At 40.8% G+C, this 71,128-nt stretch overlaps 6 protein-coding genes and 1 long non-coding RNA gene across 8 annotated transcripts in view; 2 read left to right on the forward strand and 5 right to left on the reverse strand.

Annotated features, from left to right (window-relative positions):
* Positions 1–5,517: 5,517 nt before the first annotated feature.
* LOC122015422 (amino acid transporter AVT1C-like) lies at positions 5,518–8,765 on the reverse strand. The gene is made up of 10 exons (XM_042572296.1): positions 8,095–8,765; positions 7,547–7,761; positions 7,424–7,447; positions 7,006–7,186; positions 6,712–6,931; positions 6,494–6,629; positions 6,226–6,388; positions 6,098–6,141; positions 5,955–6,017; positions 5,518–5,735 (listed from the first exon to the last, which is right to left on the reverse strand). The coding sequence occupies exons 1-10, from the start codon at positions 8,621–8,623 to the stop codon at positions 5,637–5,639; spliced, it is 1,674 nt and encodes a 557-aa protein (XP_042428230.1). The 5' UTR covers positions 8,624–8,765; the 3' UTR covers positions 5,518–5,636.
* A 1,317-nt stretch (positions 8,766–10,082) lies between these two features.
* On the reverse strand, positions 10,083–11,801 carry LOC122039058 (putative cyclin-D7-1). Its single transcript, XM_042599070.1, has 7 exons — positions 11,720–11,801; positions 11,059–11,471; positions 10,894–10,980; positions 10,720–10,818; positions 10,469–10,649; positions 10,262–10,374; positions 10,083–10,172 (listed from the first exon to the last, which is right to left on the reverse strand). Exons 1-7 carry the CDS (start codon positions 11,799–11,801, stop codon positions 10,083–10,085), a joined length of 1,065 nt encoding a protein of 354 aa, XP_042455004.1.
* A 1,711-nt stretch (positions 11,802–13,512) lies between these two features.
* On the reverse strand, positions 13,513–16,777 carry LOC122015446. The gene is made up of 3 exons (XR_006120893.1): positions 16,419–16,777; positions 16,111–16,186; positions 13,513–13,680 (listed from the first exon to the last, which is right to left on the reverse strand). It is a non-coding gene; the product is annotated as an uncharacterized LOC122015446 (long non-coding RNA).
* A 79-nt stretch (positions 16,778–16,856) lies between these two features.
* On the forward strand, positions 16,857–19,921 carry LOC122015432. The gene is made up of 5 exons (XM_042572306.1): positions 16,857–16,989; positions 17,145–19,013; positions 19,102–19,306; positions 19,396–19,592; positions 19,678–19,921. Exons 2-5 carry the CDS (start codon positions 17,189–17,191, stop codon positions 19,770–19,772), a joined length of 2,322 nt encoding a protein of 773 aa, XP_042428240.1. The 5' UTR covers positions 16,857–16,989; positions 17,145–17,188; the 3' UTR covers positions 19,773–19,921.
* A 180-nt stretch (positions 19,922–20,101) lies between these two features.
* LOC122015440 (folylpolyglutamate synthase-like) lies at positions 20,102–26,156 on the forward strand. The gene is made up of 16 exons (XM_042572319.1): positions 20,102–20,348; positions 20,418–20,524; positions 20,607–20,672; positions 20,744–20,853; positions 21,062–21,122; positions 21,420–21,503; positions 22,314–22,370; positions 22,492–22,552; positions 22,929–22,975; positions 23,059–23,136; positions 23,246–23,410; positions 23,506–23,730; positions 23,815–23,932; positions 24,958–25,116; positions 25,284–25,393; positions 25,770–26,156. Exons 1-16 carry the CDS (start codon positions 20,117–20,119, stop codon positions 25,827–25,829), a joined length of 1,740 nt encoding a protein of 579 aa, XP_042428253.1. The 5' UTR covers positions 20,102–20,116; the 3' UTR covers positions 25,830–26,156.
* A 146-nt stretch (positions 26,157–26,302) lies between these two features.
* Positions 26,303–27,190, reverse strand: LOC122039059 (agamous-like MADS-box protein AGL80). Its single transcript, XM_042599071.1, has one exon. It carries the CDS (start codon positions 27,188–27,190, stop codon positions 26,303–26,305), a length of 888 nt encoding a protein of 295 aa, XP_042455005.1.
* A 43,419-nt stretch (positions 27,191–70,609) lies between these two features.
* The window catches only part of LOC122015451 (alpha-humulene synthase-like), a 2,757-nt gene continuing 2,238 nt past the window's right edge, over positions 70,610–71,128 (reverse strand). For both annotated transcript variants that reach the window (XM_042572346.1, XM_042572337.1), the window contains 2 exons: positions 71,126–71,128; positions 70,610–71,025 (listed from right to left, as the gene is read on the reverse strand). The exon at positions 71,126–71,128 is cut by the window's right edge and continues 246 nt beyond it. In XM_042572346.1, the coding sequence (XP_042428280.1) occupies positions 70,732–71,025; positions 71,126–71,128 (297 nt within the window). In that variant the 3' untranslated portion in view covers positions 70,610–70,731. The remainder of the gene's footprint in view (positions 71,026–71,125) is intronic.

The raw sequence follows: 71,128 nt of genomic DNA on the forward strand, positions 1-71,128 counted from the left end.
CAATTACATTTAACATAAATGCAGACATTTGACCAATGTGATTCTTATTACAAAATAAATGTTCATTCAATAAATGTTCATACAAAAAGCTAAGCTTTTAGTATATATCTTAACAATGATTAGGTCAAGGAAGTCAAAGGAAACCAGTTGGCGGCACGTAAGTGCTACGTTGATATCATTAAGTTGAGACCTACACAGCTCAGAAAAGCTAGCAAATGGAGGTTAACACCATTTACGAAGCACCCCCGATACTGATTTATGAAGAAAAAGATGAGGTATAGATTCAACCAAGCGGGCCGAAATTCACCACCCATATAGCAGTTGACATGACTCCAAAACTTAAACGAGTTAGTCGCGTGTCTAATGCGCAACAATGATGTCTTCGCCTAGACACCCAAGAAAATTAGGTGCATCTCACCTACGATTATGGAATATGTGCTCCACGTTCGCACGGATGCCCGACCGGTCAAGTAGAAGAAGAGAGATTTTGGGGTGGAGCAGTACAAAATCATCCCGATAAAGATAGACAAGTTGTTGGAGGTCCGATATATCTGAAAAGTACAGTTCTCAAGTTGGTTAGCTAACGTGATCCTGGTGTCCAAGCCCAAAAATAAATGATGAGTCTGTATCAACTTCAGGGATCTAAATAAGGTCCGCCCTAAAGATCATTATCTCTTACACTGTATCGACTAGGTAGTAGACTCAACCTTCAGTTGTGAGCTAATATATATATTGGACACGTGCCAAGGCTACCATCAGGTCACGCTAGTCAAAGACGACTAGGAAAAGATTAGCTTCATCACTGCCAAAGGAACTTATTGTTATAATATTATGTCTTTCGGATTAAAGAATGCAAGAGCTACTTATGGGGACCTTAATGCCCGCCTAGGTGGGGTAAATAGGCGATCACCCACTTCGGTTGATTTCCTATACCCGTTAGCGCAGCAGAAATAAAACAACAAATATATATAAAAGAAAATAAAGAAAAAACAAACAAACCTAACACATTCATTTAACATGGTTCCGAGATTAGGGCTCATACTTTATGGCTGTCCGTAAGATGGACGATCTCAATCCGTCGGTGGATGATTCCCTAAAAAGCTATGGCTAGCTCAAGTTCCTTGTCAATGGAGAAACCTCACTACAAACACTTGAACACACACTCTTGATCACCAAGAGAACTTTGGAGACTCTAATAGGGGTTAACCACTCCAATTGTCGTCACCCAATGTTAGCTACCCCAAGCTCCATTATATAGAGTTTGAGAAAATCAGCAAGCTGATTTTACCGTTACCAGTCGACTAGAGCTAACCAACGACACTCCACAGAATCCATGATTCTACCAATGACTATTTAACAGTCAACTTCTACAGTGTACCAGTCAACTGACTACATTACCAATAGATTGCTACAGTGTACCAATCGACTTGTTACAGTACCAATCGACTAGCTATAGTGATCAGTCGACTGTTATAGTACTAATCAAACTGGTATAGTACCAATCAACCGATTTTCACAACCGTCGAGCGTAGAAACATTCTGTGCCTTGTCCCAATCGACCCAAGATAATCCAAAAGAGACAGGATATATGGGAGCAAGCTTACTCAAGATAATCCAAGACATCGTCGGGCAGCGTCTCGGTCAGCTTATTCCAGCTGATGACCTTGTTTGTCAAAGCGGTTGGAATGTAGTCGTCATCCTTCAGTTGATCGAGCGTACCGTCGATGACAAGGTTGAATAAAAGGAGTGCACAATCGGTGACCTTGTCATTAAAGACGTCCGAGTGGATGTAGACCCTCTTCATGAGCTTGAATCTACTAGACTCAGCCCCTTGATATGTTTCTAGGGCCGCTCGGAAGGCTTCCAACTTTGCCTTCAACTTGGCTAGCTCTTCATCTTTGGCGTCAAGCTGGGTCTTCGCGGCAGAGCATTTGGTCGTCCGACTCTCTTGCTCGGCGTTAAGAGACGCCTCCCTATCCTTGAGTTTCTAAGCCAACACACGGAATTCTTTATTTTTGATCTCCAAGTGTTTGATGGCCCAGAGCTTCCTGGTGTTGGCCGAATTGATCTTAGAATCGAATGAGCTGGCCTGTTTATTCAGTCGCGCCAGCTGTGTAGCCTGCTCGGCGCCTTTGTCCTTCTCCACCTCGAGCTGCTCAGAGCTCTTATTCAGATTAGCCTTTAGTTGGGTGATCTCAGAGTTCATCTGCTCCAGGCGCTCCTGAGAAGCAGTTCCTTTACCGCTCGGGGCGCGCAGCTGATCGAGTTCATGTTCCAAAATTGTGAGCCTTTGGTACATAGTCAAGCTATCTACCAAATACTGCAAGGAAAGAAGAATTTTTAAAAGAAGGGTCGGGTTAAACAACCATAGACATTAAATACTTACCCCAGTAGACATCTGGGTATGATTGTTGGTGAGTGCCTCGAGAGGCATGACCGCCGCACGAGCCCGGGCGTCGGCCCATATCTGGGTGAGTGGTTCTTGAATAATTATTTGGTGCTTGGGGGCCCGGGATGCCACGTCGTCTGGGTCGCGCCATTCGTTTGTCGGCGGATGGATGATTGTCGTTATGTGGCACTGGCCGCTCGAGCCAGATGGGGCGGAGGTCACTCGATCGGCCGACTAAGGCGCGTGTTCAGGCCAAATGCGTGATTTCTGGGTCGCTGGCAGAGAGGGAGATGGTATAAAAGCAACTAGCGGCGCGCAAATGATTCCTTGTGACAGCCCGAACAAAGATAACGTCCAATCGGATGAAATCGAAGTACGGTGGACAGTCGCCACTTGTTCGGAAGGAACGGGTGTAGAGGTCTCGCCCTACTCAAATGGAGGGCGTGAGTTGGCTCGGGTTGGGGTCCGCATAGAGGAAGAAGCAGATTGTGATGCAACTTTCGCACGACACCTCTTTCGGCTTATCAACGGTTCGCAAGAAGAGGCTGACGCTGAGGTCACATCGACTGGAAGTGTCGAAGGTTTGCCCTGGTGGGAGATCTGCTGTACCAGCTGCCCCAATGTCAGCCGTCTGGCTGCCTCCTCCTTCTTTCACCTACAACAACGCTCCCTCGCTTCCGCAGATCGGGTTCTCATGGGAGTCGAACGACTGTAAGCCTCGACTCTCTAGCTCGGTCACAACTACAACATTGATCTCTGTGTCCGCTAGTTTGCACTTGCCGCCTAGACGCGCCCTAAGTATGATGTGAGCTGCAAAAAAGAAGAAAAAATCAGTTAGATTCAACGAAGAAGAAGAAGAGGAGCATACCTAGGTTGGATGGGAGTTTCATGCGGATCAGGCTCATGCCGAACATGTAGAGGACTCCCTCATGCAGCAACTTGTGGATGTGATACTTCTGACCGGCCAAGTGTGAAGCTGCATAGAGGTAGTCCGATCGGCTATTGCACTTTTTGAGCGCTGGGGGGTTCATGACTTCTAGTTACCAACTAGTCGGGAAATTGGGCCGCTCGAGAAAGCGAACAAAGAAGAAGTAGTCCTTCCAATGCTTATTGGAGGACGACATTTTATCAAAGAAGACTAGGCCCACTCGGGTTTGATAAAGAAAAGTCCCCGACTCGGACAATTTGGGATAATAGAAATAGTGGAAGAGCCGAGAAATAAGAGGGATGTCATGCAGGCGAAACAGGACGACAACCCTACACAGCAGTCGAAAGGAGTTCGGCACCAATTGATAGAGAAAAATGCAAAAATATTTACAAACCGTAGAAAAGAAAGGGTGGATCAGGAACTGCAGACCGACGGTAAATTGGTCCCTAAAGAAGCATAAAAAACTCGGCGACGCTTCGGTCGAACGGTCAAAAGCCGAAGGAAGAGTGATTTAATAGTCAGATGGAATTTCGTAAGTAGCTCTCAAACTCTCAGCGTCGCCTGCGTCGAACTTGGACTCAATGGATGTGTAGAAGATCCTAGGGACGACAATGGGAGGCTGTGAGGAGCTTGCCATCAGAAACAAAGAGGTTGATGAGGAACAACGAAAAAGTTTGATTGAAAGAGAGGACGCTAAGAACAACAAAAAGATTCAAGTGAGGGAGAAGAAGCTTATAGAAAAGGTCGTCGGAGAGGAAGAGGAAGCAAGGTGTCGCTAGGAAGCTCGAAGATGAAGGCACACAAAATGGAAATGACAATGACACACATGATGCTTATAAACCTCGCGACCGATTGACGGCAGCCGTCCGATCCAAAGTTACAAAAACCTAGAAGAAGATCCAACCGTTGAATTCAAAAGGCTGCCTATCACGTCATCAGCAGATATCATCTTGTCACGTCAAACGTGCAGCGACAGAAAGGGGACACGTGGTGCTCAGTCACTAGACGACATTAATGAGACTTAATTAAAAGGTATGACCACGTGTTCGGCCATAATGAACAGAGATTTGCACGGTCTTTAAGAAATATGGATGACGTCAGGGCGCTCGACCGAGAAGTGTGAGGAGCAAGGACAAGAAAATTGTCGCCAAGTATAATCACTCCTCGTCCCGATCGGGCACAGACAAGCGATTATCATGCAGCCGAACAGCCAAAGCACATTTTGCTGCAAAGACTTGGGTCGAGCGACAGTGACAGACCCAGTCTAGCGAAATAAGGTCGAATAGTGCAGACATGGGTGTCGATCAGTACCTAGAGCATATGGGTCGATCAAGTCTTAAAGTCACCGAAGACACATCTTGTTCAGTCAATCGGACTTGCAACCTCCTTCAACTGGATTTGAAAGGGAGGCTTGTGATACGGCGATAGGAGGAGACCCACTTGGCACAGGGTCAACTGTCAGGGTGGAGGTCAAAGTCAAGATGATCAACGTCCAAGTGTCAAAGGGCCGAACGGAGGATAAATATAACGGCGGTCGGGACAGGTGGGCCTCGATCGACGAGAGATATGTCCGACTCGGAAGAGTATCATAGGCAGACACTCAAGTCATATTATCAAGATGCTGAGAGAGATCGAATAATTTGTCCGAACGGGGAGAGGCAGGTTACTACACAGACACCGCACGGAAGAGCAACTGAAGTGGACAAATTGGAGGACTCCCAATCGAGCGGCTGATCTGCTCAACATCCTTTCATAGGACATGGTGGAGGACATGACCATGAACATATCGGAAAACGTGGTGATACCTCGAGAAACGTGCACATCGTCCTCTATATAAAGAAGAGTCCATCACCGACAGAGATACACGTGATTTACTATTTACGCATAATTCTACTGTTTCACTTCATATTCCGATGACTAATTTGAACGTCGAAGATCCTGACCTTGGCTCGATACTGACATTATCTATTTTATAGAGTGGGATGAAATCCATATATGAAGTCGCCACATTCTACCTTTTCAGTTTTCACTCGTCCGCTTTTGGATAGATCACAGACGAAGGATGAGCAGCGATTTTTTTTTTTAATAAAAAGGCCATTTTGGGGAAGAAGTGTGCCGTTCGATAAAAATGAAAGTGCAGTGCGTTTTTTCGAGAATTTCGAAAATATAAATAGGCCTTCGGTAAAATGCGCAAGTATTATAATATTCTAACTATAGCAAATTTCATTAAAAAAAAAACTAAAATGTTATAGAATTAAAAAAATATATAGCTGTAGACCACGAGTTACATCTCAAACTGTCACTTATCAGTAATTGATCCTAATTCTTCGTTTGATCAATCATCTGCTTGATGGAGGAATATGATCCAACAAGGGAACACACTAGTCCAATAATTATAACGAAAACACACCACAAAACCTGAAGAAAAAAAAAACATAACATATTATTAGCTTTTAACAACCATCTACAAGTCTAGGCTTATTCATATTTATTCCAAGTCTCATGCATTCTTTTAATAAGATTGCCCAATCTAGTTATACAAATATAACTGAACTGACTTCAAAAAGATTAGATTTTACACTCTTTTTATTGAAGACGAGGTTATGAATATATTGAGAAATGTAGATAATGATTTACCTCCTGAAGACTCACAGATTTGCGCTTTATACTGAGATAGCATGCGCAAGGTAAAATAAGAGCCTGCGCGTCATTAACAATGGATACTATTCTCTAATTAAAGTCGTTTAAAAAAAATTGTGTTTAGCAGAAAAGAAATTTACCACTAGCATTGTGAAGACGGATCCAAGCAATGCCATTACAGATGCTGCAGTCCAAATAAATCCATGTTTTAGTATTCCAGCAATTAAACTAGAGTTAAGAACTGTTAAGGATCGATATGAGATATTACCAAAAAAGGGAACTGCGAGTGCCACAACCAATGTGGAAAAAACTAGAAATGTTCTCATCAAAAGCATCACAAAATTGGATTGACTCGTAGAAGGCAGCAGCTCTTCTAAACTGAGGGCGACTGGAGTCATAGTCAATGCATATTTCGACAGCGGATTCACAACCTAAGTTTAGAATCACACGTCGAGAGGAAACTGAAACAAGTCTTCTTTCTGTTTCTCTTCATAACGAGTATAAGAAGAAAAGTAAATAGAGTTTAACCTTCATACCGTTGTCCATACCGCAACTTTAGAAATCAAGTATTGATGAGGCATGTTCAGTGTAAATTGAGACTTGAGGGAATCCCCAAACATCAAATAGCCTACTGCAGCGACCCCGGCATAGAGACTTGTACACACTACAAAGCTGCAAGGGAAGAATGGCCAAGAAGATGTCTCATAGAACAGCAATAAGTTTAAGCATTTGAAAATTTTGAAATTAATAATACCAGATCATTAGAACAAATGGAAATTGAGATGGCACTTCCATGGAAGAATATATATTGGGGAAAACAGAGTGACCGGAGTAGCAGAAGCCATATAATCCAAGAGCAACAGGAAGGTCCATTAGATTGAGTACGGATCCACCTGGGTGGAATCCAACTTGATCCACCACACCTACCCACAGCAAGCAGAGAACAACCAGTAACGTAGCTAACACTCCGCCAGCTGAGATGTTAAAGAAAGCAAAAGATGAATACATGTACGTATCTCAAGGTTCTTGAGCCAAACAGTAGTGTGACCTGAGAGGTAGGATAATAAGCTAAGGTTCTTGAGCCAAACAGTGGGAAGAACAGCAAAGGCTGTGGTTATAGCAAAGATCTGGGAAGAACTTAGTTCAGCTCCCAAGAAAGTCAAGCTTGCATCTGGGAAGATTGATGCCAAGTTATCACCCACTAGAGTTATGTACTCGACACAACAACCCTGTAAAATTTTCAGGGATCATACACAGAGAGCCTAGAAAACATCCAAATGAGGGCATATATCACAGATTATACACTTAGTTATTCATTGTTGTGAAGATCTTTTGTTGGATTTCTGATGGAAAATGGAATGGTATTTCAAACACATCAAATTGAGGACATATATTAGAAAGCATTAAAACAACACATTTTCAACGAAAGTAATAAGGGATCTTATGATAAACGCCAGGGTACTTACATAAAGTTCTAGGTAAAGAACTATCTGCAATAAAAAATTGGTGTGTTAGCCAAATGGGAATTCAATAATAGCAAAAAAATTATATAATCATTTTGTTTTTGGATTAGAAAAAGTTATACTAACTGATATAAATAGACGTCCAGAGAGACCAAATGCTGCTTGACCAATGTCAGGATATGTCTTGAGTCCTGGTAAACTATCTAAGCACCTCTTGAGCAACATTCCAGTGTAAAATGAGATGGATCCCAAGGCAAACAGGAAAAACATGCCCACCCACCCTCCTTCTTTAACTGCATAAGGGATGGATAGAATTCCGACTCCACAGAGAACATTAAGACCTGATCATAATGAAGCATACTGTTTAATGATAGATGTGGAGAAAACATGTTGCGATATCTATGCTTTTGGATAACTATTACATGATAAAATGCTTATTATGATTTCAAAGCTTGTAAATTCGATCATTTTCTTTCTACTTATTGTGCCAGAAATTATAGCACTAAGCATTTCAACTAGTTCTTGTGTATTCAAGGCGCACAAGCCAAGAATCCAAATCGAAATCTTTAGTAAAAACTCAGCGTTTCTAACTTGCCAATTGCCTAATCGAACCACCAACATCGAGCATCTTATTAAATAAACTAACTGCAAACAAGCCGAAACGAGATTAGTACCATTGATCACGGCTTGAGCAGTGGAGCACTGGCGCGGCGGCGGCAGCTCCACGTAGGAAGAGAAAGCAAATGAACCTCTATGCGCACCATCGGAGGGGAGAACAACCGACCCATGGTCCGGCGCGGCGAAAGAAGGGTGCGGCGGAATCAAGGGTTTCACCAAATGACGCGCCGCCGCCTCCTGATCGTGGTGGGAAAGCATGGAAGCGCCGGGCCTCAAGAAGGAACCCTCCGCCCTCAAGAACGAGCCGCCCTTCTCGACCAAGCTGGAAGCCGCCAGAAACCCTACTTTCGGCGACGGCACGCTGCTGAAGACGTCGATGGATTGGCGGTAGCTGACGGGCCAGGTGGTCTGGTAAGAGCTCGGGTCGCCGCCCAACTGGTCGTCGTCGTCGGAGTGAGAGGAGGAGGTGTCGGAGGAAAGGGAGGAGGCGTGGGACCCGTAGTGGTGTTCCGCGAGGTTGTCCTCGTCGTCGGTCTCGAAGGCCATGCCCCGGTCAGGCCCCCCCAACTCTTCGTCCGCCTTCATTAGCCCGCTCGACGATGGCGAAACTCGATTAATCTCCTAACCGACTTTTATCTCGCTCTAATCATGTTTCTTTGGCAAGGATTAATTAGTTAATTAGGAGGAAGAGGAAGAACCAAGAAGAAAAAGAAGAAGAAGAGGCAGAGGACGAAGGGACGCAAGTGCGCGCAACGCGGCGATAAGCCGGGGTTGTTGTCCACGCGGCAGAAAACGAGGTCGGGTGGGGTGGACCTACGACCCCGGTCACAAGAAAAAACAACGAGAGGACTCCGAGGTCTGTATCTTTATCTACGTGGCGAATTGTTATTTGTCAAGATAATACAACGCAACGGCGAGACGATCTCATGGGCGTTTTTAGTTTTATGGACGACAGAACACGTAAGCTAAAACGAGTTTAGACGGATTAATTATGTACGTTAATAGCAAGCTAGAATTAGTTGTTCTTTTCATACGGACGCCAACTAAGCATTGAGCGTTATTAAGTAATGAATTATAGCTTTTTCGTTTATATTTATAAATGTTAAATGAACTTGACAATTCAATGATTTTCAATACATTTATTTTAATATTGATATATAGTAAACTCATTAAGGTTTTTTCTATTAGTAATTTCATTATTTTTCATTTATGATTTCCCTAAATGATTTTATGTATGTTTACCATATTATCTTTACTTTCCAAATATTACTGGCAAATTATAAATTAAACACCAATTGTGCATATAATTACTTTGCATAAATAAACACTAACAGTTAGTATAAAATGTTCAATAACAAACGTAAAGAAATAAAAGAAAGAATTTATTAGTTTTTTTTTTAAAAAAATAGATAAATATATTTTTAATGAAAGCAAACTTAATTTTTTTAAAAACTGAGCAAATAAATTACTCTTTTTTTTTCATGGTCAAGAGCAATTAATCAAAATTAAATATAATTTTCTTTGAAAATAAGACATGAATGGAATGCATTAATCAATATTTGAAATATTAAATAGATTGATATTTTTCAGTCAAATAATTAGGATCATCTTATTTTTTTTATAAAATAATTCTAAAATTTATTAGTAATTTTTATAGATGCATCAGTAAGAGATCTAGAGTTTGACTCAGTTATAGTCAATGACAGATAAGAGGATGCTCAAAGAAGAGAATTGAAATTTGTCTTTCTTTTCGCTGTCTCTTGGACTGTAATATACTGGTGAAATTTTTCGAACATATAAAAGAAGGGAGCTAGGTGTACACAATCGTTAGTCTAACTAATAAAATATTATGTTCTTGATCATTCTTCACTTGACAATCCAAACACATATATTGTTACTTCAACTATTGTGATCGAGCAGTGAACTTTATCACTTCGACCGAACAAACACATTTCTTTACCTATTATGAATTCATAACTCTCTATAACAAAAGATTTTTACCTATTATATATGAATGTTGCTTTCTGTAAATAAACTGGAGCACTTATGCTTCGCCGTCTCTTTTCCTCTTCTTCCCTCTTTGGTTTATTCCAAAAGGGACCCACATCGGAGCAATATCGAAGCCGATGCCGATCTATATTTTCATTTAAAAAAAAAAGAATTAATTTTGTTTAACCCCATAAAAGTTACAATTCCAAACAATAAATTGTAGAAATTAATTACCGTGCCGTGGTCTCGAACGAAAGGGGCAAAAGGCGAGCCACCTTCACCTTCTCCAACAGCTTTCAGAGCAGATGCTGCCACGTTGGACGCATTGAATTGTAGAAATCTGCTGTCTGGCGGGAAAATGCAGTTAATTAGTTAAACCAACGAATCGCCGTCCGAGTGCATGGAGTGGGCACGGCTTGGTTTAATTACGATTTACGGTACCTGATAAAGCGCCGACGAGGAGCTCCACGACGCGAGTGCGCACGCGATCCGACCCCCACGTCAGCGCCTCCACGTACGAGTAGGGCGTGATCGACGAGAGTCGCCAGTCCAGTTTCCTCAGCACCGTCAGTTCCATCTGTTGGATCGTGATCGACTCGAACGAATGGTCCAGATCCTCCATCTGCTATTCCGTCAGCAACCTCATCAGAAAATGGCTTCAGGCTGTAGGCATGAACGAAATAATGACAGACCTGGAGATCAAGCAACGAAGGGACAGAAACTTCGTCCATCTTCGATGCGATGGACAGACAAGCGATGGATAGCAGCTCCATCATCCAGTCCTCCCATTTCTGCACGGCTTCGCCGAAATCAAGATTCGACTCGAGAGGAACTGATGGAAAACAAAATGATTTCAACTCGATTACCACAGTAGAATTCATGGAGATGAATCGATCCAGATAATTCACGGCATTGAATGTCGTCCCGGCTCCTAAATTTAGTCGGCTGCATACCTGCGATTGTCAAAACGGTTTAATGCAAGTTGTTTAATTAGCTAGGGGAGTATCTCTCACATTGATCTTGAAATTTACCGAAATGATATACTGGATTGCTCTGGTCCTTGCCAGAGGTAGATGGGAAGTTTGATGCAGTCGCTCGTGGTAACCACGACTTGGCGAATAAATATGCTCTCTTTGCAGAAGATCGAACAAGAATTTTTCCAGTTCGACGCCGTCGTCTGCTACTGGTTGAGACGACCGAGATAATGCAGAAGAAGAAGAGATTTGAGGACCGAAGAGTCTTGGGGAGGGAATGGGGCTACCAAGGAATGGTTCCTCGTCGCAGAGAAGGCAAATGCTGCTGTTTTCCATGAGACGTGTGCTGTTACAAGCAGCGGAAGCATTAGGCCTATGATCAATGCGCGAGCCGTCAGAAAAATAAACGAAAACTATTGTATGTTCTCTGATAAGGAAGATACCTCGACCTGCAAACTTGTAAAATACCTCTGCAGCAACAAGTACACTGTCAGCCTTAGCGAATATCTCTGCGACTGTCCTTCGTGTGTCTAAATTCTGAGTGTCAAATTGTGGTAAGAGCGAGAGGACGTGGAAGTTATAGGAAAGAAATGGGAGGAGGACGTGCGTGCGTGCGTGAACGGGTTACGGGGACTGGGGAGGTGGGTGGGTGGGTGCCTTGAAAAACGGAAGGGTTATCCTCATGAAGAGAGGTAAATGCGACGGAGGCATTTCTAACCAATGGCGTGACAATGCACGAGGATGGGTCCCTGCTCTTCATAATCACCCCATGGATGATACAGCTCTCTCTCGGTGCCCATTTCGGATCTGTTGAGATCGTGTTGCAGTAGTTCGAGGTTTCAGGCAATTATAACCCGTTGAAAATAAAAAAAAAATTATTCATCGACCAAATTTTTATAAAAAAAAAATGGAACCAATAAAATATCTATTAAAACCAGAGCACAAATTATATATTTAGGAATTTTAAATTCTTAATTTTGGTATGATTATAATCGAATTCAGTTTAATTGAATTCAAATTGTTAAAAACAAGATTAAGTCAATTTAATCAAAATATTCAATATTTTTTTTTAATAAATTTTTTAATTAATCGAAGACTTTTTAATTTTGATCGATTGGATTGGTTAATTTGATTTAATTCATCTTTTCTTATTTCTAATCATTGGAATATAGAGTTGCTTTATTTTTTTATTATAAATTATTTTTTATACGTTTTACTATTAAATTTTACATTATTTACCTTCCCAATATTCTTTCATTTTAGTTATATTCAGAAAGATATAAAACTCGGTTCTATTTTCACTAATAATAGTGATCTATCTTTTAATAAATAAATTGATCGACCAGACTTTGTATAAAAATTGAATAAACCAAACCTATAAATATAAATTAAATCAGTTAAATATCAAATAATCGAATAAATTAGGATTTAAGATTTTAAAATTTCAATTTTTATTCAGATATAACCGAATTCAATTTAATCGATATAACTAATTTAGATTTTTAAAATTGAGACTGAATCAATTTAATTGAAATAATCGGTAATTTAAAAAAACTTGAATTAACTAAAATAATTAATTCAATTTCTCCTCTTTGAATATAAAAAGACTCTCCTAATGATCACTTTCAATAGTAAATTCATAATTGAATATATAGTTAACCTTGGTCAAAAGATGCACAGTAGTCTATGATGTCAATAAACCTATGCATGTTAGAATTTGTAAGTTCAAGAGAGTGATTCCAAAAACGTCCGAGAGCGGTCTAGACATGTGAAATGGCTCTGTATCATCCAACGTCACTCACCAAACGGTTGTACAGAATAACAATTATATATAAAAATATCACGATCAGAAAGATGAAGTTGCTCAACTTTGACTCACCGTTGGACAAGATTTACTTTGTTTATTTTGCACGACTTATCAAAGTCGATGTATATTTTAATTAATTGGAATAGAAAAAAAAAATTAATTAAAATATACATGAATTGGAGGACTATAAAACAGTGGAAATGTCAAGTTAAAAAGCAGCATAAAATATTTTATGGCTCAATAATATAGTAATTCAAAATATATATTTTTTTTAAATGTTAGCTCTTGAGGGGGAGGGAGTTGAAAGCACATTTCTTTTGCTTTGCATTCACAAAAGTCTAAGATTATTCTGTAGATTTATTAGAAAACACATTTTATTTTAGAGAAACATAATGAAGGGCCAAAAAATTAATATAAACGCAGCCCTTATTATCCTTATCTTTAAGAGATGCCTGTTTTATTTTTCTAAAAAGAAAGTAAAACAACACCCTTCTTATTGGCAGCCAAAGGGTAACATATCCTAAACCCTAATATGTTAAAATAATTTGAATCATTTAGATAAAAAAATATATAATTGTTGCCTACAGAACGAATACCCTAGATCCGGGCAACGTATCCGACGATTAAAACAAGAAATATCGATTCAGTGTTCCTTGGACCTACCTTTACTTAGAAATTGAGCCTTTTAACACGAGAACAGAATATATCGTGAAAAAATCCATGTATTTTTATTTTCAACAGAAGCAAAACTCAGAAAGTAGGATTTATATTCTCCATTACTAGTTGCACAAAACATACAGTTAGAGTAGATCAGCCTTTTAAGAAGAGAGCACTCAGACGAGGAGGAATCTTTCCGAGAGATGGCTGCCGGTCTGCAGATTGATTAAAGCAAAAACATAGTTCAAGAAATTCATGAAATTATCAATTATAAACAGATTAATCCACAAGATAAGAAATAACTGAAGGGGAAAATACAAGAAGTATCCACAATGAATTCATTGATTAATCTGATTTTAGGTCTCAAGTTTAGACTTCTATACTGACAAAGCTGAAATCTTGTTTGCAAAGCTCACAGATGTCCTATTAAACTTCACTATTAAGACAAACTTTAGAAGCAACGGAGAAAGAATTTCTAACTAGTAAAACAAGGCACAATTGAAGACAATGGGTCAAGGCTAAGTTATTTCCAAAAATAATAGATGCCATTAAGCATAATTCAGAAAGCTAGAAAGTCATTCAAAAAAGGCCCACATAACAATTAGTTAAAAAAAAAACAAATAAGCAAGTTTAGCACACAGAAGATGGCTACCAATTCATCCAACTGCATCATCCATATACGTGCATATTATGACCGAACTATATCTAATGAACAAAAATTCAACAAATCCATTAACCTCAGCAAATGTGTTATCAGCTGTCCATATTTGACTGTTTACTGGACTCTTGAAATTCAAAAAATAGATTCTGTCGTTACATCTAAGAAACTGAGGGTATTAATAAAACTGAAAAACATACCTCTTTTATGCTAATGCTGCCAGATACAACTCCAACACAAAAAGACTGAAATTATATCTAGATTTCACTCCAGTAGTGAAATTGTTTTCCTACTTTTTCTTTTTGTTTCTAGGCACGGGTGATTAGTGATTATAGAAAGTCTTTTCGTTTCCTAAGTTTCATGTGTAATAGTGCTTACATAAAGTAATTATGTTGATGTAGAATATGAATGATAATGTAGTTACAAGTATATAAAACCACAGCGAGTTTGATAAATGAATTGTCTATAATTGATTTACATCAAGAGTCAGCTCAGCCCCCATGTTTTCCACATTATCCAATATAAATGTGACTTGCTGCATAGTATTTCAGATGGTATTTTGCTAAATGATCATAATGCAAAAAAGAACTTCTAAGTAGAATAAATTGAATTCTATGAAATGTAGTTACGAAAATAAGAAAATGATTGAAAGAATGATTAAGATGAATGAATATAGAATTTCTATAACATAGAGTTTTTAGATATCTTAAATCTATTAGCCATCAAGGGAATATTGATCAAGATAACATTATGAGAATAAAGAGTGATTGAAATGGAGAAAACATTTTAAAGTTTTTTTTTATCATTGTATACCCTTAGCCTAAAAATAAAAAGTTCATAAGACAGATATAACCCTGCATACTTCATTATCTTTGATACAGAAAATCTGCTCTGCACTTTGCAGTTTCAATACAGTTTGAAGAAGAAAAAGAAGCAGCTGAGAGTGATTAGATATAGATTCAATATATGATAAAATGAGGGGCAAAATAGATTTAGATGGTATGAATGTACTCAATGGCTAAATTTTATAATTAGCAAAAATTAATCAAAGCGCAAGGTGTAAAGGATGAAGGGATACACTAAGAACTTGATTTAATATAAGAAAATTCATTTAATTAACTTAAATATCATTATCCATAGATCTCAATAGAGAGATGACGATAATGATGTGTGTATTAACAACAATGGATGATTGAGATCTCAGAACTGAGATCATTTGACAGTTCAAAAATTATGTGAATCAAACATGGATGCTTAAAAGCTCATCGAATATGCTTTCACTCTTGATATGAAAAGAAATAATTAAAAAAAAGTTACTAAAGAATTTTTTTTTTCGCCTGAGGAATGGAAGGTTAAAGTTTACATAGTTTCATGGATAGTATGTGCAAGTTTTTTAGACTAATCAACAGTAGATAAGAAGCATGTGCTTCAAGTATCTCCACGATAAAAGTTGAACTCTTTTTCAAATTTGTAATGATGCTAGCATATACTGCTGTTAACTAATAATTCAATGTTCTGAATGACTATTTGTAAAAGAGAATAGAGCTTCAAATAGATGTCTAGATGTATATATATTTGTTTTTTGCATATGCACACACACAACCAATTAATCACCGAATTCACAACCAGCGAAATTTCTTGAAAAAACATAAAAACCAAAATTCATCTACTTAGATCCACAAAAAATTGAATAATATATGATCTGTTTTGCATATAAAAAATTTTGTGCATGCAATGGATTTGCTCCTAAAGGAAACATACAGTAGCAACACAATGGAAAGAATTAACAATAACTAAACAATCCTTATGGGCTCCTCAGCACGCATCCTTATTTGAATACAATGTGCACGACGGAAAAGCATATGCTGACAACAAAAACCAATAACAGCTATCCGATACATCTATCCCATAATAAAAAACGAGTATCTAGAATATCAATCTGAAACCAAATAATGAGAATTCAAAAAAAAAAAAAAATGTTACTCACCTCCAAGCGTCCAAGAAATTGAACCTTTCCTGTCTCCTTGTCTGTCCACATTTCGAACACTATGATGATGAAGAAACTGGACAAAAGACAAGAATGAAACATATTCGTCAGACAATCCTGTTATCCTCGAAGAAACTAGCAGCGATAGAGGAACCAATCTATCCAATGAAGCGCAAGCATTAGAGCTGAAAACATCTGATGCAACAGAGAACCAGAGTAAAAAAGAAGCGGGGGAGAAGGCAATTGAAACCACACTTGATAAACCCTAGATAATTATGTATCACAAATCCTTGCCCTAATCGACAAACCTGTGACCCCGTGCCCTAATTGATCCGGTTATACATACAATTCGCTGTAGCATCTGGAGGGAAGAATCAAAAACTGGAACTGCTCCGCCGATCGGTTCTATGAATCGCCTAAACCCCTCCACCTCTCCATCCCAGCGAGTCAAGGTCGAAGAGGAGACTCGATTCTAAAACAGTCGATTCCGCGACGTAATACTCATCAATCGCTTCGGATCAACTGAAGAACCGGGCAGAGAGCGAGGTGGAGACGACGGATCGATTCATCGGGACGGGACTCCGGCCGATCCGAGCCGGGCGGACGGCGCACAGCGAACCGCCTGTGAGAAGGGAAGCAACCGGAACATTCGGTTCGTCCACCGAGGGCCGGTCCAACGGCCCTTTAGACCCGTAAACAAGGATTGGGCCGTGGCTAATCAAAGAAACAAACTCGGATCGGTCACCGGTTTATCCGGTCAGAACACAAACCCTCACCCCCTCCTATAAATATCCGCCAAACCGGACCAAATCGCCTCCTCTCGATTTTTGGGTTCTTTCGGCTCTGCAGCGAGCGAGCGAACGCGAGGCGAAAAGCCAAGTAAGTTCTCTAAACCAAACCAAGCCTTGTTTTGCGTTTTTTGTTTCGTGCCTTTCTTTGTTCATAGGCATAGCTTGTTCGTCACGTGATCGGGGGGCCCCTCTCTTCGTTGTTCCCTCTTCGCTAACGTGATCCGCCATGCCCTTTCTTTTCAGGCGGAGGAGGAAGCGATTCGATTCCGTCCGCCGCCGCCGGTGAGATGGCGTCGGCATCCGAGATCATCCTGCCAATCGGCACGCAGAAGCACGATCCGGCGTGGAAGCATTGCCTCATGGTGCGGTCGACTGGGCGGACCAAGCTCAAGTGCGTGTACTGCTTCAAGTTGTTCCTCGGTGGTGGCATCCATCGCATCAAGGAGCACCTCGCCCGGCATAAGGGAAACGCGTCGTGCTGCCCCAAGGTGCCGCTGGAGGTGCAGCTGGCTATGCAGCATAGCCTAGATGGCTCCTCGGCGAGGAGGAAGAAGAAGCTCAAGTACTCAGAGGAGGCGACGACGAATGCTAGTCCTATTCAAACAGCGATACCGATGCAATTAGAAGGAGGCGAGGTTGGTTCCGGGATGCAGATGATGCAGATTCAGGATGTGATCGACATGGGCGCAGTCCCTGTGGAGGTGCGAGAGGAGGGAGTTGTATCTAAACCTCCTGAAAAAGTGCGGAAAAAGAGATCAAGGTTGACTTCGCCTCTCCAAAATTCTCTTTTCCCCCAACAGACTCCTGCTCTGATCGCAGACGCCGGAAAGTCTATTATCGGAGACAGCGTCACCAAGGACCAGGTTTGTATGGCTATTGGGAGGTTCCTATTCGAGGCTGGGGTGCCTCTGGAAGCTGTCAATTCGCCACATTTCCAATCTATGGTAGATGCGCTCGCTTTGGTTGGACCCGGCGTGGGAGCGTTTTCTTATCATGATTTTCGTGGCTGGATTTTGAAGCGATCAGTCGAAGAGATGAATAATACATTGGAGCAGTACAGGGCCACATGGAGTCGCACTGGGTGTTCAGTGTTGGCAGACGAATGGATTACGGCTACGGGTAAGACTTTGATAAACTTCTTAGTCTATTGTCCTGAAGGAACCATGTTCCTCAAATCTGTCGATGCTTCACACATTGTGTCATCGGCCGATACTCTGTACGAGCTACTTAAGCATGTCGTAGAGGAAGTCGGCGAGAAAAATGTAGTTCAGGTCATCACGAATTACACTGAGATCCATATTGCTGCTGGGAGTAAGTTGACTGAGGCGTTCCCAACCTTGTTTTGGACGTCATGTTCTTCGCAGTGCATTGAGGCAATGCTAGAGGATATCAGTAAATTGGGAGTGATAAGTGAGATCATTGAGAATGCTAAAGCAATCACAGGATTTATGTATTCTCATGCAACTATTCTGAACATGATGAGGAATCACACAAATGGGAAAGATTTGATAGTTTCTTGCAACAGTCGACCTGCCATGAGCTTTATTGCATTGAAGAATATGATTAGCCTAAAGGAGAATTTGAGAACAATGATCACTTCCGAAGAGTGGCTGGATTCACCATATTCAAGAAAGCCTGCAGGACTTTTAATTACTGATCTTATTTGTAGCTTGAATTTTTGGTCTTCTTGCGTTGCAATTGCTCGAATAACAGAACCACTTTTGCGGGTTCTTAAATTAGTAGAGAGCAATAAGAAGCCAGCCATGGGGTATATTCATCTCGCTATGTATCAAGCCAAACAGACAATAAAAAAGGAACTTGTTAAGAAGGAAGACTACATGACTTATTGGGAGATTATAGACTGGAGATGGAATAGACAACTGCCTTGTCCTCTTTATGCAGCCGCCTTCTTCCTGAATCCTCGCTTCTTCTTCAGCATTCAAGGTGATGTGTCCAATGAGATATCGTCCGGAGTGCTTGATTGCATAGAAAGACTTGTGCCTGACGCAAACACCCAAGACAAAATCCAAAAGGAGCTCAGTCTCTATAAAAGTTCTTCAGGTGACTTCGGAAGGAAAATGGCTATTCGAGCAAGAAACACTTTACTTCCGGGTAAGAAAAAGTAAAAGATAAAAAAAATCTTTCTTCAAAGTTTCATCCTTTCTCTGATGCTAATCTTCTTTCTTTGATTACTTCTCAGCTGAGTGGTGGTTGACCTATGGAGGAGCTTGCCCGAACTTAATGCGTCTAGCCATTCACATACTCAGTCAAACTTGCAGTATGAGGGGATCCGAACGAGTTCAGGTTCCTTTCGAGCAAATTCATAACCATAGAATGAACTATCTAGAGCACCAACGTCTTTCTGACCTCATCTTCGTGCATTATAACTTGCGACTCCAGAGAAGGTGCACATCTTTTTTTCAGTTTACGTGTGTCGTAAGTGAATATCATCATGTCTCTTTATGATTTTGTTTCTTGTCGTCAATGTACACAGACAAATTTTCAGGCAGAAACCATTCGATCCAATTTCTGTCGACAATATCGACGTCGTGGGGGACTGGGTTGTCGAAAAAAATGAATTGTTCTCTGTTGACGATGAGCCTTCCAATTGGATGCTACTGAACCAACCAGTGGAAGCTCAAATGCAATGGGGGAATGTAGACGATGAAGAAATTGAAGCTTTCCTTGCTGGTATGCACTTTTCATTCCACCTCTGATGCGCGATTGAAACTTCTAGTTCATTACCAATTTTCTACTGAAAACTTAATTTGCACAGGCATTGATGATGAGGTGATCCAAGGTGCGGGCAAGAATGTCGAAGATGATGGCGATGTAAAAGAGGAGGTCCACGTAGATGCTTCTTTTACGTGAATTGATTCTTTCTTTTTCCATTTTTCAGATCCCAACGTGTTAGTGTAGTTCTGTAGATAATTCTATTTGCCAGGCGACTGATCGTATCCTTCAATGTATGGGACCGTTGTTCTTCCAGAAATAAATATCTCGAGAGTGTAGATTTAATATCTTGTTGGTTATTCGACTTTTGTATTCTTCGAGAAAGCTGTCGTTTTATTTAAAGATAAAAAAAATTATTAAAAAAATGAAATTACATCGCGGCATCCGTTATCGCGATTAAAAAGTCAAAAATGCCCTCGCGACTTTAATAAATCACATTCCTGCACCTTCGGGGGGCGGACCCCCCACCAAACGAAAACCGAATGGCCATGCTGCGTGCGAGCCCGGCTCATGGCGCTCGCCCCACCCCTCATCCGCTCGTGCGCGTTTCGGCCTCAACCTCGAGCCCATGGCGGCGCATCACAAGCATGCTATCCATTTCCTCGATTACCAGGTGCAAGTCTAACGATCGTTCGTTATCCCTTCGTCATCCCCTGCCTCGCTGCTGCCTTTCTCTCCGCGGCAGTTGCAAACCGTACCTGGCCATGCCCCGAGGTAATATACTCTCCCAACTCGCCAGGGCGGTGGATACTCGTAATGGAATGCTGACGATTATTCTCGCAGAGTACGAGGAGGTTTTGCGTTGTTTGTCCTCCCTCATCACCAAACGCACTCGAGGCGATGGCGCCAACAGGGGCGACCAGTTCGATCTGATGTTCGACTATTTGAAGGTCCGTTCCTAGCTTTACGTTCTTCACCTCTTCGTTGGTTTTGTTGGGTGGTTCAATGTGCATGATCGGTTTGAATGCCTAGATTTTGGATTTGGAAGACGCGATTTCTCGGCTCAAGGTTATCCATGTAGCTGGGACCAAAGGAAAGGTGGGAAATTTTGGTTCTGTTTTGCTGTTTGTATCAGTCGTTTTTTTAAGCGGTGAAAGGTGGTGATTCAGGGTTCCACGTGCACGTTTACGGAATCAATCCTCAGGTCTTGTGGGTTCCGTACTGGACTGTTTACTTCGCCTCACTTGATCGATATACGGGAGCGGTTTCGACTTGATGGGTAAGGATTCGAGCTTATGCCTGGAGTAGGCGCGTTTGTTTCTGTTCAATTTAGTTTGCAGTAGCAAGAAATAATATAGTTCTCAATGCAATATCATCTGTGTGTTGAAGACAGATTCCGTTAATTGCCTGCAGTATTCATATTTTTCCTTGCAATTCCATACCTCAAGTGGCACTGACATTGCTTTGTTTCTTGATGAGAATTTCAGAGTAGAAATTTGTGAAGATAAGTTTTTGGACAACTTTTGGTGGTGTTGGAATAGATTAAAGGTACTCACATCCACAGGATTAAATGTTTTTAGTTGCATGTGGTTTTTTTTCCTCTTAAGAATTTTTCTCTTTGATATTTAGCACTAAGGTTTGTGCTTTCTACGGTTAGTAATGACAACAGTTCTGTCCCTAAATGTTTTTGTATACTTGTATAGTGTTATGTTTGAACATTATCAATGCTTTTCTTCTCTCACCTTTTCAAGTCTTTACCTCCATGTCATTGTTTTTCTTTTAATTTCTATGCCAGATTGTGTGCTGATTTCATCAGTTGGCTTAACATTGCTTTATTTGCTTCAGGAGAAAACTGGTGATCATTTACAAATGCCATCTTATTTCCGCTTCCTTACACTTCTAGCATTTAAGATATTTTCAGCAGAACAGGTTGAGATTACATTACTTTTTGAATTTATTATTGCTTTATTATTTTACCATATATTACCCAATCTTTGCATGTTTGTTTCCTCTGTTATTGATTGTGGACCTCACTAAAGGAAAGTTCAACTTTCTGCTTTAGTTTTTCTCATCATGATGATAATGAAAAGAACTATGTACTTATTTTGCTATTATCCAAGTTATGTTGTTCTTAATTAGAGAACCAAGTTGTTCAAAAACAGAAGATGTTATTGGAAAGTTTTTTCTGATGGTTAAGCTACAAAACACAATAATGAAACATAGCAGTTGGTGCAAGGTAAAACAATCAACGAAGTTACAATTCTCAACTCTATTGTAATCAATTTGATGACAATTTAGATAATGATATAGCATTCTTAGGAACTTCAAGGATAGCTAAACAGAGTTTAGAAAAGGATGAAGCTTTCCTAATTTTCATTGCTCTTATACCATGGATATGGAGTTGGTTCTCTAAAAAGAAATGCATATTGAAGTTGGATGCAACTTGAGTAACTTATATTTTGGATCTTACTTCAAACATGAACTTTGAATCACAAACATAAGAAACTGCATAAATTTCTACAAATGATGATGTCAAACCATATTAGACTACAGAATTGTGTCTTAAGGATATCTTACATTATGATGTCAGCAAACAGGCTGTTATTACTCTTCTACAATTATTTTCTTGTGTTAACATAGTTGGCTGATCACATGCATATTTTTGAATTATTTCTGGTACTAAGTAGAATCGGTGGTTTGCAACTGATCAGTATGGTTGTCTGATTTGAAATGAGATAGGTTGAAGTTGCTATTATGGAAGTTGGTTTAGGAGGAAAATATGATGCAACTAATGTGGTGAGCACATACTGGAATTCATTAAAAAAAATTAATATTTTCTTTCAGATAATTGTAGTGGACAAGTCACGGAATCATAATAGTACATTTCTCATTATCAGTTTCCATTGTCATATTTCAGGTGCGGGAGCCAATTGTTTGTGGCATAACCTCCTTGGGTTATGACCATATGGAAATCCTTGGTTAGTTCCTGACCTCCTTATCATGTGCGCTTTAGCTCATGTCAACTATTTTTGTTTTTGTTTTTGTTTCTAGATATCGAGAATGATCTAGTAGCATTCTATGAGATCATGGGTTGCAACTTTTGACCAATAATTTGCAGTAGTTAGGCATACCAAGTTGTCTATGTGCTGTTTCTGTTGGTTAAAATAACTATTTTCATGATCATCAATGAACAATGGCAGCAATCAGAAAGTAAAAGTATCTTATTTCTTCATATCCTATACTACACATAATTGATGAATGATCAAAATCTGATTTGCATTGAAAAGATGTCTTCAAAATGATGATATTTGGGGAATTTGTAAACTGTTTTTTGTTACAACTCTCCATGAGCAGGAAATACACTGGGCAAAATTGCAGGAGAGAAAGCTGGTATCTTCAAGGTTTCGTTGTTTCACTGATAATATGTTGTCAAATGTCAAATTTCACATACTTTTTCTCCATAGCTTCTATTTCATTCTCTCAGAAAGGAGTGCCTGCATATACTGCACCGCAGCCAGAAGAAGCAATGACAGTGCTGGTAGATAAGGCTTCTCGATTAAGTGTAAGAACCTGTTTTACAATTATGGTCAATCAAGATACTAATTCTATAACTGGAGTGATAAACTTATAGTATTCACATGTGAACCACACTTCTTCTCATTTCACCACAGATTTCACTTCAAGTAGTTTCACCTTTAGACCCTGGACAACTTGGAACTCAACATCTTGGACTAGATGGGGAGCACCAATATATAAACGCTAGTCTTGCTATTGCCTTGTCCAGTACATGGCTTAAAACAACTGGAAATTCAAAAGGCATAAACTTAGACCAAGATGTATGTGGTTTCTTATTTTTCCTATTTTCATTTTTTTATCATGTCAAACAAATAATCACAACATTCTTCATGGCGGCTAGAATTTACCTGAACAGTTTATCAGAGGCTTATCAAGGGCCAGTTTAGAGGGGCGAGCACAGATTGTTCCTGATTCATTTGCGCAACAGCTAAACTCCAATATTGGAGACTTGACTTTCTTCCTTGATGGAGCACATAGCCCAGAAAGTTTGGAGATGTGTGCAAAATGGTTTTCTCATGTTTTAAGAGTTGACAGTTTAAACTCGGAGAAACAAGCTCTTAAGAACAATTACATCAGAAAGGTAAAATTTCTCTTTTTTTCACTTGCCTTAAGCAGGAAAAATAGATAAGGCCTATCAACATCCTTCTAAGAGTTTCTGCTGCAGGGAGGTCACCCTAATTCACTGGGAAAGGAGTATTTACCTATACTTCTATTCAACTGCATGTCAGTTCGAGACCCACAACTCTTGCTTCCACGTCTGGTCAATACTTGTTCACACCTTGGTAAGTGAAAAGATGAAACTTGTGCTTTGGATGTTGAGACATTAACCGACGTATTTTTTCACTTTTTCTAAGTATTTGTGCTTAAATTTTCTTTCAATTTTGTGTCCTCTAAATGTGTTCTTGTTTCTCATATTTCCCCTTTATATTTGTTCATCTGGACATCTTTAGCATTTTTTCTTTAATCTGCTCTCAATTGACTTTGTTTACCTCTTAAAATTTGCACACTGTGAACAACTTCTGGAATTGTAGCTATGGTTTGATCGTGCTTGAAGACATTAGGAGCATTCTGTCCATATTTTATTTGTACTATTAGCTAAAAATTCCTAAATGCCAATTTTCTCCACCCCTAAAATAAACTCGTTTTTATTTGTATATCTTGTCCTTTGATTTTGAAATCTTTTTTAACACAACAATACAATTCATAGCTTATTTAATAAATTGTAGTTTGACATTTGACCCCAGAGTTTACCAAATGTGCATCAATTTGATCTTGAAGTTATCATATGTTTCGGTTTGGTCCTTATCGTCCCTAAACTTGTCCAGGTTCATCCACAATTGTGGACAGTAGTAGAAACATGCGAAGAAGAATGAAGCAGATAATTTGCCTGCCAAGAAGAGAGTGGGAGATGTGTCGTAGGGTGGATATATAAGGATAAACAGACAATTTTAGCCTTACCAATCTTTGCTCTCTCGATCGCATGAACAATAACTGACCTTGGACATGATTCGGTGAGGTGTTTGGGGATGTCTGGAACCAAAACAATGCATCAGGTGGTTGATACTTGATGCACATTTGGTAAATTTTGGGCCAATTTGAGATGATTTGTTCAAACTTGAATGGTCAAATTTGAAATTTTGATTACTAGAACTTGCCTTATTGTGTTTGCCAATGTATAATAAAGTTTGTCAAGTACTTGCCAATTCCCATGAACTAGCTATGTATGGTTGTTCCAGGCCTTGAGAAGATGATTGTAGATATTTGTCTCAACATCTATGAGTAACAAATGCTCACTTATTAATTTCAGGAGTGAAATTCCATAAGGCTCTTTTTGTGCCAAACCAATCAGTATACAACAAAGTAAGTTTTGATGCAGCAGCACCACCAGCTGATGCCCATCAAAGTGATCTGTCATGGCAACTGACACTACAGAGGGTATGGGAAAACCTAGTTCGAAGTGAACAAGGTTCGTCATATTATGTGCTTGATTTTTCTTTAGTTTATTGTAGGCCTTGTGATTCATTTTTGAGATACAAATGTACCTTCAAATTACGGAATGTGTTTGCCAATGTTCAATTGCAGTCATATTTACTTCATTAGCAAATTTTGATGTTAATTCACTGACTATTTCAGACCCAGGTGAGACTAGTGAATATGGTGGCAGTTTAGTATTTCCTTCTCTCCCATTGGCCATAAAGTGGCTCAGAGAAAGTGCTCTTCAAAATAGATCTACTCAATTTCAGGTATGAAACTAGTTTCACAAGTTAATGGAAACGTTTAGGTTGCATAACTATGAAATCCTTGAAAACAAGAGCATGATTCCCGTGCATTTTCAGATATTCCACTTCTATATTAGTGTTTGAATGAACTTGGCATCTTATTAGCGACAGTTTATTGTCATATATTGACGATGAACCGGCAGTATGGCGATTTACATTTTTAATGTAATTATGGTCATTGAAAATATAAATTATGTCCAGGTTTTTAAGATATTAACCACAGTGAGTTACAACTGCAACTCCACATCAATTGAGTGTATCTGTGCTCCATATTTCAATTTGTTTGCACTGCTCCCTTGAAAATTGAGCTAATTTCTTCAATTTTTTTTTTAAATTTCAGGTTCTAGTAACAGGATCCTTGCACCTCGTGGGTGATGTCCTGAGATTAATCAGGAAATGATACTTAGTCGATTCAATTAATTTGCTGCACCATATTCATAAGGTTCACTGGTTCTTTGTTTTTCTAGCGACTCGAGCAATAGGTATTCAATTTATGGCATTCTTCCATCATCTTTTATATGAATAGTCGAGTCGCTTTAATTATTGAAACCCTCTGAACTTTAGGAGGACATTGGCAACTAGTTTTGAATTATTCTCACTTGTTAAAATTCTTGTTCCACAGCCTGAAAAGACAGCAATGAAGATATGATTCATTCTTGAAACTTTATAAAGAAGTGTGTACCATAAACGAGTTGTAACATTGTTTCATTGTTCCCAATAAATGTGTTTTCTGTAAAATATTTTGACAGAAACTTTTACAATGAAAAGTTTCGTAGGAAAAAAAAAATTATACTCACTGTCACTTCCTGTTTTCCCGGAAGCCCTATCCTAAATCCAAGAACCATGTAAAGCCATGAATATTCTCCAAGATGATCAGTAATTGAAGTTGTTGAAGAGGTCGAACGCATCCTGCCATTGATGGTAATCTAGCTCCAGCCATGCCGACTCGGGGTCAATGGAAGACAATGGTACCGCAGCTAAGTCTTCCTCCGTCAGTTTTGGCCATGGCAATGCAGCTAAGTCTTCCTTCGTCAGTTCTGGCTCAACCTCAGCTAAGTCTTCCTCCGACAGTTCCAGCCATGGCAATGCAGCCTCAGCTAAGTCTTCCTCCGACGGTTCCGGCCATGGCAATGGCAATGCAGCCTCAGCTAAGTCTTCCTCCGACGGTTCTGGCCATGGCAATGCACTTAAGTTTTCCTCCGTCAGTAAATCTGGCTCAAACTCCGCCACCGCCCCTCCCACCACCTGTTCGACCAGCGGGCACGGCGGCTCCACCAGCATCCGCGCCTTCTCCCTCTCAATTCTGCTGCTCACCAACACCAGCTTGAACTCCACCAACCTCACGAGCTCCGCAGCCTCCTCGATCCTCGTGTTGCACATCCTCTGCCCGCCGGTGGACAGCACCTCGTGCAACAGCAGGTTGGTCTCCAGCTCCCAGTTATCTTGCTGCTGCCGGTGGATCTGGTCCTGCAACTTGGCCACCCGGAGGCGGAGGAAGTCCGCCTGGTCCATCTTCTTGCGGCCCTGGTACGGTTCCGGCGCGGCCCTAAGCCGCGCCAACACGCGCTTGGCCTCCGCCGGCGAAGGCCATACCTCCGGCTCCGCCTCCTCCGGCCTGTAGACGACGGCGCAGACGTCGACTCCGCAGAGGGTGGCCAGCTCGCTCGTCTTCTTGAACAGACTCTGCCTCCGCTTCTTGAAGGTGACGCGTCGCGTGGCGTCGTGGGCGATCCAAGAAAGCGTAACCTTCTTCCTCGGCATCCAGAGGATTTAGCTATTCTAATCGACCTTGTTCGATCGACGAGCTCTAATTTATAGGCGAGTTGAGGCAAGGAAATTCGAATCCAGTCAGAATTGAAACTGAATAAAATATTTCAATCAGAATCCTTGATTGAAACTGATTAAAATATTTCAGAATCTAATAACAATGATTATTCCGGCATTAATTAATTTTTAACTACATTCCTTTTTTGGTTGTTTGATTTGCTATTCAAAATGTCATCCTTTGTTTTGCCGATCCCAACGTATACTTTTAGAATAGAATTTAGCATTCAGCTACAATATGATTTTTTTTCCAAAAAAACAATCATCTATATATATATTTCTCTCACATATTAAATAACTTACTTCCCAAATACCTTAAATCTCATATTTTACGAATCAAATATCTATAGATATCGTGAAATATTTTAAATCCAGATTTTAAAATTAAATATTTCAACAATCAAATATTTATATTATTATTATTTTATTTAATTAATCTAATTTTATATTTAAATAAAATTAATTATATATATATATTTTTTAAAATTTACTTTTAAATAAAATTAATTACATTTAAATAAAAATAACCACAAAATTAAATGGACTACCATTGTCGTGGGCTCCACCCATGCACCCACTATTGTTGTTGCTAGGGATGACAATGAGTCAGATTTAAACCCGGCTCCATATTAAACTCATCTCATTTGGGGTGGGTTTAAACTTGGTCAAACGGATTACGGGACGGGTTTAAATCTGTTAATCAGGTTTAGAAGCGAGTTCAAGGTGGATTACGGATTTTAATGAACCTGCTCTAAACCTGCCCCCGTGTATATATATATATATATAGCGGGTTAGCGGGTCCAACCTGCTCCAAACTCGTCGGGTTTTAAGCGGGTTTGGGGCGGGGTGGGTCAGGATTCGGGTTCATATTTTTATTAGCGGAGCGGATTTTAGGACTGATTAAATCTGATCTGAACTCGTCTCGTTGTCATCCCTAATTGTTACTGTAGCTTTTCGTTGTTTTTTTTTGTTTTATAATTTTTTTTTTAAAATAGAAATCATCTTATAAAACCATCTACCTAATCTAAGGGAAAAAATCCTCGTTAAATATCCTAAAATATTCAGTCATCATCTTATCTTCTCACTTTCTCTTTCGAATCTTCTGTCATATATATTTCTTGGATTGCCCCCACGGACTAGCATATTTACATATGATATTATTATAGAGTCGATTTTTAATAGGTGTGAAATAGAGTGCAAGTTATTTGACCCTATGTAAAGGGTTATTCTGTTGGACGAAAGTCTCTATAATTTACTTTTCTTTCAAATCACATTGGACAGTCTTAGAACGTCTCTCGAGTGAGGGTTATCATCTTTTACTATAATATATATTTCTTAAATCAAATATATATATATATATATATATATATATATATATATATACCTCGTTTCATCTCACTATATGATGGACGAGAGACACTTAACATGAGTGTTATTATGTTTTGCATAAATATATATTTCTTGGATTATTTATTCGTCTTTTATTTATATCTCATTGGCTCTACTGATTTTGCCCACGTGGGGCATATTGACATGAATGAGATGGATCATGGGATCATGACCCATAATGTATTACCTCCCCTCCCCATTAGCCTCAATATATAGGGACATCTATCACATTTGACCACGTATATTTGGTGAGCTCCTAGCTAGGGACATCGATCATACTCGACCACGTAAATTTGGTGAGCTCTTGGGCTAGGGACACCAGTCACACTTGACCATGTAGATTTGGTGAACTCCAGGGCTAGGGACATTAGTCACACTCGATCACGTAGATTTGGTGAACTCCTGGGCTAAGAACACCAGTCACACTCAACCATATAGATTTGGTGGACTCCTATGTTAGTGTTGGTTGCTACTTGAAAAGCCTAATGGTTCCACTGTACAAAAATTTTGTACAAAGGTCTGAACCTTTTCCTAGCTACCATGTGTTCTTTTAAATTAAACTTGGATCGCCTGCGGAACTTAATACGTTTGATCCAAAGTTTAATTTATTTGTTCTTTTAGGTTTAGACTTGGATCTCCTGCGGAACTTAACACTTTCGATCCAAATCACCTAGGTTATTAATTTCATTAAATATTAATTTCCAAAATTGACTTCCAGGACTGCATGGCGAGACACATGACCTTCTTGGATATGGGAACAACCACCACCGCCTAGACAAAGCCTTTTAAGGAAAGCTATTATTTAATTTCCTTAAATAACTTTAGGTCAACCAAAAAGAACAATCAAATCACAAGGAAAAGAAAAAAAATAAATAAAAGAACACAACATCGAAAACAAATTCAAAATACTAGAATCACATGCCTCTTGTATTTGGTATTTTTACATGAAGATAAAACTAGTATGATGCGAAAATTAAATACTAGTATACCTTTTCTTTTGCAAGCAAAAACCTCTAGGTCTTCTATCGTATTCCTCTTCTAACCTTGGACGTTGTGTGGGCAACGATCTTCCGAGATGAGAAACCACCAAGCACCTTCTTCTCCTTTCTTCAAGTTTCGGCCAAGCACAATGCTTCCAAAAGATAAAGATCTTTTTCCACCAACCAAGCTCCAAGGGATGTAATCTTTCTCTCCTTCTTCTCCAAGCTTAAATCCGGCCACCACTTAATCTCCAAGGAGGAAGAAAGGTTCGGCCACAAGGATGGAGAGAAGAGAAAGGGAAGAGGCCGGCCACACCAAGGAAGAAAAGAGGGAGAAAATAATAGCGGTTGTTCACCTTGAAGGCTCCCAAAACCCCCTCTTTTATAATCCTTAGCTTTGGCAAATAAGGAAATTTAATTACAATAAAATTTCCTTAACTTTCCTTGATATGAATTAATTAAGAAAAATTAAACAAAATTTCCTAATCCTTCATGTCATGGCCGACCACCTCATGGAGAGCAAATAAGGCAATTTTCAATCAACAATTAAAATTCCTTATTTGTCTTCGGAAATTTTAAAAAATAAAATTTCTTTTAAAATCCCTTCATGGTTGATAAAAAGAAATTTCTATAATTTTAATTTTTCAACATGTGAATAATTTACAAAGAAGAAAAATAAAATATCTTTCCAATCTACAAATAAGGAAAGAGATTTAATCTCTTTCTTTAATCTTTTGTAGAACCTTTTAAAAGAGATATTTTAATTTTAATTGTTTCAATAAATTATATCTTTCACATAAGAAAAATTTAAATTTAAAATTCTTTTTTAATTTAATAGGGCCGGCCACCTAAGTTTGGGTTCAAGCTAGGGCCGACCACCCATGAACCAATGGTTTGGCCGGCCCTAGCTTGATCCACAAGCTAACTTAGCCGGCTCCTACATCATGGGTATGAAGGTGGGTATAGGTGGGTATAGTACTCTATAAATAAGAGGCTACGATAGGGACCGAGAGGAGGAATTGATTTTGATCTCCCGATAAAATTAAGCATCCCGTGTTCACCCCGAACACACAACTTAATTTTATCAATAATAATTCATTCCACTAGAGAACTATTATTAAACTACCGCACCAATCCCAAATTACATTTTTGGGCTCCTTCTTATTATGAGTGTGTTAGTCTCCCTGTGTTTAAGATGTCGAATGTCCACTAATTAAGTGAGTTACTGACAACTCATTTAATTAATATCTTAGTCCAAGAGTAGTACCACTCAACTTCATCGTCATGTCGGACTAAGTCCACCCGTAGGGTTTAACATGACAATCCTTATGAGCTCCTCTTGGGGACATTATCAACCTAGATTACTAGGACACAGTTTCCTTCTATAATCAACAACACACACTATAAGTGATATCATTTCCCAACTTATCGGGCTTATTGATTTATCGAACTAAATCTCACCCATTGATAAATTAAAGAAATAAATATCAAATATATGTGCTTGTTATTATATTAGGATTAAGAGCACACACTTCCATAATAACTGAGGTCTTATTCCTTTATAAAGTCAGTATAAAAGAAACGACCTCTGATGGTCCTACTCAATACACTCTAAGTGTACTAGTGTAATTATATAGTTAAGATAAACTAATACCTAATTACACTACGACCTTCCAATGGTTTGTTCCTTTCCATTTTGGTCGTGAGCTACTGTTTATAATTTATAAGGTACTGATAACATTATCTTCTGTATGTGACACCACATACTATGTTATCTACAATATAAATTAATTGAACAACTATAAACAAATGTAGATAATTTGACCAAATGTGATTCTTTATTCAAAATAAATGTTTACAAAAGCTTAGGCTTTCAATATACACTCTAACAAGGGACACTAGTCACTCGACCACATTCATTACATAACATGGACATAAGCATAATTATGCACTTAACATAAACTTAATCACTACTTAAGTATGAATATAATCGTAAATTTTAACATAAACATGCAAATTCATAACGTAAGCTTAGGCATAGACTTGTGCATCAACATAGCATGAGCATGCATAACAACTTAAACATGACATAATCATAAATCTAAACCGAAATTAGTATGCTAAATTATCAACAACATGGTGGACTTCATAGCATTTTAAACCATAAACTGAAATTAAATTAGCATGCTATGTTATCTAAGTAGTGGTCGGTTTCGTAACATATTAAATCATAAAAATTGAAATTGACCTATACTACATAGTTATCGAAACCAAGGTTAATTTCATAGCATTCTAATCCATAAAGATCCGAACCCTATGATTATTTTCAAGTTCATAATACCTATATTAAATTATCATGAAATTCATAACATGCATAAGCAAAATTTCTAAATGCCCCTAAGGCCTATATTTATTTTCCAAAGTCTTCTCATAGTATTTGTTTAAATGTGATCCAGAAGAAGTATGTTAAAGTATTATCCAAAATAGTTTGGTATGTTCTTTTAACAATCTGAAACAATTTTACACTTCCTAATGGGGGTTAAGGGAAAACCAACCATGATCATTTATATGACAAAACACATCTTAGAGGTATATCTATAGAAAACATGCAATTCGTGTCATCCTTTTTGATATTTCCCTCTAGAGGAAGTCATGTTATGTATTTCCTACCAAACCATAATGGTACATCTATAGTAAACATGCAAACAATCTTCTAGTTTACTTTTAATTGAATTATTAATCCCAATAAATTCATCCATTAATTGGTAACTCAAATACTTATTAAACGGATTAATACTCAAATAAACCTTTTAATTAGACTAACTAACTAATTAAGCAATCAAGCTTTTTAGACGACACTTAGTAATTCTATCTATCTTTAATACTTCATCATTCAATCTCTTAAATTAGAATTACTACTTCAATAAACCTGTTAACTATTACACAAACTCTAAACAACCTCAAAGCCTTGCCAATTAACTAACTTTAATTAATAAATACAAGCAGCTTGGAATTAATCTCGACTAATTAAACCTTGTCATCCCTCATTAACAAAAAATTGTGGATCATAATGGACATGAAGAGATACTTACTCCTATGTTTCCATACATAAACATCAGTATACGAATTGATTAATGCACAAAAAGTATAGAACGTGCACAAAATTGTAGAGCAAGAACACGATGGACAACCTTTAAAATTTAGTGAGGAAACCACCGAGTAAAAGATCCGAAACTTACATTCATACAACAATTTGGAGCATAAGGAAAGAACCCAAACCATGGTGTCATCTTCCTCAAAACCAAACAAACATTAGAAGGTATAGGTTCTGAATTTCACAAGACATAGAAACTAATTAAAGCCTTAACAAGATAGAGAACATGTCTTCAAATCTTTAGCTACTAACTCCCTCTTCTTATCTTCCCTTGGAGCTCTAGAATAGGTGGAGAACAATGGGGAGGGTAGAGCTTTTTAGGGTCGGTGGATGAAAATAAGAAGATGGAGCTTTTGATCTTCTCGAGACGGTCTAGTGGCTAGCACATGAGGTGTTGCTATTAATCCTGTAAGATCTCCTCGGAGAACTGCCGGTTAATCAGTTCGGGCGACGCGTTGCTTCGGGTCGCCTTGCCTTTTCTTGCGTCCCGAATGGGTGTGTCACCTGAAGATGATCCTTACTCTTGATTCGTGATGTGTGTAGATATTATAATCATTTATGCATGTTTTAACGCACATGCATTTGCTTAATTTGCATATATTCTTTACATGATCATCTCTCCTATTGTTTATTCTGCAGTAATTACTTTTTTATTGGAGATCTTCTCTTTGTTTGATTTTGTGTTGACAAGGATAACTTTTGGAGTGAAAACAACGATTGTCGACGCATAGGAGCAAAGCAAGGAGCCACTTGACACCGGCCGTGCAACCCTGCACAACCGTGTGGTCATTCCCGAGAGAGAGTAGCACATGGCCTTGCAACCTCGCACGGTCATGTCTCATGACCAGTAGCCAAGAAGCACATGGCCATGTGAACCTCACACAGTCGTGCAATACAGACCCGAGCTGAAGGAAGACACAGCCGTGCGGATCTCGCACCCGAAGGAAAGAGGAAGTTGGTCGTGCGGATCTCGCACGACCGTGCCACTCAACCCGAAGGGAAGAGGAAGTTGGTCGTGCGAATCTCACACGACCATGCGACTCTACCCGAAGAGAGAGAGGAGCTGGTCGTGCGAATCTCGCACGGCCGTGGCACGGGTCGTGTGGTGCACATGCCCTAGCCTATAAAAAGGGCCTTTAACCCTTTTCCAAGGGGGAGGCGAGCCGTTAGAGAGAGATATACCTTGGTGTCATTCCACGCCTCCCGTGTTGGTGCAACGGAGGCCGGCAAGAGGGGGGTGAATTGCTGAAAACAAAAATAAACTATACCCTCCTCAGATTTCAACTCAGAAATAAAATCAGCAGTAAAATTATAGCAACTAAATTAAGAAGACAGAAAATAAATCAGAAACAGAATTTAACCTGGTTACAACCAAGAGGGTTGTTAATCCAGGGCGATGAAAAACGCACTAACAAAAATCTCCTTCTCCGTGTAACACCCATAGGGTACTTAGCAAGATTTTAGATATTTTATCATGAATAAAAATAAATAGGCCTTATATGAAAAAAAAACAATAAAATAAGAGAACTAAAAAGAGATGACCAAGGTTTGAACCTTGAATCTCTTCCTAGATATATGTATGTGTTAACCAATAGACCAAGAGTAATTATTGTTAGAAAGGAGAGGGAAATCATAGTTAAAGGTAAGGAAGTGAAGGCTCCCTTCACTTAGAAGGAGAAATTGGAGTTGCCTTCTTCCTCTCAAATGAAAAGATGAGTCTTACTCCTTCTTTTCATTTAGAGTGAGTAAAAGAAAGGGGAAGGAAAAATGTAATTTCCCTTCCTCCACTCATGTAGAATAAAAGGAGAAATTTAAGAAGAGAGTTCATTTTTTTCTCTCTTCCTCCCTTCCTCCTCCTCACAGTGACCAAGAACACTTCCCCTCACCATTGCCGAACCCAAGCAAAGGAAAGCTTCCCTCTAGGAAAGCTCCACAAATCAAGGTTACTTCCCTAAGGAAATCAAGCGAAGGATGTGAGTATCCCCTCACTGCAGTACAAGTAGTTTCGATTGTGTTGTATGAAAACGCTTTTGAAACCTTATGAAATTCATTGAAAGTTTTGACAAGATAGATTGGTAGGCATTTAGGATTTACAAGTTACAAGTTATGCTTCACGTTGTAAAAAAAAAAAAGAGAGAAATATATTCTCCTCATCTTGAGATTTCGGCCAAGACAAAAGGGGAAGATTTAGAGCAAAGTTTCTTGTAGTATCATATTTATCCATGCTCTTATATGATGTAGGATCTTTCATGTGTTGATAGTTTAAGTCTTAAGACCTTATATGTCAATAAAAGAATTAGAAACCCTAATCTAAGGGTTCGGTCAAGATGAATCATAGAGTTTAGGGCAAGATTTTGAGGAAAAAAAAATATGTTGTTATGCTCCTTCATGATATATGAAAATTTTATATGTTGATAGCTTAGGTTTTATGCTTCATGTGATAATAAAAATGATGGAAACCTTAGTGTAAAGTTTTGGCCAAGACATGATACCAAGCTTAGGGTAGAGTTTTGAAACCCAATCATGCTTACCTATGCTTGTTCATGAAGTATGATATCTTGTATATGGTAAGGTTAAAGCACTATGTTACATGTTGCATTAGAAAACCTAAAACCCTAAATGAAGGTCTCGGCCAAGAAGGAATACCAAGCTTAGGGTAGAGTTTTGAAACCCAATCATGCTTATTTATGCTTGTTCATGAAGTATGATATCTTGTATATGGAAAGGTTAAAGCACTATGTTACATGTTGCACTTGAAAACCTAAAACCCTAAATGAAAGTCTCGGCCAAGAAGGAATACCAAGCTTAGGGTAGAGTTTTGAAACCCAATCATGCTTATTTATGCTTGTTCATGAAGTATGATATCTTGTATATGGTAAGGTTAAAGCACTATGTTACATGTTGCATTAGAAAACCTAAAACCCTAAATGAAGGTCTCGGCCAAGAAGGAATACCAAGCTTAGGGTAGAGTTTTGAAACCCAATCATGCTTATTTATGCTTATTCATGAAGTATGATATCTTGTATATGGTAAGGTTAAAGCACTATGTTACATGTTGCACTAGAAAACCTAAAACCCTAAATGAAGGTCTCGGCCAAGAAGGAATACCAAGCTTAGGGTAGAGTTTTGAAACCCAATCATGCTTATTTATGCTTGTTCATGAAGTATGATATCTTGTATATGGTAAGGTTAAAGCACTATGTTACATGTTGCATTAGAAAACCCAAAACCCTAAATAAAGGTCTCGGCCAAGAAGGAATACCAAGCTTAGGGTAGAGTTTTGAAACCTAATCATGATCTTTTATGGTTAGATAAGTTTTATGCTACATGTTACACCAATGGAACCTAGCACTTTACTTTAGGGCTCGGCCAAGCAAGTGTAGAGGCCTAGAGCCATGCCTTGTAAACTAACCATGCTTGTTTATGCCCATTGATGATATATTGTTACTTATCTATAGGTGGCTTTAGTTTCATGCTTCTTATAGTGGAAACAAAATGGGAAACCCAATTAGTAGGATTCGGCCAAGATGGATAATTAGGTCTAGAGTGAATCTAACTAAGCATGCTTATGTTTACTTATGATGTATGGTCTTTGATAAGTGATTAGTTTAAGTTCCATGTTCATGATATAATATGTTATGTCTTATGTTATGAGATAGGCTATGTTCCATGATATGATATGCTATACTCATAATAAGATATGTTATGTTATGATATGATATGTTATGCCTTATGTTATGAGATAAGCTATGTTCCATGATATGATATGCTATACTCATGATATGATATGCTATGCTATGATATGCCATGCCCATAATATGATATGTTATGCTTCATGATATGATATGCTATGCTATGATATGATATGTCATGCCCATGATATGATATGCTATGCTTCATGATATGATATGCCATGCTTAGTGCTATGAAGGTCACATGATATGTTTTATGTTGTGATACGAACATGTTATGATATATGTATGAAAGGCTTATGTAAGAAGAAAAGTCTAAGAGTTGCTTCCCTTAAGTTGGGATCAAGAGCACTCTTCATGGTATGGCAAGGAGATGCTTCCCTTAAGATGGGATCAAGAGCTCTCTTCATAATATGACAAGAAATTATGACATGTATGATAAGCTATGATATGCATGATGACATGATATTTTATTTTATATGGCTTGTACCAAGGGTGGGCTCCATAAGCGCCCCGAGGTCGATGGTCTATGAAACATGCCTCGTAAAAAGGGATGAGCTCCTTAGTACGCCCCTAGGTCGACAGACTATGAACGGACCTAGATCCCTAGTAGGTTCGAGGCTAGCTACCCTGTCCTAGGGATTGTGCGCATTTATGTATGTATGTGGTACAAGCCGGGCCCTCATGATGATTATGTTATGTTCAAGTATGGATAAGATATGTTTTAAAAAGAGACATGATGCATATGTGCATTCCATGATACATGTTTTAAAAATATACATCTTGCATTTACATGCATATGTTATATGAATTATTGATTATGTATTATTATGAACAGGTATGAGTTATGATACATGATTTCAGGATATGATATGTTCCCATGATATGTACTCACACGCTATGCCATGCTATGTTATGCACTATGTTTTATGTTATGATTCTCCATGCTATGCTATGTTATGCTATGTGGTATCACGTGCTTTATGTTTTATGAGTAGGAAAGGAGCTCATTAAGCCTTTGGGCTTATAGTTTTACGTTTCCTTGTACTGCAGATAAGGGCAAGGAATGGATGAACTAAGGGGCGCAGCAGGAAGGACGATGATGATGTGTGTGGAAGTGGCATGGTGGATAGATCAATTAAGTTTAAATTCATTTTGACTAAATTGTGCATGTGAACTAAGTTTGAACCCTATGTTGATGATGATGGTTGAACTAGTATGTTATGCTCTCATGATAGTTTACCGTGTTAGACTTATTATGATATGGTAAATGTTAAATAAGTTATGATTCACATGCCATGTTTAAGACAATCAAATGCATATGATAAAATTTTTAAGCATGTCTTCCGCTGCCATGAGTTCATATGCATTAGTATGTTAGGTGAATGTAAGTAACCCCGTCCCTCTAAGGGCAGTCAGAGTGTCCCCTGGAAGGGCGGGCGTTACAGGTTGGTATCAGAGCGAAGTTTCTACCTTCCACTACACACACATCGAGTCTCTTTCTGCCGCTCCAAGTAAGAATTTTTTTTTTTTTTTATGCTTAGTATATTTCTTTTATGATGCTTATGCTCAGTTTATTTAGTATATTTCTTTTATGATGCTTATGCTCAGTTATTTATTTATTTCTTTTATGATGCTTATGCTCAGCTTATTTATTTCTTTTATGATGCTTATGCTCAGTTTATTTATTTATTTTATGAAACCAATGGTAGAAAATTTAATAATTTAAATTGGTACTTTAAATATCACCCTGGACAAATTAGGAACATTTCAAGAAAATATATTCCTAAAAATGTTTTAGTTAATCCAGTAGGTTGGAACCTATATTGGGTTCCTAAATCATGCTTAAACTGAATTTTAAAATTAAAATTAGCGCTTTAAGTGAGAAAATTAAACAAAGAATTTCTTTATGAGGCTTTGTCAAGGAAGTGGTTGTTGCTCCAATAACCAAGAAGGCCTCGTGCCTCGCCACGACCTGGAAGCCAAAATATTGAAATAAATGTTTAATTAACTTACTAATGAAACATTAATACAAGGATTAATTAGTGCTTTAAAAAGGGTTATTCAAAACATTTTATTTCAATTTAGAAATTTACTTACTTAGAAATTTTTAATTGACTAAGTCATTTTTGTGCTTAAAAATTCTCAAAAATCATTCTTTCTTAAGTTAAAAGATTTTCTGAAATTAGAAATTTATGCTCAAATTACTTAGAAATTTTTTTTAAGTTAGAAATATTTTTTTTAAAATATTGACTTAGATTGTTTCTTTTGGAACCCCATTTTTTTGTGATCAAAGGGGGAGAAGGGAAAGTATAAGTCTAGGGGGAGGTAGATAGATTTAATTTTTTGTCTATCTTTTTTACTGAGGTAGATAGAGTTATTTTTTTTCTATATTTTTGTACTTAAATTGCAAATTAAGTTAAGTTACTTAATTTTATTTAAAGTCTATTTTACCCTAACTTAACTTGGGTTGATCACACCAAAAAGGGGGAGATTGTTGGAACCCCAAAGTTGTTTTGGTGTGATCAACAAGTTAAGTTAGGTCCTGTGTGTTTCTAACCTTGTGTCTAAGTGTGCAGGAACTTAGAAACACAGGTAGTCGAGCGGAAGACGCAGCTAGCGAGAAGGACGACAGTCCGAGGGACGAGGTGCTGCGGAAGAGTACCCCAGTGGACGAGAAGGAAGTGTGTGGTGGTTCCGAGGGACGAAAGCCAGAGCAGAAGATTGCTCAGGGAGCAAGAGACGCAGCTAGCGAGAAGGACGGCATGCGGTGCGTCTGAGGGACGAAGACTGCGGATGAATACGTCAGTGGACGAGAAGGAAACACGCGGCGATTCCGAGGGACGAGAAGCTGGAGGGAAGCCCGCTCGAGAAGACCGGAAGTTGGGTTCGGGTGAGCCCTTTTCCGGATGGCAGAGATCACCCAAGTGAGCGGATCCGGAGGAGAAGAACCGGACTGAGGCGGGACTGAACCAGAGAAGAGGTCCCGGACGAAAAAGTCAACGACTGTTGACTTTGGGCTCCGGGGCGCCCGGAACAGTCCGGGGTGCCCGGAGCAGCCCGGGGCGCCCGGAGCAGCCCGGGGCGCCCGGAACCCTTCCGGGCGCCCGGACCCAGTATTTTCACCAGATCGAGTCAAAACTCGATCTGAATGTTGGGGGATAAAATTTATCCCCCCAGGGCGCCCGGAACCCTTCCAGGCGCCCCGACCAAGGCTATAAATATAGCATTGGTCCAGAAGTTTTTCATCAATTCAGAACTCACGCATTTCTTTCAAACACTTGTACGCTTTCTGTAGTTAGCTTATGTTGTGCGCTTCAACTTTGTAAGAGGCTTCTCCGCCTGAAGGAGAAATTCTAGTGCGATTATCTTTCTTGGATTAACAACCTCCCCGGTTGTAACCAAGTCAAAACCTGGTGCCTCGTTTTCTGTTCTGATCTTAGTTTATTGCTTTGATTATTTTACAAGTGTCAGTTTAAGAGTTCGAGAAGGGTTGGTTTGTGTTTTGATTTTTGCAGGGCTATTCAACCCCCCTTCTAGCCGGCCTAATGGTCCTACACTTCCTTCTTCCTTATTTGATTTCCCACAAAACACTTGCTGCAATTTTCAAATTCCAAGTAAAAGCCAGCAACTGCATTCTTCCAAGCTTCTGAATATATAACCTCAAATAACATTGCAAATTAGACATTTAACTTGGATTAGTCACTATCCAGGAAGTTCATAAGAGAAGTTGACACAAAATAGGATTGAGATGCCAAGTTCAGATTCTGAATTCTGCACTTCAAAGTTCAGATTCAAGATTCATTGGAATTACATGCTCTTATGCTAGCACTTGTTCCCTCAACCTCTTAAAAGGTGAATCCACTTAATACAGGTAGAGAACTCAAACGAGATTAATAACCACTAATAACATCTCCCAATTCTTACATTCATCTGCCTGAAATGTCCCTACTGAAATAATACTTAGCTGAATACCTTCCCTGCAGTTTCAACAGCCGGAAAAAATTCTGTTATGCAATTCACAGTTTCAGTTCCAGAAATTAAATCTTAGAGAACTTCAGGTTAAAACTTACACAGTTTAACTTAGGAGAGAGTTGGTAGTGCATATTCTGAAACTTGAAATTGATTTCTGTGAACAGATTTTGTTACTGAACAATGAATCAGTGACTTCTACAGAACTTGCAGCTTGGTAGCAAATTCTCAAGTTCAATGTATATGAATCAACTGGTTTCTATAATCTGTTTCTATAGATTTCTATATCAGAAATCAGAAACAGATTGAATCACAATGGTCTTGGGAATGAGGAAATACCAATTGTCAATCATAGATCAAGAGCTTCACTTGGACTTCTTATTGATTAGAGACTGCAAATGAGAACTTAGCACATAGATTTCATACTTCCAATAGTTTCAATGAATTTAGATTTAATGAAATTTCAACAATCAAATTAAATCCTTGAGAACAGAATTTCCCTTAATAAATAGATGTCCAGATTCAACGGTTAAATTCAGGTTAATGTCTATTTCTGACTTCTGATTTCAGGAAGTCCAGATTCAGTCATTCAGGTTTGAAAGAAACTGCAGGAACACCAAACATCAAATGGATAAAGGATCAAACTACATTCTGCAGAATTTTCCTATATCTTTTTGTATTCAAATTCATACTTTGATTTCCTTTCTCCTAAGAACGGGTCTAAAGAATTCTGATTTTGATATCAGATTCTGAAGAATCTGAATTTTTTTCTGTAGCTAATACTCAATGCTAACCACTAATTCAGAACCAAAGTAAACTCCCAATTCAGAGCCCTCAATTCTGTTTGCCTTCAGACTTCTTCTTGAAGTTGATTCCAATATTGACTTAAATTCTAAATCCACATCAATTATAGTTGCTTGCTTAAAATCATGTAAGGTTTGAAGAGATTAGAATACCAAATGGTAATAGAAAATCATCAACTTCACTCGGACCTCTTACTAATTAGAAGTTTATAACCAAAACTTGACACACAACTTATAATAACCGACATATCAATTTCAGGTCTCATATCTGCAAATTTCACAAACTACAGCCATTTCAGCAATCAAATTCAGCAAGAATTCAAGGGTTTGCAGCTTTCGATAGTTCATGGTTTCAAACTTCAGATTCTTTAAGAGAATGTCTGCACTTCAATCCAAGAAATTAGATTCAGCTTCATTGATATTCACTAATGACCACGAATCCCAGCAATCCAGCAGGCTGTTTATACTCCTTTCCACTTCACTTGAGAATTGCAATAAGAATTGATGTTCAGTTTCTGAAAATTTTAGAAACTGTGGACTCAGTTTTCAGCCTCATAAATATGATTTAAGCAGGATGTTTTCTAGGTTTAAAAAAAAAACTCTAGCTTGTTGTAACTCATTTCCGATGTAGGCACATCAAGTTGCAACTTCACAAGCAATTGCTGCTTAAACTCGAGGTTGAGTCTTCATTGATTCCAGATCAGGAAATCAGTCAGCAAATCAGCTCAGCTTAATGCTCTTGACAGTTTCCAGCTTTTAATCTCTTAATTCTGAAACAGGGACACTTCAACAAAGATTTTCAACAAATAAACTTCAGAAGATAACTCACTTGATATTAAATCACAAGGGCCTTGAATTTCATTCATTTATGATAAGATTCAGTCAAAAAATTTGATACAGAAATGAACTTCTTTAAAAACAGTCTTCAGTTTCAAAATTATACTTCCCAGCTCCATTTCTAACTACACACTGTCCTCTTTCATTTTTTTTTTGTATCATCCATTTCTGTATATTTCTTGTTGCATTTATTCTACAGCCAAACCTAACTACATTCTCTTACAATGGCACAGATTCTAAACTCTGCAAATTCGATAACTGGTATTACTACAGAGTAGATTTTCAGTTTCTAGTCTTTATTTTGCATTTTTGATTTGTATTCAACTTTCAGCCTAAAATCAGGTAAACTTTGGTGAAACAAATTCAGCATCTATCAACACTGAAACAAAAATTGGATTTAAATTTTTTTCATGAATGAATGGCTTAAACTCCATTTCACTCAGCAAGGAGAAGATTTCAACATTTTCTACATAAGCCCTTGACTTTATATCAACTAATCATCATTTAGCCCCTAAAAATTCCAATTCCTTTTCATTGAGCTTCTTAAGACCCTTATCAATTCATACTCAAAAGCTTCCAGGGTTCAAAAGTTCTAGCTCCTTACAATTCTCTTCCCAAATTGGCACAAAAAGGTCAAATTCATCATTCTGCAGAATCTGCATTTCCTTAATTCTTTCATCTCTGTTCATTTCTGTCTTTGCAACAAACATCTCCTTTTATCTTCATTTGTTTCATTCTAAAGGTTAAATTGTAATCCTTGAATGAGTATCACTGAACAACTCGAAATTCATCACTGTCCTCTTTATTCTTCTCATATATCCAAAACCAACCTTCAATTGCTATTAAGTGTCATTGCTATTTCAGCTTTGTAGTAATTAGAGTAAATCTTGGTAAAAGCTTATGATGCCAAAATTCCATTTGTTGTTTCACGTTACAAAACTTCATCTAAGCTTCTCCTTTGCCTGATGCCATTTCTAAATTTGCATAGCTTCAATTTTTTTCAGAATTGCACAGTTCTGCATTTCACAGAATACTGAATTTCAGATTGGTACACTTGATATCCACATCTGATGTTAATTCTTTCTCACTTCAAGCTTCAACAATTCATTCCCATAGAACTTTACAATCATTTAATCAAATCATAGCTTGATTCCCATCTTGTTTCAGCTTATAACTACATCAATTAGAAAGTTTAATGCATTTTCATAATTCCAGCTATTTGATACTATCAAAATTCTGTCCAGCAGGTTTGTGAAGAATATAAAGGCAGTAAACATAATTTTCTTGTGAGAATACAAGAGCTTCAATTAGTTCCCAAGGATTTTAAGGGCTGATAATAAAAAAAATTGCACACACTTGATACCACATATAAATTGAATTCTGTTTCCAACTTTTCACCTCACTGTTTTGAGTGTCAATTGCTTCCCTTTTCTTCAACAATTTCAGAGTAAACGATGCCATTTCAAGTGCTTCATTAGTGGAATTACACCCACCAATTAAATTCCAAATTCTGGTCCATTTAAATCAAATTTTAGTAGTTACAAAAGCTCCCTGTTTCTGCATTTCTGTGTCCAGAAGAAATTTCTGATCTATGCAGAATTTAGCACATCAACATCTTCTTGCAACATATGTCTCCTAGAGTTTTGAATGTATCAACATAGTATCAAATCTCAAAATCCAAAGCAATTGAAGCTTACTCTTGACATGATAAAACTCAAGAAATGGATACATTTAGCATACAATCTTAAGAGCACTTCATCCATAACAGTATTTTCAGCATTTCCTTTTCTAGAACAGTAGCACCCCAACCTTAAAACCTTTAACAATTAACTCTATTGCATCTTTCCAAATCTCCATCATTGACTTGAATTTGAATCCCAACCATTAACAAATGAATCCAAACATTCAAAAACACTATACACCTCCCCCACACTTAATCCTTTGTCATCTTGCAAAATCTAACTCATAGAGGATTCAACCAAAAATCTCAATAAAAGAATGACAAGCAAAGATGATCAAGGATTAAAATTCTAGATGAGAATGTTTTAAGAAAAGTGTGAGGAAAGAAATTAGAAATTATGAGAGAACAAGAATAAGAACTATCCTTCATTTCCATGCATACATATGCTATTGTGACTTTGAAAAGAAGCAAAACAAGTTCTAGAGTTCAATTGCTATGAGTACATGCCACACAAAAGAAAATAATGCAGTATAGGCTTGAGGTGGTCCTCTCTAGGTAATTTTTTTTAATGCATTCAAACTCAATTGATCAAAATAGAATCCACCACCACACAAACCAATATCATGTAAGTAAAGCATCCAATCATGTCAAATGATCTAAACTTGATGATCAAATTTAAAAAACTTTTACTATCTTAAAAATATAACTAGAACAATTCTACGAAGAATGTATTCAAAATGGCACACTATGTAAACTTAACAAAATGCAAAGTATGGAAGTAAAATGCAAGTGTAAGGAAATGAAACTAAGAAAAGTCGCACACAAAGAATTTATTAAAGAAAAAAACTAACACAAAGCATGAATTAAAATGTAAAAGTAAGCGAAATTGGAACCAACTCCCCTTTAATTCCCGGTGGTTGAAGAAGATTTAGAAGAAGAATCCATGCCGGTAGTGGAGTAATTGTGGTTCCACTCATATTCTTTTTATTCATCATTTTTCCCTTGAAAATTCTTTCTGGAGGTCAAAGACAGTTCAATTTAAGCACCCACTCCAGAAGCTTAAATTCTCCTACACAATCAATAAATGACAACACCTCCCACACACATAAGGGACAAGAAGAAAATAGGAGAATATTAGTGTTGGTAGAAAATATTTCAAGCAATGAATCACATCTAACAAAGTAAATGAATGGTACCTCTATAAAATTTCCTGATGTATCACAAGAAATACTCACCTTGTCATGTTAAACGGTACCTGGAGTGGTGATTGTTACCTCCTTTTCATTAAGTAATGGCTCAAACTCAGGTTCAAGTGAATGTGCAACCAAAGATAGTGATTCTTGGGTCCTTGCCTCCAAAGCACAAGTCCCTACACTCTCTTCATCATCATCAAGTAAAGGTGATTCTTGGGGTATTGCTTCCAGTAAGCAATCCCCTACACTTATATCATCATCAAATAAATCTTCATTTCCAGCATCATTCACAACATCTAAAGCAACACTATTAGTAGAATCAGAAATCTGAACAACTACATCATCATCACAAAAAATATTAGAAAAATTTTGCGAAGTAATGGAAGTAGGGTTAGGCCTGACAGGATCTCTACTTTCTATCTCTCCACTGGAGTTTTGTGCTTGTAACTGATTGATGAATGATGCAATTTGATCTAACTGAATCTGTATATTCTGTATCCTTAAGAATTGTTACTCTTGATGCTCTCTCATTTGTTGCATAACTTCATTGAATTTCCATGTTGACTCTGCAAATTGTACTTGTGCAACCTCATACTTGAAATGTGAATGATCCACCCAATTAGAATTATAGGTATTAGGAAATGACTCATACCTATTATGCTGCTCCATAGGTGGGTAGTACTGATATCAGGCTGATAGAACTGAGTCTGAGGCTGATATAAATAACTCTCGCTCCTATCTCCAAAATGCTGATAATATAGATCCATGGTTAAATAGATTTCCTATTCTTACATTGAATACTAGCAAATAAGATCCGAAGACTCAGGAACATATAAAATCAAACACATGGATATATGAACATGAAAGCAATTGAAACAAATTTTTTTTAAAGTTTTCAAAATAAAGAACAATCCTAAGATTATCAAACACCACATATTTCCCCGGCAACGACGCCAAAATTTGATAAGAGAATCTATCACACGCTCAAATCAAATTAACAATTAATATCCAATGAACCCTTTAACTACATAATGATGTTGTAATAACGAGCCCAGGATCAAATCTCTCGAGGAACTAACAGTAGGATGGTAATCTAGGATTGTATGTTATTCCTATTTTTGAGGTTTTAAATATGGAAATGGGGGTTGTTTGGTTTTAAATCTAATGAATGAAAAATAGAACAAGTAGGAAACTAATCTAATGCAATAATGAAATCTAACTAGGTGCCAACAATTAATCCACAATGCATTGTCACCCTATGTTATGATTTAACCATCAACACACTTAAACTAAGATTGAAATAGCAAGTCTCAAATAAAATCTAATCTAAAGCATTGAATAAAATAGGGAATGAAATAACAAGACATGAGATAAATCTGATCTAAAGCACAATTCAAACCCTAACTTAGAAATTAAACACTTAACAATTTACTAAGCATCAAACAAGAATTAAACTAAATTGCATCAATGAAATTACAACTACTAGACACGAATTTAACTTCAACAAGATAAAGAAATGCTAGATTACTGATACAAATATAACAAACATAAAAAAAAACTTGTTTTAGCTACAAAACAGTAACAAGTGAAATAAAATGATAAACGGTTCCAATCTCACAACCAATCTAACCAAACATCACACTCTTACCATCACACAAGATGTCGGAGATGAGAATGCCTAACTCCGGTCATCAGTGAAGAATCTCAACTGTAAATCAGCTTTAGGATTGCTCAGCAACGCCAGCGGAACGCCTCCGGCAAGCTAGAAACAACCCGTAACCTCTAAATCACCGAAAATCTAGAAATCTACAAATCTGGAACTCTGAATCTGGATGAGAGCTGTGGATTGCAGATGATCGTCGAATGAAGCTCAGGAACATCGGAGGAACGTTGCCAAATGTCGCTGATGGGAAGCGAATCACAGATCTGAGGGAACACCCACCAAATCTGTGAAAATAGAGTATCGCCGAAAGCAAAATCACGCTTGAAAGAACGCTCGCCGGTGGCTCCAGATGATCGGGATCTAGTCCAATAGTTTCCTTGAAGCTCTACACCGAAGTCGTCACCTAAGAAGATGGTCGGAAAAGGAATCGGGGTCAGAAATCACCGGAGAAGCTCGCGCGACGCGAACACTGTGCGGAGAGATCGACGAACGAAGCTACTGTAGCTTCTCATTTTACATCAGATCTCAGATCTGTGATGGATGACTGTGGATGATTTGGATCCTGATCAACGATGAAAAGTTGCTTAAAATCTGATCCAAAGGTATTGATCTTGATTAATGGTCTGGATCTACTCTTCCTTAGGTCGGATGGACCAGATCTTCAATGAATGACTCAGATCTCTCTTGTTCTTGATGAATGGTCCATAATGCTCCAAATTTTGATCTTCTCGTTTAAACTCCTATTTGAGCATACATTCGGTTCGACTAAATCCAAATCCAAGAAATGAGAGTTCTTATTTCATTACATTTATTGATGACTTCACTCATTTTGGTCCTGTGTATTTGATTTCTCATAAAAATAAAGCATTAGATTGATTCATTTGTTACTTGAACGAAGTTGAGAATCAATTGAAACATAAGGTTAAAACCTTGCACACTGACTGTGGAGATGAATATTTATCTGATCAGTTCAAGGTAATGTGTAATGAGAGAGGAATTATTAAACAACTAACTATCCCTGGAACTCCACAGCAAAATGGAGTTGCTGAAAGAAGAAATAGGACTCTTCTTGAAATGGTTAGGTCTATGATGACACAGGCTAATTTTCCAATCTCTTATTGGGGAGATGCATTATTAATTGCGGCCTATATACTTAACAAAATACCTTCAAAGTCAGTTCCATCTACCCCACATGAATTTTGGACTGGCAGAAAGTCGAATTTGAGTAATCTGAGACCTTGGGGGTTAGCTGCCTACATTCATGATAAGGCTCACGAACATGAAAAATTAAGATCCAGAAGTAAGAAGTGTATCATTATAAGGTATTCTGAGACTTCTAAGAGTTATATTTTTATTGTTGAGCGACAAGATGGAACCATCTCTGAAATAGTCAATAGATGCTACTTTTCTTGAAACTGAGTTCCCAACATGAGGTGAAGTTGATAAAATAATTCCTCTATATGAGATAGAGAAGGAGGATAGTGTTCCTTTATCAACAAATTAGGATATGTCTGAATCTAGTCAACCTAGTGGGAGTAATTTGCTACTAAATGAGTCAGTTTCTCGATAGTCTAACCTACAAAGAAGTAGTCATCAGATTATCCCTTGGAGAAGGTTTGATATTGAGAATGAGGAATTGATGATTCTCCTAGTTGATGATGAGAAACCTCGAACAGTTGAGGTAGCTTTGAGATGCTCAGTTAGAAAAGAATGGAAAGTTACAATGGATAAAGAAATGAAGTCAATGAGAAAGAAGCAAGTTTGGGATTTAGTCGATCTTCCTCCTAGCCAAAGGGTTATTGGGAATAAGTGGATTCTCAAAATAAAGAGTGATCCGGCGGTAAGAATGGGGGGCCCACCCTCTGAAGGGTCCCAGCCTAAGGACGGATGGAAGGCTGGTCAAGCGGGTAATGGTCCAAGCGGAGCTAGAGATAACCCATCCATGGGCTTGGGTTACCGACGCCAAGGCAGGAGGATCGAAGGGCCGAGCGGGATCCCGATCGGCTGGGACCTAAGGGCCGAGCGGGTGGCCCGTTCGGCCAAGATAAGGGCGAGGGTACAAAGGTAGCCGAGCGGCCTATGCGCTTGTCTCGGGATCTGGGATGTCAGAGAAGGCATGTCTGATGATTAGGCCGTACACAAGATTGCACGATGGAAGATCTCGCCGTCACATCAGGGAGAGGTGGATACAGTAGCAGTATGACCTCATATATGCTCTTCTGACAGGCCCATACTTGGGTATGGTCTAAAGCAGATGACTGCTTCGATTGGCGTGCCCGGGCTCTTTCGATAGTTCTATATAAGGCCTCCATTTCTTCACCGGAGGTACGCGCGTCTGGATCTCTGAAGCCACTTCATCTATTTCCTCGCCTGACTTGAGCGTCGGAGGGCCGTCGCCGGGACACCCCTCCCGGCTCGATTTTGTTGCAGGTTCGCCGGAGCACCTGAGGATCTAGTAGGGAGCGCCACATCCCCAGCGTTCGTTGACCCCTGGTTCGGACAGGATCAATTTGGCACCGTCTGTGGGAACGCACCTGCATCCGAACAGAGACAATGAACGAGGCTGGAAGAATACACAATGTGGCACTCTCACAAGAAGAGTTGGACGCTCTGGTCGAGATGAGGGCCGCCAAACTTGTGGAGCAGAAACAGAAAGAGGCAGCCGAGCGGCCAGAGCAACAAGCAACATCTGCGTCGGGTGGGCATTCCACCGGGCCTTATTTCGCACCCCTGAAGCCGCACCAGCTCGAAGAGATAGAGGCTCTTCTTCAGACGAAATGCCGAGGCGGGATGACAAAAAAGGGAAAGCCCCCCGGGCGGACTCATCTCCCGAGCGGATCAATCGCCAATTCTCGGAGGCTATTCTACCCAAGCACTACGTGCCTCCGACGATCGGCGAGTACAACGGAACAACGGACCCGGATGATCATCTGGGTAAGTTTGATAACACAGCTACACTCCATCAATATACAGATGGAGTAAAGTGCCGCGTCTTCCTTACAACTCTCTCGGGATCGGCTCAACTGTGGTTTCGGAGGATGCCGGACGGATCTATCACAAGTTTCAAGGACTTCCGAACGGCCTTCCTCCACCACTTCGTCAGCAGTCGGCGTTATCAGAAGACAAGTGTCAGCTTGTTCGCAATCAAGCAAGAGCCGAGAGAATCGCTTCGAGCTTACATCCAGCGATTCAACCAAGTGGCGATGGATATTCCCACAGCCACATCGGAGACGATGATGAATGCCTTCACGCAAGGCCTCGTGGATGGGGACTTCTTCCGGTCGCTCATCCGAAAGCCGCCCCGAGATTATGATCATATGCTACATCGGGCCAACGAATACATAAACGTGGAAGAAGCACAAGCCGCCCGGAAAAAGGAAACTCCTACCGAGCGGGCACCTATTCATGCTGAGTGGAAACAGTACACCACTCAGCAGCCACCTAGAGGACCGAGAGCCGAAGCAATCCGATCCCCCCACGCCAGGTCGCACGTACAAGAAGTGGCTGCCGCTCGGCTCAAGCCAAAGAAGAGGTGGACCCCTATGTTCTGCTCCTTCCACCAGACGGATACACACAACACGAAGGATTGTCGAAGTCTTCCCTTCGTGGCCAATCCCGTTCCCAGGAAGGCCGAACGACGGTCACCTCCCACCGACAGGAGACAAAGGACTCATGAAGCTGACCGGACTCGCATCGAGAGGCGACATCAACAGACACCCGATCGGCACCGATCTTCGAGACAGGATAATCGTCGGGCGTCCAGAGAACGGTCCCGACCGTCCACTCGGGAAGAGGAAAACAGAAGCAATACTTCCCGGGGCGAGATCAACGTTATTGCAGGCGGGCCTACCGGAGGAGACTCCAACCGAGCCAGAAAGGCGGGCGTCCGGCAGCTGCAGATCCACGCAATCGGCTGTAGCCAAGAGCGGGCAAGTGGACCGGAAATCACTTTCGGGCCCGGAGACTTAGAAGGAGTTGAAGTGCCCCACGACGATGCGCTGCTCATTAAAGCGGTAATAGCAAATTACACTATTCACCGCATATTTGTTGACACAGGGAGCTCGGTCAACATCATATTCAAGAAGGCTTTCGAGCAGCTGCAAATTGATCGAGCCGAGCTGCAGCCCATGACGACCCCCCTCTACAGGTTTACGGGCAATAAAGTTCAGCCGGTCGGACAGATCCGGTTGGCTACCTCGCTGGGAGAGGAGCCGCTCAGGAGGACCAGGACAATAAATTTCGTGGTGGTTGACTCTCCCTCGTCCTACAACGTCATTTTGGGATGACCGGCGCTCGGCGAATTCCGAGCGGTCGTCTCGACCTTCCACCAGAAGATGAAGTTCCCCGTCGAAGACAAAGTGGGAGAAGTACGGGGAGATCAGTTAGCAGCTCGACGATGCTATATCGAGATGATCCGAGCAGAATCCAACTCTGCTCGGAAGGCACCCCGAATAGAGGTAAATGCCATCACTGAAAAGCCGCCCTCTTTAATTTATGAAGAAAAGGAGGAAGTACAGATTCACCCGATCCGATCGGAGGCTACAACTTTTATCGCCTCTGATCTGGAGGAGGAGCAGAAGAAGGAACTGATCCAATGCCTCCAACGAAATCATGATGTCTTCGTCTGGTCGACACATGAGTTGCCCGGAATTTCGTCGAGCCTGGCGCAGCATGAATTGCATGTCCGACCGGACGCTCGGCCAGTGAAGCAGAGAAAAAGGGATTTCAGTACCGAGTAAAATGCCATCATCCGGGCGGAAGTAGAGAAACTTCTGGAGGCCGGCCACATACGAGAAGTGCAGTTCCCGAGCTGGCTGGCTAACGTAGTATTAGTCTCCAAGCTGGGCGGCAAGTGGAGAGTCTACATCGACTTTCGGGACTTAAACAAAGCATGCCCCAAGGACTTCTATCCTCTGCCTCGGATAGATCAGCTGGTGGACTCTACGGCCGGCTGCGAATTAATCTGCATGCTTGACGCCTATCAAGGATATCATCAAGTGCCGCTCGCCCGGGAAGATCAAGAAAAAGTAAGCTTCGTAACGGCCGACGGCACATATTGCTATAATGTGATGCCGTTCGGATTGAAGAATGCCGGGGCCACCTATCAACGCTTGATGAACAAGGTGTTCATGGAGCAGATCGGGCGTAATCTGGAAGTCTATGTGGACGACATTCTTATCAAATCCGTCCGAGCGGCCGATCTCTTCAAGGACATGGAAGAAACCTTCCGAACGCTGTGCAAATATGGAGTCAAGCTAAATCCTCAAAAGTGCCTATTCGGAGCAAAAGGAGGGCGTTTCTTGGGGTACATAGTGACTGAGCGGGGAATTGAAGCCAATCCCAGCAAGGTGAAAGCTCTGCAAGACATGCCGCCTCCCAGAAATACAAGGGAAGTGCAACGGTTGACTGGTCGGATAACTGCTTTGTCCAGATTCATCTCCAAAACCGCCGACCGGAGCTTACCATTCTTCAAGATCCTGCGCAAGGCTACTAAGTTCCAGTGGGATGAAGAATGTGATCGAGCATTTGAAGAATTGAAAACATATCTAAATTCTCTGCCTGTACTTGCCAAGCCGATCGGGGGTGAGTCACTTTATATGTATCTGTCGTCAACTGAACATGCTGTAGGCTCGGCACTTGTGAGGGCGAGCGGCGAAGAGCAGCCGATGTATTTTCTAAGTCACATCTTGAAGGATGCTGAATCTCGTTACACCGGGCTCGAGAAGTTGGCCTTTGCTTTAGTTCTAGCCGCTCGGCGCCTCCGACCATATTTCTTGGCTCACACCATCATCGTCCGGACGAACAGTCCACTAGGAAGAGTGTTGTTGAATCCAGAAGCGTCCGGACGGCTCATCAAGTGGATGACAGAACTAAGTGAATTTGACATCCAATATCAACCCCGCTCGGCGATCAAAGCGCAATCCTTGGCTGATTTTGTGACCGAAGTGCAGAGGCCAGAGACGGAAGCTCTGTGGAGAATATATGTGGATGGGTCTTCCACTCGGCTCGGAAGTGGGATTGGAATATTGCTGCTCTCACCTCAAGAAGAAAAGATGCACCTATCCGTCCGATTGGATTACAAAGCCACCAACAATGAAGCAGAGTATGAGGCTCTCATAGCCGGATTGCAGGAAGCACGGCATGTAGGAGCCGGTCGGGTGACACTCTATTCAGATTCACAGTTGGTCGCTCAGCAACTTTCTGGTACCTTTGAAATCAACAGCGTTCGGCTTAAGTTCTACGCTGAGGCCTTTGAAAAACTCAAAGCCACTTTCCGAGAGGTCCTTATTCAAAAGATTCCCCGAACGGAGAACCAGGCAGCCATTCAGCAACCAATTGAAAAAGTACTGCTGGTGGCGCACGTCGACCGGATGGAAGGCCTCACATTTCCAAGCGACTGGAGGACACCCATCATAGAGTTCCTCCGCTCGGGAGCCACACCGGCCGATCGGGATGAAGCCCAGCTGCTCAGGAGGAGGGCCGGGCGGTTCACACTTATCGGCGATCAGCTCTACAAGAAGGCTTTCTCTCGTCCGTTGTTGAAGTGTGTGAGCTCGGAAGATTCGGCTTACATCCTCCAGGAGGTACATCAAGGATCGTGCGGAGGACATCCGGGCGGACGATCACTAGCCAAGAAGATTCTGCTAGCTGGATACTTTTGGCCAACCTTACAAATAGACGCCGCTCGGACAGTATCCACATGCCTTTCGTGCCAGAAGTATTACAACTTCTCCCACCGACCGGCAGAGGAGATGAAGGCATCAACCGTCTCATGTCCGTTCGATCAATGGGGAATGGATATCGTGGGTCCATTCCCGATGGCGACCGGGCAGAGGAAATTTTTGCTGGTGGCGGTCGATTATTTCTCCAAGTGGGTGGAAGCCGAGCCACTAGCTAGGATCACCGAACAGATGGTCAAAAAATTCATATGGCAACACATCATCTGTAGGTTCGGTATTCCTCGCCGATTGGTTTCTGACAATGGGCGGCAATTCACAGGGAAAGTGCTGGAAGATTGGTGCAAAAGCTACGGCATTGAGCAACACTTCACGTCCGTAGCTTACCTCCAAAGCAACGGTCAAGCCGAAGTAGCCAACCGGGAAATTCTCCGTATTCTGCGCGCTCGGCTCGACCACGTGGGAGGAAGTTGGCCGGATGAAGTGCCGGGCGTTTTATGGGCCATCCGAACAACTCCTAAGGAAGGAACGGGCGTTACACCTTTTCATCTGGTATACGGCGGTGAAGCGGTCATTCCGGTTGAAGTCGGCGTCGAGTCCGTCCGGGTCCAGTATTATGATGAAGGCAACGCCGAGCGGAGGAATATGGAGCTGGATTTGGCTGACGAAGAGCGTGCCAAGGCATCCGTTCGGCTGATGGCATACCGTCAACGGATGAAGCAAAACTACAACCGGCGCGTCATTCCCCGATCATTCCAAGTCGGCGACCTTGTCTGGAAGAAAGTCAAGCCGGTCGGCGACGTTGGTAAGCTTGAAGCTCCGTGGGCAGGTCCCTTCAAAATCATCAAAAAGCTCCTCTCGGGCGCGTATTATTTGGAGGATGAGGACGGTCGGCCGCTAGATAGGCCGTGGAGCGCAAACCACCTCCAGCCTTACCGGGCGGGATGAAAGGTGTACCACTGTAAATCATCCTGTGTATTTTTTCCGACTGAATACTTGAAATGCAGAAATGAAAAATCAAAAGAACAAATATAAGGCATCGTCATCAAGGAACGAAGGCCCCGCGCCGCTCGGCCGGTGGTAAATGGGTCGAGCCAAGCGCTCAAGGAACGAAGGCCCCGCGCCGCTCGGCCGGTGGTAAATGGGTCGAGCCAAGCGCTCAAGGAACGAAGGCCCCGCACCGCTCGGCCGGTGGTAAATGGGTCGAGCCAAGCGCTCAAGGAACGAAGGCCCCGCGCCGCTCGGCCGGTGGTAAATGGGTCGAGTCAAGCGCTCAAGGAACGAAGGCCCCGTACCGTCCGGTCGGAGGTACTTGCGATGCAGGAAATAGAAAGATGAAAACACATTGAGTATTCTCTGCTGAAAGGAAGGCCAAGGTCGCTCGACCTGGTAAGGAGTTAGCCTTAAAGGCCGTCTAGCCCAGACGTTAAACCGTAGAGCCGCGCCGATCGGCTATAAATAACCGCGCCGACGAGCACCGTCGTTAAACATCGAGAGCCGCGCCGATTGGCTATAAATAACCGCGCCGACGAGCACCGTCGTTAAACATCGAGAGCCGCGCCGATCGGCTATAAATAACCGCGCCGACGAGCACCGTCGTTAAACATCGAGAGCCGCGCCGATCGGCCATAAATAATCGCGCCGACGAGCACCGTCGTCAAACATCGATTCGGTCCGGCGACTATAATACCCCGGGCGGATGAACGAATATCAGAATAAAAAACCGCGAAAACTACGAATATTAAAACATTCAGGCTCGATCGGGGGTTGGTCCTTTGATACTTGGCGTTAGCTGAATTCACGTAAGCCAGATACGTGCAGCGCGAGTAGTCTTTCCCGCTCGAAATTTGTTTAATGGATTAAGCCGATCGGCCGCGTGACGGAGAACGCTTGAAAGCATGACTGACTCTAAGCATAAACGTTAAGCAAACAGAAGAATGTTATAGATAATGAGTACGAAGACAAAGGCAAAGGAGCAGCGTTTCATTAGAAGAAAAATTATGCCGACCGGCACGTACAAAAAGTTTGCATCCGCTGAGCGGATGAAATACAGAAAGCACTTGAAAGAACTCGCCTCACTCCGGATCTTCAAAATTAAAGAAGGCGTCCGGGATGTCATCAATCATGGCCGCTAGGTCGGAGGCGGGAATATGCATTCCCTCGGGAAGGTGGCCACCCTTCTTCAAGTACGTCATGGTGACCTTGACCGCTTCGGCGAAAGTAGAAGAGACATTGCCGCCGAATTTTACGCCGAACCTCTCCGAGCGGAGGTATTCTTGGCGCGCTGCTGCTAGGCGGTTCGGCTCTCCCTCCTTATATTTTTTAAGTGCCGCTCGGGAAGCGGTTAAGGTATCTTGGACAGCCTTCAAGTCCACCTCGGCCTTGGTGCGTTCTGCCGAACGGTCTTCCCGTTCGGCAGCTAGCTGGGCCTCCAGATTCTTAGACTGCTGATCTAGTGCTCGGACTTCAACTTTCATTTTGTCCAGATCAGCAATCGCCTGCTTCTTCCGAGCAGTAGTGCGTTTGGCATCCGCTTCGCGCTTCTTGACTTGGCCCTCTAGCCGAGCCACATCTGTAGCCAGTTCGGCGGACTTCTTCTGTTCGGCCTCAAGGGTTTGTTTCTCCCGCTCGGCCGATGGACCCCCTGACACTTGGAGTTTCTCCAGGAGATCCTCCAGTTCGGCTAGCCGATGGCTAGTGGCGATTTGCTCGGCCCAGCGCTGTAAGGGAAACAATAAAATGAGGAACCGGACAGTAGCCTATCACAGAAAGAAAAATGAATTTACCTGAGTGGCCTGCTGCATGTTGTTGTCGCCGAGCTGCTTGAGCGTCATGAGGGCCACTTGAATCTGCGCGTCCTCAAAAAGCTTGGCGAGCGGACCCGTCAAGGTTATTTCGTGAACAGGGCTCGAGGGCCGATCGGCGGACAGTAAATATTCCTCCGATGGGAATCGGAGGGTAGTCTTGATGGTCGGATGGCCGGACGGCGCTTCTTCAGTCGCGGCCGCCTGATGAGAGGACTCCCCTATGGCGGAAGTTTCGCCCAACCGGCGTATGCGGCGACGAGTCCGGGGAGGAGAGCCGGAGGGCTGTGCGGTAGGCGAAGCCACGGGGGTCCCGATCTGTGATGGCGTGCGGTCCGGCGAATCTACCCCGATCGGCGCTTGTGGTGCGCCTTCTTGAGTCGGAAGGCTGGGGTCTCTCCGACGTTTCCGCCGAACTTCCAGTGGAGGATCCCCGACTTGGGGGACTCCCAGCTCTGCTGGAGCAGAGGAAATAGGATCCGCCTCAACCTCCGTTGAAGCGGCTGAGGTAGCTTCTGTTTCAGGGGCGGACTGCGCCGGGCGGCTGGGGATGAGACCCCGCTCGGCGAGCTCTTTTTTGGTGGCTGCTTCAATTTCCACGGACTTTAATTTCAAATGAGCGGTAGCCTTGGAGCGCCACATGACTTCAGCTGCAGTAAAAGAAATTAAAATCAATTAGACAAAAAAGAATAAGAGAGTAAAGAGTCCTTACTCATGCGGAAGGGGAGATTTGCCCGAACGGGAGACAATCCAAAAATATACAACACCCCCTTGAGAAGCAACTGGTCGATCTTGTATCGCTGACCGGATAACCAGTTAGCCGCATGAAGATAGGCTGGGTTGCTTCTGAACTTGCCGAGCTCCGGCTGAGTCGGCACAGCGGTCTGCCATTTGGTTCGGAATGCTGGCCTCTCGGGAAGTCGGATGTAGAAGAAAAATTCCTTCCAGTGCTTGTTGGAGGTCGGCATATTATCAAAAAATTTAAAGCCTATTCTACTCTGGAAAATGAAAGTGCCCAACTCGGATTGTTTGGGGTAGAAGAAGAAGTGGAATATTTTGGGGTCAAGAGGGATACTTGTAGGTCCCTTTGGAGGCCGGCAAGAGGGGAGGGGTGAATTGCCCTACAAAAATAAAACCAAAAACCTTTCTCGGATTTCAACCAATTAGTAGATACTTGTAACTTAAAAGAAATAGAGACTGAATAAAAACAATTAAACTGAACACAAAGGATTTACTTGGTTTGCAATCAGGAGATTGCTAATCCAAGGAATGTAAGCGCACTATGATGATCTCCTCTGGGCGGAGTAGCCTCTTTACAACGTTGACAGCACAAATTAAAATCAGAGCACAGAGAAAGTGAATTACAAGATTGATGATTAAAACTCTGTGCTAACTAGTGCTATATTTATAGCACTGGTCGGGGCGCCTGGAAGGGTTCCGGGCGCCCTGGGGGGGATAAATTTTATCCCCCAACGGTCAGATCGCGATAACCTGCGATCGGGTCAAATATGAACCTCCGGGCGCCCGGAATGGTTCCGGGCGCCCGGAGGTCCGGGCGCCTGGAATAGATCCGGGCGCCCGGACCAAGCAAGTCAACACAGGTTGACTTTGGTCCAGGCTCTTCGCTCCGGTTCAGCTCGTCTCAGTTCGGCTCGACTCGGTCCGGGTCTGTTCGCTCCGGCTCCGCTTGCTTTGGGTGATCTCGGCCTTCCGGAATAGGGCTCACCCGAACCCATGTTCCGGCCTTCTCCTCGAGCAGCCTTCCTTCCCGGTTTCTCGTCCCTCGAGCGCCGCGCACGCTCTTCTCGTCCACCGGTGTACTCTTCCGCGGACACCTCGTCCCTCGGACGCACCGAGCCCGTCGGCTCTCTCCCGTGCCGTCCTTCTCGCTAGCCGCGTCTTCCGCTCGACTTCCTGTGTTCCTAAGCTCCTGCACACTTAGACACAAGTTAAACAGGACCTAGCTTAACTTGTTTGATCACATCAAAACACCTCGGGGTTCCAACAATCTCCCCCTTTTTGATGTGAGCAACCCAAGTTAAGCTAGGGTAACATTTATGCAATAAGAATAAATTAAGTTGCAATTTAGTCCAAAAGATTTTGCCAATTTAAACTATGTACCTCCCTCTAGACTTAACATACACTTCTCCCCCTTTGTTCACATACAAAAATGGGGTTCTTTCTAATAAGTCTAAGGAAAAAATTCAAATAAAATTCTAAGTACCATTTTTTCAGAATTTTTCCATAAGTAAGAGAGAATTTTTCCATAAGTGAACATTACATAAGTAATAACTTGTTTGATACACTTACAAAAAAAAATTCTAAGTGAAACATTTTTAGAAAAAAAATATTTTCAAAACTAAATTGAATAACTCTTTTTAAAGCATTAAATAATTTAAGTTAATGCTTTTTCAGTTAGTCAATTAAACCTTTCATTTCGATACTTGGCTTCCAGGTCGTGGCGAGGCACTAGGCCTTCTTGGTTATTGGAGCAACAACCACTTCCTTAGACAAAGCCTCATAAAGAAATTAGTTGTCTAATTTTCTTGCTGAAAAATACTAAGTCTACTTATTAACTTTCTAAATTAAACAAGTTTTCGGAACCCAATAAAGGTTCCTACCTACAGGGTTAATCAAATATTCTTTTGGTATATAGGCCTTTGATATATTTCTAATTTGACTTGAATGAAATCTATAATACCAATTTAGACCTCTATAATTTCTAAAAGTAGAAATATTTGAACCATTTGATTTTTTCAATCTTTCTATTTCTTCTTTTAGGTTTTCATTTTCAATTTTCAATTTATCACAATCCTCTATAAGACATGATTTTGCTAAAATTCCTTTTGATTCCAAAATTTCATTTTTTAATTTGGCATTTTCTTTTTCTAATTTATACATGGATTTAGTCATTGCCTTAATGCCAGAGTAAAGTTGATCAGGGGGTAAGAGACATACCTCACTTACCATATCAGACTTAAAGCCTGAATCTCCCCCTGCTTCGCTGCCTTCATCCGAGGTCGCTTCCTCTTCATCGTTGCTCGATTCTGATATACTCTGTCCATCGTAGCTTGCCATTAGTGCTATCCCGACGTATTCTTGAGCTTCTGATTCAGATGAAGAAGTGTCGTCCCAAGTTGCTTTTAGGTTGTGTTTCTTGGGAGACTTCCTTTTGACCTTTTTGAGTTCTGGGCAGTCTTCTCTTATGTGTCCCTCCTTCTGACACTGGTAGCATCGCACCTTTCTTCCACCTTTTTGATTCTTTCTATTCTGCATTTTAAATTTATTAGATCTAAAAAACTTTTTAAAATTTCTTACCATGTGCGCTTCTTGATCGTCTTCGGAGTCTGACTCGAGTTCATCCTTCTGAGTTGCGTTTAGCGCCATAGTCTGGGTTGTATCCTTTGTCGTTCCTGCACATCTAGTTTCGTGTAATTCAAGAGTAGAAAAACATTCCTCTAATGTACTTACCTTTAGGTCCTTTGAGATGTAGTAGGCGTCGATGATTGACGTCCACTCTGGAGTTCTGGGAAAGGCGTTGAGTGCGTAGCGTAAGACGTCCCGGTTTGTTACCGTTTCACCGAGGTTCTCGAGACCAGTGACTAGTTCTTTTACCTTTGCATGTAGACCGGCTACTTTCTCACCTTTCTCCAAGCGGATGTTCATCAGTTTGTTTCGGAGGATGTCCCTTCTAGCGAGCTTCGCTTCGGACGTGCCTTCGTGGAGTTCTAAGAACTTCTCCCAAAGTTCTTTGGCTGACGAGTAGCTTCCGATGCGGTTGACTTCCTGAGGTGGTAACACGCTTAGCAGATGATGTTCTGCACGGCTGTTTGCTACCGACTCATTCTGCTCCTTCTTCGTCCAGTCACTCTCTTCTTTTTCTTTTCCATCTTTATCCATTGGAGCTAAAAAACCATATTTCATAATAAAACGAATTTCAAAATCGGTTTTTAGGAATACCTCCATTCGGCGCTTCCAGTCTGCGAAGTTCCCCTCAAATTTTGGTGGAACGATGCTTGATCCGGCCATCTTGTTGCTTCGATCGGCGGTTAGTCCTCCTGAAGCGTCCTTGCTCTGATACCACTTGTAGGTCCCTTTGGAGGCCGGCAAGAGGGGAGGGGTGAATTGCCCTACAAAAATAAAACCAGAAACCTTTCTCGGATTTCAACCAATTAGTAGATACTTGTAACTTAAAAGAAATAGAGACTGAATAAAAACAATTAAACTGAACATAAAGGATTTACTTGGTTTGCAATCAGGAGATTGCTAATCCAAGGAATGTAAGCGCACTATGATGATCTCCTCTGGGCGGAGTAGCCTCTTTACAACGTTGACAGCACAAATTAAAATCAGAGCACAGAGAAAGTGAATTACAAGATTGATGATTAAAACTCTGTGCTAACTAGTGCTATATTTATAGCACTGGTCGGGGCGCCTGGAAGGGTTCCGGGCGCCCTGGGGGGGATAAATTTTATCCCCCAACGGTCAGATCGCGATAACCTGCGATCGGGTCAAATATGAACCTCCGGGCGCCCGGAATGGTTCCGGGCGCCTGGAATAGATCCGGCCGCCCGGACCAAGCAAGTCAACACAGGTTGACTTTGGTCCAGGCTCTTCGCTCCGGTTCAGCTCGTCTCAGTTCGGCTCGACTCGGTCCGGGTCTGTTCACTCCGGCTCCGCTTGCTTTGGGTGATCTCGGCCTTCCGGAATAGGGCTCACCCGAACCCATGTTCCGGCCTTCTCCTCGAGCAGCCTTCCTTCCCGGTTTCTCGTCCCTCGAGCGCCGCGCACGCTCTTCTCGTCCACCGGTGTACTCTTCCGCGGACACCTCGTCCCTCGGACGCACCGAGCCCGTCGGCTCTCTCCCGTGCCGTCCTTCTCGCTAGCCGCGTCTTCCGCTCGACTTCCTGTGTTCCTAAGCTCCTGCACACTTAGACACAGAGTTAAATACAACAGGACCTAGCTTAACTTGTTTGATCACATCAAAACACCTCGGGGTTCCAACAATACTATGCAGCTTAAAGAGGACAACCACCCCGCTCAGCAACCTAAAGGAGTTCGGCACAAGTTGGCCGAGCGGGATGCGAAAATAGTTACAAACCTCTAAAATAAAGGGATGGGTAGGAAATCTAAGGCCGCCCTGGAATTGGTCTAGAAAAAAACAAATGGTGCCGATCGGGGGGTCATGGGGCCGGTCAGTCGGGTCGGCTACAACTATTTCATAGTTATCGGGAATCCCATACGTCCGAACAAGGCGCCGAGCACCCTCCTCATCAAACCGACTTTCCATGGTCAGATACCAAGGGCCATGAACACCAATAGCGGGTTCGGAGGAGCTTGCCATCCCGAAGAAGCAAAAAGATAGCGAGGAATCGAAGGAAGAGGAGCAAAAGAGGCAAAACAAGTTGGGAAGACCTTGTAAACGAAGGGAGGAGACTCACTGAGAAGGAAACGGACGGAAAAGATCACCGAGGAGAAGGTAGCAGCCGGAAAGTGGAACTGGATCGCCGGAGGATGCAGCGGCAGAGGAGGTAGAAGGAGAAAGCACGAGCAAGCGTGCGTCAAAGGAGGAGAACTGAGGCTTTATACAGCCGGGATTGGTCGGCCTCCGCCGTCCGATCCAGGTCACGACAGACAAGGACGCCATCGGGCCGTCCATTTTAAACAGGGGCGTCCCATCGTAAGTGACGCCGCTGCCACACAATGGTCGACACGTGGCGCTCTGTCACCCAGCGCAATTAATGCGCCCATACCGCGCACGCTTCGCCTTAATGAAGAGGATTTGCGTGATTTTCGAGAAGATTTAGACAAGCAAACATCCACGTTGAGCGACAAGACAACCATAACTAAGAGCCGAGCGGCTGATTTTGGCAGAAGGGCCGAACGGCCCCAGGGATACTATAAGCGACTGAAAGGCGGCAACCGCCCGCTCGGACACATAGTCCAGTCAGTCGGACTCACTGCCTCCTTCGACTAGACTTGAAGGGAAGGCAAGTGATCCGGCGGTAAGAATGGGGGGCCCACCCTCTGAAGGGTCCCAGCCTAAGGACGGATGGAAGGCTGGTCAAGCGGGTAATGGTCTGAGCGGAGCTAGAGATAACCCATCCATGGGCTTGGGTTACCGACGCCAAGGCAGGAGGATCGAAGGGCCGAGCGGGATCCCGATCGGCTGGGACCTAAGGGCCGAGCAGGTGGCCCGTTCGGCCAAGATAAGGGCGAGGGTACAAAGGTAGCCGAGCGGCCTATGCGCTTGTCTCGGGATCTGGGATGTCAGAGAAGGCATGTCTGATGATTAGGCCGTACACAAGATTGCACGATGGAAGATCTCGCCGTCACATCAGGGAGAGGTGGATACAGTAGCAGTATGGCCTCATATATGCTCTTCTGACAGGCCCATACTTGGGTATGGTCTAAAGCAGATGACTGCTTCGATTGGCGTGCCCGGGCTCTTTCGATAGTTCTATATAAGGCCTCCATTTCTTCACCGGAGGTACGCGCGTCTGGATCTCTGAAGCCACTTCATCTATTTCCTCGCCTGACTTGAGCGTCGGAGGGCCGTCGCCGGGACGCCCCTCCCGGCTCGGTTTTGTTGCAGGTTCGCCGGAGCACCTGAGGATCTAGTAGGGAGCGCCACATCCCCAGCGTTCGTTGACCCCTGGTTCGGACAGGATCAAAGAGGAAAATAGATGAACTGATTAATCGATACAAAGCTCGTTTAGTTGGAAAATGATATACCCAAATGGAGGCTCTTGATTTTGAAGAGACATTCTCTCCAGTTGTAAAGTTTATGTCAATACGTGTCATCCTAGCTATAGTAGCATAATTTGACATGGAATTACATCAGATGGATGTAAAAACAGATTTCCTTAATGGTAATCTTGATGAAGAAATCTATATGGTACAACCAGAAGGTTATATTGCTGAAGGCCAAGAGAATAGAGTATGTAGACTTAAGAAGTCTATATATGGGCTAAAGCAAGCATCAAGACAATGGAACATAAAATTTAATGAAGTTATTTTGTCTTATGATTTCGAAATGATCAATGAGGATCATTGTGCTTATCTAAGAAAAGAAAAATAAAACTTTATCATTTTATCATTATATGTTGATGATATGCTAATAGCTGGAAGTGACATAAAGTATGTGATAGAAGTCAAATTATGGATTTCATCACAATTTGACATAATAGACATGGAAGAAGAAGAGTACATCTTAGGAGTGAAAATCATTAAAGATCGATCAAAAAGGCTTTTGGGGTTATCTCAAGAATCTTATATCACTAAAATGCTACAACACTTTAATATGTCAGATTGCAACATTGAGCAGACACCTGTAGCGAAAGGTACTATATATTTTGAGCAAAGGTATGTATCCCAAGACTCTTGAGAAAATAACTGAAATGAAGAAAAAACCATATGCCAGTGCTATTGGTAGTTTAATGTACACTATGTTGTGTACTCATCTTGATATAAGCTATGTCGTTGGTTTAGTTAGTCAATTCCAGTTAAACCCAAGATCGAGACACTAGAAAGAGGTGAAGAGGATATTCAGATATCTCAAAGGAATAACAGATTATTGTCTCTGTTTCCAAGGATCATATATAAGCCTAAGTGGCTACACAAATGCAGATTGGGCAGGGGACCTTGATGATAGTAAATCCACATCTAGCTATACCTTCTTACTGAATGGTGGCGTCATCTCACGGAACAGCAAGAAGTTGGCTTGTGTAGCCTTGTCGTCAATGGAAGCTGAGTATGTGGCTTATGCAGTGGCTGTGCAAGAGACTGTCTAGCTAAGAAGGTTCCTGAAGCATCTGAAAATTGCTGAGGATGGTGAGAGTCCTGTTATAGTGTACTGTGACAGTCAAGCTGTAATAGCTTTTTCCAAAGATCCCAAATAGCACAGCAAAGGCAAGCATATAGAATTAAGTATAATTTTGTAAGGGATATTATTGACAAGAAAAAAATAATTCTTTAGTACATACTTACATGAAATATGCTTGCTGATCCTTTTACTAAGTCATTGACTAAAGAGTCATTTCATGGACATGTGAAGTCTTTGGGACTTTAAAGAATGTAACTTATTGTAAAGATATTTTGATAAATGAAAATGTCATGATCTATTTAGTGTATATGTCTTTGTTACATTCAAATAAAAGTCTCGATAAGCATGTTAGCAGATTGAGATTGGTCCACTCATATGGACAATCATCTTTATTTGCTAAGTACAAATAAAGGTAAGATTGTTGCTTATGGGACAACTTATGTAATTGTGAATAGAGACATACCCACAAGTTAAGGTCACCTTGATAATTATATCAAGATGAGATCATTTATGTAATGATTAGAGTAAATGCACCCACTATTTACTGAATCTGCTTAAGGCTAGATTGAAATTCATATGTTGAATTCAAGATTAGACATTAGCTATGTCAAGATCAAAATCTGTATGATGTTAAATTTAAAAAAATATATATATGCGCTCTTTTTAGTGAAGAGAATAACATCGTAGCATATGATTCATATCACATGTGCTATGACAACAAGAAGGGTAGTAGGAGAATGGATCTCTGCTTTTCTACTATGTGAGACCTTTGAGATTATAAGTTAATCTCAATCTTACCCTAAGTGACTATTTAACCGTCTACTTGAAGTTTTGATCATTGTCTGCTACTTTAGCATGCTTCCTCTTGTTTGATTGATAAGAATTTAGATATCTCCACAATAGTATGATATTGTCCACTTTGGGCCTAAGCCCTCATGGTTTTACTCTTGGGCTCTACCCAAAAGGTCTCATACCAATGGAGATATCTTTCTCTTATAAACCCATGATCTTTTTCATGTATTTTCAATGTGGGACTATGTTTGCAACCTTGCAACCCCAACAATCCCCCCTCAAACAAAGGACCACAGGCTCCCTAATGTCTGATCCTCGACCCAACCCACTAGGACTTCCTGCCCCTCGGTCCACCCTATCTACTAGGACTTCCTTGCCTAGCCGCAACTAGGACTTCCTGCCTAGTGTCTGGTTCTCTTGATCCAGACACGGGAGCTCCCACTTCTTCGTTCGAGGCCAATATTCCATCCGCATGGTTCGATTGGACCATGGCTCTTGTGCACAGTCGGCGATTAGTCCTTCTGGCAGTCCGGGCTCTGATACCACTTGTTGGATCGAAAAGAATTTAGATATCTCCACAATGGTATGCTATTGTCCACTTTGAGCCTAAACCCTCATGGTTTTGCTCTTGGGCTCTACCCAAAAGGCCTCATACCAATAGAGATATCTTTCTCTTATAAACCCATGATCTTTTCCATGTATTTTTAATGTGGGACTATACTTGCAACCTTGCAACCCCAACACCTATTGGCTATGGATGATTCGATCTATGGAACATAACTAGGAAAGAGACTGATTAAAATGAATATACTCTAGCTAAAAAGGAAGATTAAGATTGATTTACATTTGTGACATTTATTCACTTGTACTAGTTATATTTTTAGTTCGGTATATAAAATATAATTGTGACTAATATGTTTGATTGGAGATGGTGAAGATGCTCTTGACATAATAGTCAATATGAGGAATTAGAGATGTTCATATTGATGTAAATACTTTAATATGGGTAAAGGTAAGTTTTGATGTCTCTGATTCATTTTATGACGCAGCTAAGTAAGTGTAACAATCTTCTTAGCAATTGAATGCTCAGTGTGCTTGTCGTCGCACAAACTAGTTTCCCTAATGTATGGAATGAATGTTCTTATATAGTCTTTGTGACTAATTAATTTATGCTTTGGTCTTTGTGACTTGATCAACATAAAGTCTATGTGACTTATTTGGTCTTTGTGACTAATTAACTTTGCTTTGGTCTTCGTGACTTGATCATCAAATAGTCTATATGACTTAATCGGTCTTTGTGACTAATTAATGTTTGACTTTGGTATTGTGACATGATCACCTTATAGTCTCTGTGACTGACATGGTCTATCTGACCAGAAAACCTTTTTGGATTGACTTGGACGAGTGGGAGATGTTGGACGTTGCATCAGTTAGAATGTTAGGAAGATGAAGGGGTGTCTATTCACCTTCATCTTCCTCCAATGAATGTCATCAAAGCATTGGTTTGTAACCGATGCTTGCTTCTTATATAATGAAGCGTCCAAGAGCAATCCAGGGGTGTGAGGGAGACAGTGATCAGTGTGCACAGTGGAGGCGACGGTGAGCAAGGAGAACATCTTGTGGTCAGGATTTAGTCCGTGAAAAATCTAAGGAGGTTCCAAACGATGATCTTCTCTGCGACAGTAGCAGCATATTCACTGGCATCTTCTTCGATTTCTTCTCGGGAGATCATTGTGAGTTGTTACCGTTTTTATTTTATGTTTGATTCATGCTGTAAAAAAGACAACATATCATATAGGTTCTCTGTAAACCCCACACCCTGCGTGGACCGGGCTCTCTCAGGATTCAACTCCCCTCTTTTCCGATTGGGCTTGCCGATCGGGCAGGCTCTCTACAGGTCATACTCCTGGTTTGAACCGAATTTGCTCGAGGCTCTATTCCGATTCTCCTTATCAGCCCTGTCTATCACACACTATCCCATTGCCTCAATGCCCCATTCCCGACTTGGACCAGATTCGCTCGGCCCTGCTGAGCAGACAATATCACAATATCCTAATACTTTACTCCTTGCCCAAGTTGGACTCACTTGAGACTCATCTCCCATCAATTTTACTCATTACAAGAAGTATGTTTGCTAAAATAGCAAGCAGGCTTCATAGTGTTGAAGCGCAATTTTTGTCTTTAAGCCAACATAAGATCTCACCAAAACCAAGCGGTAACGTCTCTTTCGATTCTACCTTAAGACAATATGAATACAACCCCCGAAGCTTCACCTCCATGTCTGAAGATGGAACTGATGTGGATACAACTTATTCTTAATCTTTGGCAACAACATTAATGCTAGAGCAATATCACAATTCAATTCAAAAAAAGAAACAAATCAGGAACTAATGATGATTTTCTAGAGATGGAGAAATTAGCTTGTTTGACATCTCGGCTCAGGGACATAGGGCCACAACTAGTTCCCACGAATTTGATAGAACTTGAAATTAGACAAAAGGGGGTCAATGAACTTGCATAGGTGACGGTCAAAGTTAACGGAGAGTCAGAAAGTCGAATAGCTAGCCTAGTAGCACCCTACACTTCCAATCGGCCCTGCCGATCGGATAGGTTCCCTGTGAACCCCGCACCCGGTACGGACCGGACTCACTCGGAGCTCAACGCCCCTCTATCTCAATCAACTCTGCTAATCGGATAGGTTCTCTATAAACCCCACACTTGGCACAGAGCGGGCTAGCTTGGGATTTAGCTCCCCTTTTTCTTGATCGGCCTTTCCGATAGGGCAGGGTCTCTGTGCCTACTCCTGGTTCTAACTGGATTTGCTAGGGGTTCTATTCCATTCTTTTCATCAACCCTGTCGATCGAACACTATCCCAGCGCCCCAATGCCCCATTCTGGACTTCGATTGAATTCGTTGGGGCTCTATTTGCACTTTCTTGATTGGCTATCGATAAGACAATCTCTCAATATCCCAATACTTTACTCCCTGCCCAAGCTTGACTAACTTGGGACTCAGCACCCATCACTCCCGATCGTCCTACCTTTCGGACAAGTTCCTCCTCGGCTTCTGGTCACTCGGAAGTGTCCCGTGCGTCCTTCTAGTCCGCTGGTGTACTCTTTCACAGTTCCTCGCTCCTCAGATGAATCGAGTCAATCGAGACACTTCCTATGCTATCCTTCCCACTCATTGTGTCTTCTACTCAACTTCTTGTATTCCTAAGTTCCTACACACTTAGACACAAGGGATCAAAACCACAAAGTCTAACTTAACTCGATTGATCATATCAAAACTAATTCGAGGAACTTACAGATACCATATTAACTACTGGACAATAGTGATGCAGGATAGGATAGCGATTATCCTGCACACTGATGAAAAGGGGGATTGAAGAGAATGCAAGAAGAGAACCTGAAGAAAATAAGAACAAAAATCGTTGTTTGCAAGAAAAGAAAATTTTATTAATAATTGTGGAATGATTTTAAACACAACAGGACTTTTAAATACCAAAAATTATCAAAAATTGAAAATGACCAAAAACATCCTAAATACTAAAAAGATCCTAAATACTCAAAAATCTAAAAATCACTAAGAATAGTAAAAAGATGTTCAGATCCTCCTTCAGTCGCCCGGGGTTGAAGATAACTCGTTCTCAAATTCAGAGTAGTGTTAGGTGGTAACTAGGATGAAGATCATCTAGCACCAAATCGGCAAAATATATACTAGTAGTTGGACTTTGAATATTTTCGTTGATCCACCGACAAGCAGCACATTGTGGGCGCTCCTCTTGTCCATCTTCACGTCCCTCAAGTACTTCTCCATCAGCTCCATGTATTTCCTAAACATGTCCATGGTGAGCTCCTCTTCTAGTAAATCAATTTTAATCTCTATCTTTCCATATGCATTTGAAACCTGCAGCTTTAATTCCAATAGTTTGTTCATAGAAAGCCTCATTAAATTGGAGCCATCACCAAAAGCATCCACAGGTTGAACCAAATCAGCAAGCAGGGAATCAAACGAACTGATAGAATTGACCCTCCTGCAAAACTTTTCAGTGCCTGGTAATGAGTTGCATGTAGCTGAACATGTAATTGATGGAGACAAGCATGCACCAACAGAAGGATCCATCTTTTGCTTCTTTAAAGTACTTTCAGTTGAAGCAAAAGAAGAAGCTACTGGAGCCTCAAAATTTGCCTTCTCCACAGGTGACCCCAGCTTAGTTCCAGAGTCCTCCATCTCATATCTAACCTTCTTAGCTAAGGATGAACGACTCCATTTCTTCCAGAGTATCGAACCCAATGAATGGTGCTGATGATCAAATATTTGGCCAGAGCCCAAGCCATCATCAACCCCATCAATTTTATAGTTGCTATTTGGTGAGGTCTGAGAGGTTGAAGAAACCAGAGCAGTGACAGACCTGTGAACGGTCACATCGATTTCCTGGTCGTATTGCGGTCTGGAAAAGTCAGTTGCATTGGTTTCCTGGTATTGCCCTCTGGAAAAGTCAATGGCGCCTCCCATGGAGAGAATTCTCAGTGATAGAAACTTACAGCATAGCGTCACCAACTTCTTAGACAACTTTATCTATTTCATCATCATAATCATCAAATATTTTGATTTTGTTTGAGATTGAGATTCCTCTTTAATTATAACATCTTCGACAAGTTCATCAACTTCTTATAAGTCAAACTCTTCATGAATGACTAAAATCTTACGTTCATCATCATGAAATACTTCGTTAAGGTCTTCCTCCTCTTTATCTTCGAATCCGCCCAGGGCTTCATAGGCATCGAAGCTATTGTTCTTAACGGCAAAAACTAATCGTCATTGAAACGAAGTTTGAGTATAACCAAAGAAAAGAAATTAACTTTTCATCTTCTTCTTCATCTTCTCTCAATCATTAATCTTGGCCTTGCGTGGTCGGACTCGTGAGCATCTCAAGTACTCCCACATTGACGATGTAAACTTTTAAATTTGAAGGCAACCAATTTCATCTTCATCCAATCCATAATTTGCTTATAAGCAAAGAACCGTTCCACTTTATTGATTCAATCAATAATTTTTTTTGTCTCTAACGTACCAAAAAATTTGGGTAAATCAACTCAAAATTCGAGGTCTCCAAGTCGATCTTGTCAACCACGTATCTCTTGATCTTCACAATTTCACGTCGCCACCACTATATGCTGGGTTAAATCTGTAATTTGTCTTTGTAAATCCTTAATCCTCAACAATTTTCCATGGTGCTCAGTTTCATCCATTGAAACTTACCTATCGCAACTATAATCATGATGATCTTTCATTGGATTTGTCACTCGAATCAGACATTGTCAGCTGTGATGCCAACTGACGCTCGACTTCATTATTATTCTCAATTGAGAGCCTCCTCAAGATTTTTCCAAATGAAGAAAAGGTTATATAAGCATAGAGGATTAATTTCAAATAACTAAATATGACTCTTTTATATAGATTCAAAAACTATGACTTAAAGAAAAGAAAGAAAACTCAATATATAAACCTCAATTCTAATCTAATAAAAAGAAAGGAAATAAATTCTAAAAAAAACATATTAACAATTCTCAAAAAAAAAAAAAAAAAAAAAAAAAACCTACCAAAAAGGAAAAAGATTTAAGTTGCTTTTGGTTTAAGAGTTTTTTATTTTTATTTTCTAAAAAACATGAGGGGATATAAAAAATACAAACCAAACACTATTTTTCATAAACACGTATTTTCCAAAAAATAAAAAATGAAAAACACACAAACCAAACACTCTCTTATAATCCTACAAAACAGGCTTATATATATATATATATATATCCGGATCCTCTTCATCAAATAGTCATAAAAAATTGAAAATTAAATAATAAAATAGACTCATTAAGCTAAAAGATATTAGCTATTTCACAATATGATTAGTTTATTTATTTCTCAAATCACATATATATTAAGGCATTGGCTGATAAGACATAAGACATACTCTTCTTACGCTGATATTTATTTATAGAAGAGTGGTCAATACTCTTAAATAGGGAAGGATTCAACCAATATGAGAGAGACATGGTCTTTCATCCTAGTGTTGGAATTAGTATAGCCATCTATGTACTTGTGTATATCTTCCATGGCTCTTGAAAGGTTCAATATTATTTCAATTAAAGACCGAGCTACTTGCGTTGAACGGAGGCATTCCTCGTTCAAATCCTTCCATGCTCGCTCCACCATCACTCGCAACTTCTCACGTGCCACTTTTACATTGGTACCGTATTCTTTCATGTAACTTTCAACTGTCGAAGCGACATGGTCTCTTTCTTGCTCCAACTATAAATGTTTAGAGAAATTGTTACGTTAGATATATATTAATTTCATCAAACTTCTCAATTTCAACAAATTAAAGGAAACGATTGGAACTAATAAGTACCTC

This window comes from Zingiber officinale, chromosome 1A, assembly GCF_018446385.1.
Source record: "Zingiber officinale cultivar Zhangliang chromosome 1A, Zo_v1.1, whole genome shotgun sequence".
Classification (NCBI taxonomy): Eukaryota; Viridiplantae; Streptophyta; class Magnoliopsida; order Zingiberales; family Zingiberaceae; genus Zingiber; species Zingiber officinale.

Coding starts and splice junctions, on each gene's coding strand:
- LOC122039059 (XM_042599071.1), bottom strand. CDS start 27,190: ATGCCGAGGAAGAAGGTTACGCTTTCTTGGATCGCCCACGACGCCACG.
- LOC122015440 (XM_042572319.1), top strand. CDS start 20,117: ATGGCCATGCTGCGTGCGAGCCCGGCTCATGGCGCTCGCCCCACCCCT. Junction 20,673..20,743: donor TAGCTGGGACCAAAGGAAAG/GTGGGAAATTTT, acceptor GTGGTGATTCAG/GGTTCCACGTGCACGTTTAC. Junction 20,854..21,061: donor GAGCGGTTTCGACTTGATGG/GTAAGGATTCGA, acceptor TGAGAATTTCAG/AGTAGAAATTTGTGAAGATA.
- LOC122015422 (XM_042572296.1), bottom strand. CDS start 8,623: ATGAAGGCGGACGAAGAGTTGGGGGGGCCTGACCGGGGCATGGCCTTC. Junction 7,762..8,094: donor TGCTCAAGCCGTGATCAATG/GTACTAATCTCG, acceptor CATTATGATCAG/GTCTTAATGTTCTCTGTGGA. Junction 7,187..7,423: donor TTCTTTACCTAGAACTTTAT/GTAAGTACCCTG, acceptor AAAATTTTACAG/GGTTGTTGTGTCGAGTACAT.
- LOC122039058 (XM_042599070.1), bottom strand. CDS start 11,801: ATGGGCACCGAGAGAGAGCTGTATCATCCATGGGGTGATTATGAAGAG. Junction 10,819..10,893: donor TCTCCATGAATTCTACTGTG/GTAATCGAGTTG, acceptor GAAGCCGTGCAG/AAATGGGAGGACTGGATGAT. Junction 10,375..10,468: donor CCTCGTCGGCGCTTTATCAG/GTACCGTAAATC, acceptor TTTTCCCGCCAG/ACAGCAGATTTCTACAATTC.
- LOC122015432 (XM_042572306.1), top strand. CDS start 17,189: ATGGCGTCGGCATCCGAGATCATCCTGCCAATCGGCACGCAGAAGCAC. Junction 19,307..19,395: donor AACTTGCGACTCCAGAGAAG/GTGCACATCTTT, acceptor CAATGTACACAG/ACAAATTTTCAGGCAGAAAC. Junction 19,593..19,677: donor AATTGAAGCTTTCCTTGCTG/GTATGCACTTTT, acceptor TAATTTGCACAG/GCATTGATGATGAGGTGATC.